Source organism: Saccostrea cucullata, unplaced genomic scaffold (assembly GCF_032062105.1).
Source record: "Saccostrea cucullata isolate Sc308-1 unplaced genomic scaffold, CSIRO_AGI_Scuc_v1 ctg56, whole genome shotgun sequence".
NCBI lineage: Eukaryota > Metazoa > Mollusca > Bivalvia > Ostreida > Ostreidae > Saccostrea > Saccostrea cuccullata.
The window spans coordinates 366,467-438,555 of NW_026931568.1; the positions used below are offsets into that span (position 1 = coordinate 366,467).

Genomic DNA, 72,089 nt, shown 5'->3' on the forward strand with positions numbered 1-72,089 from the left:
GTGTATGTTGACTTGTCAGATGTGTTTGTTGACTTGTCAGATGTGTTTGTTGACTTGTGAGATGTGTAAGTCAGATGTGTATGTCGACTTGTCAGATGTGTATATTGACTTGTCAGATGTGTATGTCGACTCGTCATGTATGTCGACTTGTCAGATGTGTATGCTGAATTGTCAGGTGTGTGTATTGTATGTCGACTTGTCAGATATGCACGTCTACTTGTCGGATATGTACGTCTTATTGTCAGATGTCAGTCAGCATGTCAATTTTTTAACTTGTCAGATTATACTCGTCATGACTAAGTACCGGTATCTTGTTATAAATTAAACCGTGTTTATATCAGTCTTTATTTGTCTTCCTACAAACAGACATAATTATCCGACAAGTTAACATGCATACCTGTGAGTCTACATTATTTTAACATGTCGACTTGATAGATGTTGATTTGTCAGATAAAGTTGTCGACACTTACAAGAAGACTTGTCAGAAAATAAGAATTTTTAGATGTAATTTCGACATTTTAGATAAAGATGTGAACTTCCAAGGACTCTATGGAAACTTGTCAGATTTTTTTGTCGACCTGTCAGAAAAATGAATAAAGGATGTTTCATCTGTAGTTTTCAGCATATAAGTCAACGAAGTGTTACAATATGACAACTTGACATAAATATTTGACAATTAAACTGACATTGACTGCACACGGTAGCATAGTGGTTAGGCAATCGCTTCCTGATCAGGAGGTTCTGGTTCGATTTTTTTCGTCGCATCAAATCTAAGATATAAAAATAGGTAGTGACTTATTCGCCCGACACCAGAAGTGAAAATCACAGTTCTAGATCCAAATTTGAAGCCGTTCAGTGGCACACATCTAATGTGAGAGAAAAAAAAAAGCTCGAAATGGGACATAAAACAGCATAAAATCAATCAATCGAATCACATCTAATGAATAATCTCAGCGAGATGGGTAGAGACTGAAAATTTGGACTGACGTCTACTACCCATCTCAGACCATTCCCACACAACGTGATTCGGGGTTTACTTCGGCAGCTCGTTTCAATAAATACAGGCTGAAATGAATTAGCTGTCCGCCTCAACTTTTTCCTTTGAACATCCCTTAAAGTCTCTATCACTATAAAACTTTCCTTTCTCACCTTTAAAAGGTTTAAATCCAACAAAATATAAAGTTGTTTATTTTTCCTGACAGCATGATGGCTGTTTGCTATTCATTTAAACCTTCAGTACTGAAGAGTTCCACAATAATCTGTTTCAAATAATTCATTCTACTACTATTTCTTATAAGAATGATCTATAGTATGAATTATTTGAAACAGATTATTGTGGAACTCTTCAGCACTGAAGGTTTAAATGAATAGCAAACAGCCATCATGCTGTCAGGAAAAATAAACAACTTTATATTTTGTTGGATTTAAATCATTTAAGGGTGAGAAAGGAAAGTTTTATAGTGATAGAGACTTTAAGGGATGTTCAAAGGAAAAAGTTGAGGCGGACAGCTAATTCATTTCAGCCTGTATTTATTGAAACGAGCTGCCGAAGTTGGGGCAAAAAACCCCGAATCACGTTGTGTGGGAATGGTCTGAGATGGGTAGTAGACGTCAGTCCAAATTTTCAGTCTCTACCCATCTCGCTGAGATTACTAATGAATAGCGGCAGATCTTTTTCACCTTCCTTTGACTTATTGCAAGTACACAGACCATACATATTTCACTAAGACAGGTTATGACATACTCAGATAACTCATCTTTGCCGAGATGATAACAATGTTGATTTACCGCTCTACTGATGGCAATATTATGTAGCTATTTTTGGAAGTTCTGATACGTAGAGAAAACAATCAATATTTTCCCAGTAATACCCGACAGTTGGCAATATCATTTTTATAATGACAGGTGAGTTTGTCTTGCTTTCTTTCATAATTTTTAAATCGCTCTTTATTAGAGAAAGTCTTCTTGCGAAACACGTTAATTAGAGTGTATTCTTAATATGATTAGGGGACCCTTGTTAGGCTAGAATACTGTAAGTTTTGACTAGTAATATACATTTAGGGGGAGGGGTACACATTTGTTTACATTTTGTATTGTTTAAAGAAGCAAAAAAGTAATGTATTTGAATAAAATATTCCGATATCGGAATGTAACGCTGTAATCCTCGTTTGAAATGTATTTAAACAATTTGAAGTCGTCTCTTATGTGATATAATCTGGACGACGTGAAATAAATTAATCGTATCAAATGCAACTTATTTTTTCACCAAAATTTTCAAGATTGTCTTTGCCCTACAGAATATCGCTATATTACGTCTATGGCACGCCAAATTCACAAAAATGAGATAATCATAGTTTCACAATTGATAAACTAGGTTTATCGACTGTAAACTATAGTTTACAAACCGTAAACTATAGTTAACGATTCGTTAAGTATAGTATAGTTAACGATTCGTTAAGTATAGTTTTCATCTGTAAAACTATATTTAACGGTTGTTAACTATAGTTTACGAATGCTAATCTAAGTTTATCTGTCTGTAATAAGCGTTAACAATAGATTATGTTGATAAACATAGATTCACGTTTGTAAACTTAGTTTACAATCGTAAATATAGTTAAGAGTTCTATCATAGTTTCACAAATCGTGAAACTATATTTATCAGATCGTTAACTATAGTTAACGGTTTGTAAACTATAGTTTACAAATCGTGAAACTGTATTTATCAGATAATCTATGTTTTGCAATCGCAAATGATTGTTTTCGGTGTTAAATATAGTTTACGGTTGTGAAACATAGATTATCGCATTAACTATGGTTTACAGATGTGAAATATAGATTAACGTTGTTAACTATAGTTTACGGTTTGTAAACTATAGTTTACAACCGATAAACCTAGTTTATCGATTGTGAAACTATGATTATCTCATTTTTGTGAATTTGGCGTGCCATATACGTCTCCATTCATCGTTACGGATGATATGAAAAGAACCTTTGACCGTGACGGCTACATTATTATACGGTAATCTTGACCGAGTAACTTCTGCAAATGCATTCACTTAAATTTGACAAATTCGTGAGAAAGATTTTTCCAGTAAAATAGGTAATCCTTTATATATTCCTATGTTTTACATTTAGAAATTTGCTCTCTCAAAGTGAAGTGGAAAAGGCAACAAAAGTAGTGGAATGCAACGAAACAATGAAAAGGTTCAAGTTTGGCGTAAGTCTTTTTATAAAGCAATTTAAATACTTCTTTGTATGAAGTGCAAATGATAAAGCCTTCGATGTCTCTACGTCTTCTCTAGGTCAAAGATACGCATGGAAATGAAAGCGCCCAAATTACATGGAATCAACCCGGAAATGATGTCACGGGGCTTATTGCAAGATGTGACAAAGTTTCTGGGACAGCTGAAAAGGTTTGGTCCCTGTTACCCATCAATCACCATGCACATGTATACATAAGCACACATTCTTGTGAAATAATGAATTTTTATTGAACCGATTAATTTAGCAGATGGAATATTTACACTTTAAAATGTACGGTAAAGTGTATCTATATCTAGCTTTTAGGAGGGGAATGTTACCATTACCATAGCAAAGTTGTTTTGAAAGATCCTTTGGCAGGTGGAGAAAGGGCCTGGCATCAAGATTATGGGTATGTACAACAATTAAAAAGTATAACATATATAAGTTTAATTATTTTATGCGAAAACAGAAAAGTTGATAATTCTGAAGGCGTTGGTATGCTCATCAGAGGATAGAGAGGAAAACAAAATATTTCTCTTTTTCAGCTAAAAAAAATGGGGGGCGGGAATATATGCATTTTAATAAATAAAACATTTATTCCAGGTACTGGTACCAAAATGGTTGTCTGTTTCCAGACATGCTGACTGTGTTTATCACTCTCGACAAGACTGACCAGTCCAATGGGTGTTTGCAGGTAGATTTTTAACTACCTATATAATTACTTTAATTGAATTAATTTGACATTGACACTTAAAAGTTAATTTCTATAATTTTATGAAAAAGAATTGATATACCATCATAACAGAGATTGTAGCATAAATCAGCAGTTCGAGCACATGAATGTGAAATTATAAGCTGTCTTTCCTGATAAACATACGCGTCTTGGATCATAGAAGAAATAAAATATTTCCTCTTTCATATTCTAAAATTCATTAAATTCTTCATTAATGATTGACATCAAGCATTTATTGAAAACATTGTGTTACAAAGTGAAATTACATTTACATATATCAACTATAGTTGTATCTTTGAATTGTGTAAACTATTTAGCAAAATAATCAATATAACAATAGGTCATTTTGAATCATAAAATCATCACATGCAAGGAAAAGTTAATCACACAATTATAATATTCATTTGATTTTGTGGTGTCTTATCAGATTTAATATCGTCCTTATATTAATTTATATTATATTATGTAAGTTTTTGTTCGACGAAGCTTCTAAGGGGGTCTCACCAATGTGGGCGTATCGAGCATACTCTAGTTGGTGCTGAAACTGGCGCGAAAATGGAGAGAGTCAACGAGTTATTGAAAAAGTGTCCACTTGATTTCATAGAAACGGAACCAGGTAATATTTATACTGTATGTCAACTACTTTTTTAAAACATATCTACTTACATTAAATGACGTCATTTTCTATTCTCCGAAAAAAATTGTTGAATGTTCTGGAAAAAAGGAAATGGTTTTAAATGAATAATTAAGGTATTATATATACTTTATTTATTTTACTACAAATAATAGGTAAGTCACATTTAATATAAGGGAGTGATTGTCTATCGAAAAAGATTCGTGAAGTGTAACATAAGCGCCGTCTTTTGATCTATATGCTTCCTGTGACGATGCTATTTGCGTCATTTGTTACTAAATACGGGGTAGTAGAGGGAATGAAGGGCCATACACTAGACATATCTCTAGTGTTTCCGTCCCTGTGGTATTTTTTGTGTGCGTAATAATTGAGTCGCTAACAATTATACAATCCACTCTGCTTTCTTCGATAAAGATCTACAGGAGTCTCTAAACTTCATGTTACGTTGTCTGTTAATTGATCAATGGATGGGTAACGTCAGATACCACGTGGGCAATTTTCAAACTTTTCCATCGTGCTTTCTGTCGACTTTAAAATCATGTATAAATATATATCTTTTTAAAACAATTTTGAGAATTTTATTGTTTATCTAGCAGTAATTTTTGTAAGAATTTTTAGATACCACTTGGGCAATTTTCAAACTTTTCCGTGGTGCTTTCTGAATACTTTAAAATCATAATTTGGCACCATGATTTCACTGTTTTAATATGTACCGGTCTTGTAGAGTAGGCTTCCCCCCTTAAAATCTTTTCCCGCGGAAAACTGGCTCTAGAGTAGACTTTCCCCCCGAAAAACTGGCTCTAGAGTAGGCTTTCCCCCCAGGGAAACTGGCTCCAGAGTAGGATTTTCCCTACGGAAATCCCACACCAGAGTCAATTTTCCGGGGGCGAAATCCTATTCTGTATAGTGGTTATAGAGTGCGATTTTCCCCAGAATCAATCCCCCCCATGGAAGTATGATTTAAGGACAGATGAAACAAACAAACCTTGAAAATTACAATTTAAGTCCTGTTTTAATACATAAATGAAAGTTAAATTTTTCATTAAAAGTTTCACAAAAATGGGATTTCAGGAGATTTAATATGACAATAAAATTGTATAGATTACTAAGTATGGTTACAGAAAGGTGGAAATTTGAACATCATAGTAAGTTTACAACTTTTTTTTTATATTTTATAAAGTTTATTATTGTAATCATTTACAAGCAAAATAGGTCCTAAATATATATCAATCTAGACATCCATTTTTGTTTGTTTCATTATATTTTGAGAATATTTACATTTCATTTGAAAGCTAAATATTTTGATTGAGATTTCATGATTTGCCTTACAACATAAGTAGAAAAAACCCACTCATTTACCTTTTAAAAATCAGTTTGTCGTTTATCTTTTTTTCAAAAAAAAATATTGCAGCTGTGGTCTGTATTGACTCTATAACGAGGGGGGATCCTACTCTGAGAAAGAAAGAGGGGGGATTTGGCTCTGGTGTGATATTTCCCCTCGGAGGGAAATCCTACTCTAGAGTACGATTTCCGTGGGGAAAGCTGGCTATGGGGGAAATCCTACTCTACAACACCGGTATATCAAACTGAAATTATATCTGATAGTCTCTTTGCGAGGGGATGTTCCACTTTGTGGTGCTATTTTTCTACATTTTTAAGATACGTTTTCTTTCTTCATTTTCCATAACCTTTTCTCAGGCGATGGCGTGTTCTTCCACTGCAATCTGCTCCATATGAGTGCTGTTAATGCGAGTAACAGGAGAAGGCTAGCTTTCCTTGTAGCTTACAACAAAGCTTCAAATAACCCAGTAAAAGAACACCACCATCCGCAGTATACACCACTGAAAAAGGTAGCGTAAGCAAGTATTTACTGTATCTTGATAGTCCATGTTCTGTACAAAAGTAGACTTGGAGTCTTGGAATGAATTCTATCTCAAGAATGGTAACCTTTAAAATGTGTTTACCTCCTGTTTAAAAGTTAAAATATCAGATTTTCACAGAATAAGATACGTTGCCTATACGCATAAAGCGTATAACCTCGAAAAGACACTTAATTATTTACCTTTAAAAAATATTAAAAAAGAGTACATATGATGTTTTCTACTCCATGGCACTTGATCGTACCTCTGTTGTTTTCAGAGGATCGTGTTTGCTGTACTTGTATTGTTCCTATGGATGTTTTGGCTTGATTACTTTTCATTAATTTCGTTTTTCATTTCAACTAAAAAGAATCTTGCAGTGGGCGTGAAATTCTTGTGAAACCACTTTTTTATGTTTTTGTTAAGCGAAATATCTGCGATCATTAATGATTCTTTTCATGTGTTAAAGACTGCTCGCCTATATTCTTTTTAAGATGCTAATAAAAAAGACATAAGTATAGTTTCATTTCATGCATATTGTGACCATTTTTGATGAATTTACTATATGAAAATTATATCCAAGTATCTTGTTCTCTTCTACATTTCAAGGTCCCTGATGTTGAATTGGAACACTGCGACGTTTTAGACGATATGAATGGAAAGAGTTTCCTTGATATGGAAAACTCAAAGACTTTAAAAGATCAAACCTCATTTAAGAAAAGACAATGATTTTTTGACAGAAAATATATAACAATGACATCATAAGGTTATTTAAATTTGCATGTATAAAACAATAATTTATTTTAAAAGTGAATAATAAATCAAATAATTCTTCATTTTTGGAATTCCTTTTTGGTAACAAATAAAACTTCAGTTATTGTGGATTTTACAATGACTGTACGTGAATAATATTTTCTTTTAAAAAATGCAAATGTTTAAAATACAAAATTTCACCCGGCATGTTAAAACTTGAAGATGAAAAAAATCTTTTTAAAAAAGTTTTAAAATGCATTGTTTCATACTTTTTTAAAAATTAGATAGACAGTTTCTAACTTCTTTCCCTGATTGTATCAAGGATTTCTACAACGACAAAAAAGAAAGAAAATACTAGTAGTGTGGTATTTGTGAAGCCTAATTTGTTTAAGTTGTCGTGACGTCAGTTTGAAACATTTAAACATAAATATGTGTAAAACGAAAAAAAAATAATGTCCTCAACTTATGATCTAAAAATAGGACGATAGTAACTAACACAACCATATTCATTAAGAGCAATAATCTTTTTCTCTGCATAATAAGGCAATGAACTTGTCCAACAATCGGTTGAAAAAAAATGGCGGGAACGTGATATGAACGAACATTGTCAATTTAACCAGGATATGACCTATAAACAACTGTGTCCCTGTACTACAATTAGTGGCGTTACCCAAATTATTATGCCTTATTGGTCAATTTTATATACATCCGCTTATGAAGGTTTTCTATATATGGCAAATCTGACCAAATTCAAATTGAAAGGTCTAAAGTTTATGGTTTTCATAAGTTATTATCTTTATCTATGATTTTCTCTCGCAGTGAGTTCCTGATATGTTTGCTTCATAGTTCAGGAAATTCCAAAGTATTCATGAATTAAACAAGACTTTGAACTTTAATTTTACATCAAAATGAAATATTAATATTTTTCATGACCTCTTTGAATGTTTGTGTTCAATACATGTAGATGGCCAGAGAAAAATGTTAAGATACACTAGATATTCCAAATGCAATATATGTTCTTAAATCTTTTGGACATAAAAGCGTTAGGACTTCTTTTCATAGCACATTAAAATAAACTCATTTCTATGAAATAATTTTGTACAATAGTAAAATCTGACACTGCTTGAATGTATCTTTGTGTAGATTAGTTTCTTTTAAGATACATGTATGTATCTCTAAAAGTGTTTTAGGCTATATAGATTCCCTGTGTAGGTCTTGACGTCTAGAGTTATTTTCTTACTGATTGTATGTACATAGTTTCACGTTCCTCACGAGAATCTTTCACTCATATGGAGACGTCACTACTTGCCTGTTGAGAGCTGCAAATTTTTGTCCTATACTTGGCACTTATGGCCATTCAGCAGTGTGGGATTTTTTTCATGTCAGTACCTACTACGATACGAGAACTTGGTCAATACGGTCTAATCTGAAGGACTGGTCTCCACGTCTCATAGTGGCATTGGAAACTACGACGTAAGAATCAACTTCTTACAGGTACCTGGCGACCCTACCGCAGATGCTCTAACCACTGCTCCACACGGGCAAGTATTTAGTCTTTGAAGTCTATTCATTGTTCTTTTGTTTGTCATTAATGTTAGCCCACTAAGGTGTAGTAGTTGGCCCACTGGCGAAGTGGCTTGAGTGTTTGAACTAGAGTATTGAAATAAGGAGTTGATCCCAACTTCGTGGACGCGAATCACACCGCAGGACGTGAAGACTGGTCCCTCCGATAAATCGATGTGCAGTGTCACAATAGGTACCGTACCGGCATTTAAAAGGTTCCCTCAATGCTTAAAGGCCATTTGTGCTGAGAGCAGGCCCCAGGATCATGAAGCATCTTAAGCTTAAGTCAAAATCTACGTGCTGTACTTACTAGTTGTGGATGTCAAGCAGATCAAAATTAAAATCTGTTTCAACATTGATTCACTAAAGTGTTGTTTTTTTTCTTTTCTTTATTTTTTTTTTTTTTTTACAAATTACTAGTATGAGATAAATTCAGTAATTAATTAATGTTTTACAGGCAATTGAAAATTTGACTTAAGTCTAAGTCTGTTTCATGATCCTGGGGCCTGGTCTAAATTTGCAACCATCTAAGGACAAACAGTTGTGTCTTAATATGAGTGAAAATTTTCGAGGGTACATTGATCAAAACTTACCAAACAAAATAAGTTTTGGTAGTTCGTTACCCTTAAAAGTTCTTATTGTTTTGTGATCTAACCATTGTCTTGTTATCTTCTCGAAGGGATTGTACTCTAATTACTTTTCATATGTCTTAAAAGCTTTCAATCGCTATTGTATTTAGGCACTCAGATCCAGATACTTAATTAGGTCTTGAAGTATGATACCCTCCATAGGTCTTATTATACCCCCCACCCTCCCCGCTTGAAAAGTGGGAGGATATACTGTAATCGGTATCTCCGTCCATGCGTCTGTCTGTCCGTCCATCTGTCCGTCCGTCTGTCTATTATGCTTTGGGGTACCCGTCTCTTATCCGCTACTCCTCTTATACCACTGAGTGACATTTAATGAAACTTTCACAGAATCTTTATTACATATTGCCATTGTGCACCTCCTATTTTACTTTTTGATCCGACACATATTTTGGGTTTCTCGGCCACAGCAAAACATGGACTTTGCCATTATAACCATATGGGAGGCGGGGGGTATCATTTAGTGAGCTCATTGCTCACAGTACCTCTAGTATTAGTGAGGGTATCATTTTTGCTCTTGTCGTCAAGATATCCTTAGTCTTTGCAGTCTAGCTACTCTCCTTATGTTGTCTATATCTTGAAGTTAAGTTACCCTCCATAATAATTTTGTCTGGGTATTGTAGTCTGATTATCATAAACATTTTTTGTAGTCTAGATCCCATACCTACATGTCGGTCTTAAAATCTATCTAACCGCTTTGTTCTTAAATACTAATTTCTTGGAACTAATAATCTCAGCTTTGTGATCTTGTACCCTTAATAAGGTTCAGTACAATTCTCATAATTCCTAGTCCTGTAGTCTACTCTGGGTCGGTCTTGTAACCATTTGTAAAACTATAATTTTGTAGTACCCTTTCAGGTACTGTAGTTTTATACCTTCAAAATTTTTGTAGTTTCACTTACTTGCTTTGTTCAAAAACATGGTCTTAGTACCATACCAAGGTTATGTAAGTTAGTTCATCTTTGTTTAGAATTTCAGCTTTCTTTATTGTACCGTATAAGTGGAAATTTTAGCGAGACGCAAATTTAGCGATTTGTTCTGAAAATATGGTGTTTTATTTTTAGCGAGAAGTAATTTTAGCGATTTTAAAATGCTTACTAAAGAAGCTATTACCGTGGCACAATTTGAATAAAGTTTATTTTTAGCGATATTTAATTTTAGCGATCTCAGAACCGTCGCTAATAATGCGAAAATTAAATCCTCGCTAAAAATTCTACTTATACGGTATGTTTTCTTTAATTTCATACATCAAATTTCAAGGTACTTGTGTTGAACAATTATATATACTTTGGTTTTATTAATTTTCGTTGGCATCAATTTTTGTGGATTTTGTAAAACAGACGTTTTCGAGGATTCGTAATTTCGTAAACAAAAGCATTGCTCATACACATGAATTACATATTTCTTACTTCAATGAACATTTAAATTCGTGGATCTGCTCGAAAATTGGTGCTCAACGAATATTTATGAAACCACAGAAGTATAATTATGTTACTGAAGAGTTATCCATGCAACCGTCCTTCAATCAAATATAATATTTAGATGATCTATTGCTCATTTAAGGAAAAGCCAGTGGGTGCAAAATACTCAGACAGTACGACCGTAGAATGTGAGATTTTAGCTCATAAAATGTTCAAAGATTAAGCCCTGTCCAAAATAAAGTGTACTAATACCTTTCCTCTACGTTCCCGTTTGATTCATAATGGAATTCAGTGAAGAAGCTAATTGGGATATTGTTGTTTCAACTTACATTTTCAAGAATGCCTGAATCACAACTAGCAAATCTTCATACTTACAATGAAGATTGTGTCACAATGAATGAACATACCGTCATATATTCTGAAGTTGACATTAAATGCAAATAGAATGATTCTTGGTCAGCTATTTTTGGTCATACAGTTTGATTTGTATAAGTTAAATTACTCGTTAATTTTTGTGTTTTATTTTGGAGGTGAATAATAGAGTGCATAAGAAGTGAACTAAACTGAGAAATACTATTAAATTTATTCTTTTACATTTATTGATTTTAAATGAATATATATCATAGTTCAGTAACAAGCACTTTCTTTACGGGATAATTTTTTGTGTTATCTATATTCATTATATATGAAATATTTAAAAATCTTTTAGTTTTAATGTTTTAAAGCATGCAGACATTGATGGGTAAATATCAACTAAATTTTGAAATAAACATGATGAATTCACTTTTTCTATCAAAACTTCTCTTTATTTTTATATAGCAAGTCCAGATTATCAACTTGAACACGGTGTTGTTTTTTTTCGTCCTGATTCGATTAGAACATGCTCAACGTACGGACAATTTCCAAAAGGAGCAAGATATTGAAAAAAATAATGCTAAAATCTAATAAGCCGTTTCGTATAAAGGCAGCATTTCCCAATACATGTAATGTGATCGTTTGAATTACCTAATACACTTTTTTCATATAACTTGTTTGGACATCATTTTCACGCTGAATTGTCCAAATTTTTCTTGCGTTTAGCAGATCTAGACAAGGGTCAAACAGTGGGTGTAACTTACTACTTCATGACAGCTGATGTTTTACTAGTCCTTGTTTGCTTTGCTAACAATCTATATTGTTTCACAATCTTTATTTAATTGTATATTAATTCAGCTTGAGTATTGTTCAGGGTCTTCATAATACATTAAAAATATAAACATAGATATGTCAACATTCCTCAGATTCATTGACTGTTTGCAAATAAAGTCCTTTTTAGGTCGAATGTTGACTTATTTTGACACTAAATTGTCTTCCGATTTTCCCGGTTACATGGTCATAATAAGGAGAACATGGTGCGTGTGACCGGTCAACAGTAGATGCTTATACTCACTGCTTTATTGCACTTGATTCCACCTATGTTTCTATATTTTCAGAAATCTGTGTTGGCTTAACATAATGTGTATGTGGGTATATGGAAATGAAGATTTTGTCTGTTACGCTTTGGTACCCATCTCTTATCCGAAACTCCTCTTATACCAATGAATGAAACTGATGAAACTTTCAGAGAATATTTATTACATAATGCCATTAAGCACCTCCTATTTTAATTTTTGATCCGACACATATTTGGGTGTCCCAATACAAAATATGACAATGTCATTATATTTATATGGGAGGCGGGGCGAATCATTTAGTGAGCTCATTGCTCACATTACCTCTATATTTTTGAGCATGATTATTCTTTCTTATATCCTCTTTCCACGAATAAGACAGAAAAGATGTTTTGTAACTTTTACGAATAGAGATTTAATTTCATATCAATAAATTGATATAGATCTACTATAATTATATCTTAACCTGGATATTTTTTTTGACGAACAGATTATGCAAAATTCGACGATTGTATTATTTTCTCTCATATTGTTATTTTTTTTTTTTCATATTTAAATTATTTTGTTTTCTTTATCATTATATTTCTTATATAATTGTATGTATTTTAGGATTTTAAAAATCTTTTCTGTACGTAATTAGTTTTTATATGCTAAAAATCATTTTCTGTTGTTAAGTTGGTTTTTCAGTCTTTTAGTTCTATTTTCAAATAAACATTTTCCATTATTATTTGTATCATTATTGTTTTCCATTAAATTACATTTTTAAAGAGATTTAATGGTTTATATTTTGCAAATTAATGTGATTTTAAAAAAAGTTTTTTTTGTCCTAATTTTAACTTAAGGTTTCCCACCTCACAGTTTTAATGGTTCAAAGTAAAAAAAATGCATTTATTTTCATTTAATATAGTGACACTTTAAATTTACCAATTATAGCAAAAAAATAATAGGTCTCCATATTATTTAAGATGGGAGACAAAAATAAACAGAAATATAATATTATGTCAACATTATAAAAATCTTACATTTTTTGTAAACAGTGTTATAATAATTATGTAAAAACTGATTCAAATGCATAATTCTGATGCTGATTTTCATTTTAGGAAGTTCCAGAATACTTGATACTTGTATGATACTTCTGAATTGTGAATATCAGGGAAACTATTTAACATTAGAAGTACAAAAGAGAAAATGCCTAAATGAAGATACCCAGGTTGGAGTTATTTCCCTTGTCAACAATTTTAAAAGTTTGATTAATTGACTAAATAAAGAAAATATACATTTTAAAAAAAAAAATTATGAAACAATATTTATCACTACACCTTTTGAGAAACATTAAGGAATATTATTTTATTTTGTATGAATTTAAATTAATAACAGTTTTTGCAAAAACCTATGAAATCATAACTCCAATGGGTGGATTAGCACCACAAAATGTGATCATAAAACTTTTACAATTTTATTTTTAAAAATTGTATTCTTGCACAAACATGAGGGAATTAATAACAACAACAGCAAAAAAAACTAGTATTACCAATATTCAAAGATTTGGTAAACATTTTGGTGTGGTGAAGATTCAAGTCCGTCTTATCATGGCTTTTTTTGTGTTAGGATTCATGTGAGCCCACAATAAATAGTAAAATCTTTATTTCAAGAACAGAAAAATGGAATACTTGATAGTATTAACATTAAAATTTTTAACTAAATGTATGCATATAATACAATTAAGTCTGTTCAAATTAAGTTTCTTGTCATAAGATGAAGTCAGAGGGAGGGTTGAAATTTACAATATCAAACCTGCTAGGAAAAACCAAGCGAAAATTTCTTGAAGCCAGAATTAATATCTCATTTTACAAAAACAAAATCAAAATTGCTTACAATGGATATTGGGTTACAACGAAGCTAAAATTTCTTGAAGCCAGAATTTACACCTCAATTTACAAGAACAAAATTGCTTATAATAGATTTTTTTTACCATATTACTATAGCTAGCATCTACGATAATGGGTTACATGTCTCCTTTTAGGGCTTATTTTATAGATATAATGCGATAACTACTGTGGAATCATTTTAATTCAATATTGTCAATGGTTCGTTGCCATGAAGAATTTTTACTTGTTAGTAGGGACGTTATTTCATGTTGTTTATCGTTTATATGGCAGATTCAATAAATCAATATATTGAATAAAAAGAAACGTTCGTTTTGATATAAATTTGTAGCTTAGCCTGAAACACGAAGCCCATGAACATGGACAACGATTTTCCCACAGTTATTTATTTACTGTATTGAGGTGTTATGATCAATTTTAGCGAAGTATATTTTTAAAAAAATTAGATTGAATTCACACACACACACACAAATGAAATATGCTTTCGAGTCAAATTTAAAAAAAACTCCAATTATATTCTACAAGACAATAGCTCAAAGGTTGATTAAGCAACATTGATTTGACTTTTTTTTTTTAAAGTTACATGTAGTTACAACAAAGTTTTTTTGTTTTGAAAAATGGTTTTTGAATAATTTTGGTAACTTCAAAATATAATCCAGTGAGGAAATGATCAAATCTTTACCTTCCAAAAGTTCAAATCTTAATACTGGCTAATATCTAACAGGATGCTAGTTGTTCATTGCATAACAAATTGAATACATCATATTAAGTAGGCAACAGCAGTTTACTTGTAACATATTAGTGACTAAACAAAACTTAAAACTTAGAAAAGCGCTGCAATTTGACCTTTTTATCAATAAAAAGAAATGAATTAAAATAATACGATAATTGAGTCGGTAGTAATTCAGTATTTTTGCGGCAATACTATAAACTATTAATGGAGATCCAGACAAATGCCTTGAGGACAAGGCGAAGAGCTATTTCCGATTTAAAAGCAGGGCCTTGAAACCATTATCTCTTGTGAAACAGTTGCCTCTTTTTGCATTTTGCACTTTTTGATAAGTAGTGAAAATATGTATGCCAGATGCACTTGACATATTTAAATATAGAAGGAAAAAAACAAAAGAGACATAGTGTTGGTATTTGGAGCAGAAGAGAATCCTCCCATTTTTGAAGTGTTGGTGGTAGAACAGGACGCGTGGCGCACAAGATGGGAGCCGTACAATATTATCAGTACTACTCAATGTCCTATAAAGGAAGCGCGAAGTAATACATGTTAAGTAGCCATTTCTGGTTTTTCGGATTGTTGTATTATTATTGTAATATACACGATGAAGCGACATACCAGCAAATCTCCGGTTTACGCATTCACGTTTATTTTGTTAGCGGGCATTTTTGGAATAAATCAGTTTTTATGGTGTGACGCGATATTCTGAGGAAATGGTAAGTAGAGCAGATTCTGAAAGTCCTTTTTCTACATTATTTTTCATAACTTACATAAAAAAAACCCAGTGATATATAATTTCTTAAATTTTTGAAATTTAAATTGACACAGATAGTCATTATCGTTTTTTTTATATTTCACTAATTAATAAACCATACGTTTTAGGGAAAAAACAATTTATTTTATTTCTTTTCTGATGATTACATTTTGAAAAAAACTACATGTAACTATTTTGAATCGTTTGTTTATTATATTTACATGTGTGAGTGAACACGTGTTGTTGAATTTATCATTCATGTACATTTGATTATTTACTTGAAATTAAACTTAAAGTTTTTTCCGATAAATTTGGGATGTTCATTTGATTTTTTTTTTTTTAAAAAGAAGTTTATTTTTTTTCATGTTAAGGAAATAGAAATAAAAGTAAAAAAAAATCTATGAAATTTTCTTTCAGTTTTTGCGTGAATGATTTATCAGTCAAAAATTTAAATATATTGTATGCAATAATTTCATGGGACGAGTATTTGATTTTTAAAATTCACGTTTTTGGTTACCTAGTATTGTACTTTTTATTTGACAGAACAAACTTGTACCATTGAAGCATATATTCAAATAATTTAAATGTCGATCCACGTGACAAAACATCAATACAGTCAACATTAACAATATATGATTGTTAACATTACTTCGCATGAATCTATATACACTAAGTTACAAAATAATAATGGCTAATAAAGATCATTACAACTATTCTTTGAAAAATGCAAGCAGTTTCTTAAATATTTCATTTTTTTTCTCTTTTTTAGTTATTTTACCAGTTTTAAGTATCAACTTTGAAATTGCAAATAAAAAAAAAAGAACAAAACTTTAAAGCAAAATTGGTTTCCATAAAGCAATCATTTCATAGCTAAGTTGTCATGGCTACCTCTTTTTTTACTATCCATACCAGAGTGCGCACTCTTCAAATGCTTATTTAGTTTGCTTCCATGTATTGTATTAGTATTAGACGTTACAATACTGCATTGAAATAAATTCAACCTCCCTTTTTCTTAAAAGATCCAAGCCTTGAAGTTTTAAAATGTCCAGAATTATTATAATTTCTCTAAGAAAAAACATTTTTGTCCTCTAATTTGACCGCTATTAAATAGACTGCTAAAATTTTATAATCAAAACTTATTCATGTAGTACAATGCAGCAGAAAATTATTTGATAGAATGATTATGTGGTCACTTTCATACTTGTACAAATTAGAAGCATAGAAAGCCAAATGCAAAAGAATTAACTCTAGAAATTGGCGATTCTTTATATGGAACTTAATAATTCAAGACAAAAATACAGAATTAAAGAAGTTATATTTATCTATCTTAATGTTAGATCGTTTTTAATTTTTAATCACATTTTTTTTAAATTTAATATCATATATAAACATATAAAATTCAGACCATTTCACTTTCTTGTTTGACTCGACCAAGATTTGAACCAACCCCTTCCGGGGGTAAAAGGATGTATCTACCACTTAACCACAAATAGGTTCATGAACTGGATATATTGGTCAAAATTCTTTGTACTATACTAGATAATTATTTCTAGTTGTCAACAAGTGAACATCTACAAAGTGCTGGGTTATAATTGTTCGACATTTCTTATAGTGAGTACTTTTTTATAATAGACATGAGTTACAATCAACTGCAAATTATCCATTCTTAAGAAAAAAAATAAAATTAAAACAAAAATTCAATTAATAAAATAAAATTCATAAGTGAAATCGAGACCATATATATTGCGTTGTAATTTTTTCTCTTAATTATTATCTTTTATTGCTGAGCAAGATATAAACATTTGAAATTTATTTAATTATTTTTTTAAAGTTCTTCTAAAATTTTAATCATGAACATGAGTTGTGCAGAAATAACATATATGACAATGTCTTTGTTATACAAAGGATTACATCACTCCTCCATGGCACTTGATCCCACCTCTGATGTTTCGGAGGTCCGTGTTTGCTCTGCTCCTATTTTGTATTGTTTTATGGACTTTGATATTGAATACTGTTCGTTATCCCCATATCCTTTATCAAAGCTTTTTACTTGAATTTCCTAGAACAGTTTTGTCAAGAAAAAGAGTATCAAAGTAGTATCTTTAATTAAAAAAAAAAGAATCTTTCAAATTTTCAAGCAATAACACACACTTTGTATTACTACTTGCTTATAAGTCTGAAAGAGATATGAATTTTATGACACATATGTATATATACGCATGTATCATGGAATTGCTGTTGCCTAAAGTATATAAAACATTTTTTTTTAAATCCTCTTTTGTATCTGTGAAGTTCACTTTGAACCTGTTGTTTGTGTAAGAGACATTTAATTTTCGATTCTTCTAAAAGGCAGAGAAGAATGAAAAGGAAAACAATGCATTAATGGTACATTTTTGTTGGCAGTTGAAATTCTTTCTGTCATTGTTTCTTTTAGAAAAAAAGATTTGATTTTCCAACTGAACATGTAAATAACAATGTTCTAATAAATCACCATTCTAACTGTTGCAGATTAAATATTGTTTTTTTTTCTTTTTAAGGCACTGGTCCATTTGGTGTGGGTTTATCTTTTGTTAATGGGACTTCCTTCAGTGATGAGTGATTGCGATGCTTGCGTTAGAGAATATCGCCACATGTGCGTGGAAACATCGTGCTATCGATACAGGAGTAGCAGACCTTTCGATATTCGTTTTGTGTATCGATGCTTAACAATATGCTCAAATAAGAGACGATCATGTCGCCAAATTTGTCCTGCCGGAAGACTTTAATCGATTGCTTGTGAGCAGAAAGTGACTGCGTGAATTTCAATTGGCGATCGATTAAAATTGAAGTGACAAATAAACAAATTCAGATCTTGAAAATTCCACAAAATGAACCTTGGATTATTTGACGTTGATCTCATTCCATGTTGCACATATTCACAGGATTACCCCATCACCCACGTGACGGCCACGTGACGGGCTTTTGTATTCGTTTGACTCTCATTTTCCCTGTGACAGAAACCTCCTCCATCACTTGATTTACCCTCATTTTCCATGTGACTGAGACACTCTTCTTCAGTTTGCAGTAAAACCGGACACGTTAGTTATAGTGTTATGACACTGACAGTGCTCCCGGATATTCATTTCTATTTATTGAACTGCCAATGTTTCATTTTATCACTGCCATATATTTTAATTTAAACGTGTGCAGCATTTATGCGTAAACGTTAATTAAATATTTTAAAACTATTTTCCCTTACGTTCATTCTTAGCAGTAGTTTCATGCATATTTTATTTTTTTTCCATTTGTCCTTTAACTCGATATTTTTTTCGATATTCCCGCCAAAAACTTATTAATTGGGCATACAACATATGTGGTACTTCAAAGCTGTAAGGTTCGCGGGATTAATTATCGTCTAGGCCTGTTTATCATAGGTTCAAATGATGACAAATATCCTTTCCTCTCGCCATACGTTTTGTAGTCAAGTTGTATTTCAAAGAAATAATTCTTTTATTACAAAAAAAAAGATCTTATGAATATTCAGCGTAAAGATCATTCGAATACGAACTCGTACCCTTTACATAAAACACAGGATAGGCTTTCATAGCTAAAACAATCCTTCGTAGATGATGGTTTTAGTTGATATATACATGTAAATACAAACAAAAATCTCTTTCTGTTTGTTAGTAGGGGAATTAACGTTGAAACGATTGCAGAAAAAAAAACTCCCTTACGCAGACACTTTTTCTGCAACAGGTGTAATATCAATTCCCATATTAGCAACTGAAGACAACCTTTTATTTTGTAAGTTTAAAAAGTTGTAGCCAAAAATTATTGTAGAAAAAACATCAAAGATTTAATTAACAATAAAGTCTGATTAGAATAAGAGACTGAAACAATCAAAATTTAAAATTACAAACACACATAATTTTAACAAATATTCCTCAAAAATAGTTTATGCAATAAATAAATAAATATTTTTTTTAAAGTTAACTAATCAATAAATAGATTAATCAAAACAAACAAATAATTAAATATATTAGGTTTTAAATTTATATTTAAATCATGTAATTACATTATTTGATAATCAAATACAAATTGAATATTATGTTTTAAATTACAGATACTCACAGCAAGTGACGTCACTTTTATCGAATGTAGTGCTTTTGGAAGAATGATGTATAATTCGTTTTATAAATAGTTCTAACATAAGCAAAAAAAAAAAAAAAAAAACAACAACAAAAAAAAAAAAACAAACCAAAATTGATTCAAACATAAAAACAATGTAAACATGTGTAAAAGTTGTTATATAAAGAATCCTGTAAGATTTGTGGTTAGATATCGTTTTAGACAACTTTTGTGTTTTCTATCCCCTTGCCAAGGTCTGCGGAGTGAAAACAAACAACTTGTTTGAAGAAATCATATCTAACAACAAACCTCCAGAGATCCGTAACATATAGAGACAAAGTCATCCAACAGAGATCCCAGACACAAGAAAAACTTCCAAACGTGATATCATTGTTGTTTTAGATTTCAACAAAAATTGTTTAAAAGAACCTTTTTCTTCATCATAGTAAGAGTTTTTTTTTTCAAATCTAAAAGTTCGAAAGACACATTGAAAAAAAGACAATCTGTTGCAAAATTGTCATGAACATAAGCACCCGAAAAAACAACATGTCCATCAGACGAGTGATGTCCGGCCACTTTATGTCCTTGACTTCTCCTTTGTGGTCGTCAGCTGAAATATTGGAAGAATTATCTAAAGTATCCACCGCATTTCCGTCTTTGGATTTACAACAGGGGAGATGGATTCTTTTTACGCCTGCCAATTTCCCGATCCATCCTTCATGTACTCTGACCATCCACTGTGGAACAGGTTCCTCCTCCGATTTGTGGAAACAAATGAGTCCTAAAGTGGAGAGGACTACCACAAGTCCACCGACCACCAACGTGATGTTCAGATACGTTGCTGTGAAAATATCAAAACAGATACAAATAGAAACATGAAATTGTATTTTAAAAAAATATCAAATATATGGTTTTGTCTTTAATTAAACATGACGCAGAGATGAACGTTCCCGGTCCCTGTTTGACACTCATCACGAACCAAAATATATTTTTTATAATACATTATAGTCTCCCGAAGATCATCATCGCAAACCACGGAAAAAGTGTACGATCCTCTCCCATTCTGGCCGTGGTTGAACGAAGAGAGAATTTTCGTAGCCCATTAAAATATTGACAAATGCGAGGAAAGCATAGTCGGATGATAACCTTAATCGCGACCTTTCAATATCCAATCGCAGTGTACGGAATATTTCTTTTATACTGTTAATGTCAATTGTCGATTTTCAAATTGCGATGGAAACAAAACTTGCCACTGACTGAAAATGACGTCACAATAGAGGCGTAAATATTCAAGAATACGACACTTTTTGTGATCAAGCAGCCCCGGGTAGGAGAGAGCTTAATATGCGGACTCCGGACCGTAGCTTGAGACGATGCCTGAAGATGTAACGGTAGGAGACTTTAAGTTGCCACCTCGCGTCCCCACCCCCTGACTGTCTGTCTGTTCTACCAGTCTTTCTCACATGGTTTTCTCGCTATCAGATATTCAGCTGATGTTTGGAATTTTAGCGTATCTTGATAAGAATTATCATTTTATGTAAATCTTAGGATTTTTTGCATTTCTATTAAAAAGGCTTGTTGATATTGATCTGGATTTTTTGGGTGTGTGAGTTAATCTTAAAGAAGCTTTAAACCAGGTTTGTATTTTGTCCCGCTTCAATGATTTTTAATGGAATTAAGATTTTTAATTTGAAATGGAAACCAAATCGTACTTGTTCGATGGAGAGACAAGTATTGCTAAAGGCAATAATCTACGAATGCTTCTTTAATTGCAAAGAAAGGCAAATTACTAGTATTTCCGTTTTAAAAACTGAATAACATTATGTAAGTAAATAATATATAAATATTGCATGTAGTTGTGTGTAACATTGAAATTTTTCATTGTTACAATCAACTACATGCAATATCTATTATATTACACTGAATGTTTTATTTGTATACAAATTGTAATTTATTTATTGTTCAGGATAAACATCCTAAGGCATATTACAAAATGTACAATAATATTTATATAGAAAATGAACGGTTGTACATATGATGGAGAAAAAGTAACAATGATATTGTATGGCAGGATCATACAGCTGTCCTTTACAGATTTACAAATGCCACAAATTCAATATGCATGTAAAACTTACATATAACATACAGATAAATTATTGGCAGTTCCTTACTAGTATTTCAAAAGCTTTTAAAATATATTTTCCAAGATTACAGAGTGACATTATTAACACTAATAAGCTGTATAAATTTAAACACAGAGGGGTTACTCCCACATATGAGTATAAAATGATATTCATCCTCTATATCTTTATGTGATTTACAAATTGGACAGAATCTTTGGAACTCTACGGATATTTTTGTGCCAACCAGTTTAAATTAATAGGTTGTGTAAGGACAAACGAATTTTAGAAATACATCTCTTAAGCGTTTTTGGAATAGGCTTCACCAAGTAATACTGTAGACAGAAGTTACTAACCAAGTGTTTATAAATACTACATTTTGATTCTTTATCTATATCACATAATAAATTCTGTACAAAATTATCTTTCAATCTCTCTTGTATGACATGAAGACAAATACTTATAACAGTGAACCGTGAGCGCATAAATTCTGCGCAGTCGCTATTTTTGGAATATCAATCGCCGTCAATTGACTGTTGCTACGCTGGAGGGCGTGGCTTCATTATTCAGCGGGTAATAGTGTTCGTTAACAAATGTTTTTCGACCAATCAGATTCAATTAATTTACATGAAAGTATAATATTCACAACAATTACATTCTCTGTTCCAGAATGCTAGACTCACAAGTATACAAAGTAATTATTTATACTTTATCTTTATGTATACAGTGTTCCTCTTTGATGCCGTGACACATAAACAATTCCACAATGTTGTTATCCGTTCTTGATACATATAGTACTTTAGTTTTTTCTCCAATAAGAGATAAAGAAGTGACACTCTTAAATTAAACAATTTGTTTCGTTTTAAATATACCGTGGCGGCAAATAACATATAACAAAAAATAAAAAATAAAAAAAGACAGAAAAATCAAGTCCAAAACAATTTTTTTCTGAAACTGTGAATTTCACACCGTGATAATTTTCTGAACGCATCGTCAAAATAGCTATGAAGTTTGAATATTAAGAGTCTCTATGTACATGTATTTTATACGTTTCTTACTTATATAGGCAATGTTGAGTGAGACAGCGGGTAGATGCTCAGATACCATTGTAAGATACACTGCATAAGCAAGAAGAGTGGTAAGTGTATACCCTAGTCGTTCCCCGCTTTCAGGTGGAACTTTGAACGCAACCACAATCAAAATTCCCAGCATTATGGTGGGAACAAAAATGTGAAGTGCCTGAAAAGAGTAAAACCGTAGTCTTTTTTTTTTTTTACCTAGGAATTGAGAAACATAAACCATCAGTAGGATTTTTTTAAAACTTAAAAATCACTGATTTATGAATAATTTCCCTCGATTAAAATAATTATTTATAACAGATAAAGAGATAATGATAGAAAATTTCCAATGAAGTTTGTCTATTGAACCGCTATTTTGCTATGTTCGATCTATTTCATTTTACTTCATTTTCAAATTGTTCTTATTTTATATGAATTGGAAAATTTTGACGAATTGAGTATTTAATGAAGAAAGTTTATTTTCTTTCATTGATTTTACATACCATGTAAAGAGGGCGTCTCTTAAATTCTAATTCTATTGCAGCCATCGGTAAAATACGATGGCCTTTTTGGATAAACCGCTTATAAGCTGTATGGTCTGAAAATAAATCAAAATCATTTTTATATTTGATATATACGGATAAAATCCAGACGATATTCGAAAGTTCGAAAAATGCTAGTGTTTGTTTAAACCTTTACATGTATTGACTGAATTACTCATATAACATAATGTTGAAAATAATGCTGATTCCAAAGTAGATTTTAACCAGTTCTATTTCAAAATTAAAGAGGTTTAAAATTAATGTAAATCAAGATCAGCACGGACTACAGATTATCAATCATATAAAGACAATTATTTGAAAAGGACATTACTTCATTTTCAATTCATGGTTTGATCAGGATAAAATTGCAGAAGTGTTTTATTCTACCTGTGAATTCCCATTCACCATTTTCTTGAAAAAAGGAAAGATACACTGTCGGTTTCGTAAATTTAAACTCCAGCTCAGTATTAGCATAACCCCAAGCAGCTACATCGAAAGAGCAATACTGTGTGTCAAAGGGGTAGTATGTGGCATCCGTATTGCAATTCAGTTCCATCAAATCAAGAGACGAATATTCACATGTTCCGGTCTGGTCTATACGGATTGGGTTTTGATTATCTGGATCCATCAACATTTTGACTTCATCAACACTGTGACAAATATTGTGATTATCATTATTTTTGTAAATGAAATATAAGGAATATTTTATTGGAATACAATTAGTGCATTTCACTAGTGATTATAAAATAAATGAGTATGGCAAAAACAAAGTTTTCTGATATTGTTTTGAAATTATTTGAAAATTAAAGATTAAAGAAAAATGTTTTGATACACTCATGTAATGCTCTGCATAATGTAACATACCTGTTAAAAAGAACGAGGGGGGGATACCAGGTGTATTTCCCCGTACTGAATGTGTAATTGATGCTGTTGTAAGTAGGGTTTGAGGACCAATCAAGTCTACTATCTTCCCATTTCTTTATCAACAAAATTATGAAGAAAAACTTTAATTAAAGGCTTCTTAATGTCTACTGAGAAAGAAAAGGTATATAATTTTGTAAGGTATACGGTAATATATTACGAAAGTTTGCATGACCAACAGTGTCCAAATTTGAGTCTGAACACAGAATTGTTATAGCTTAAAAAATGTTCCTATACCAATCTATACGAAAAAATGTCCAACATATCTAATGTTTTACTGAGCGTCCATAAATAAATCGATGTTGGACCGCTGAGTGAGATGTTGGACCGGTCGATGAGATGTTGGACCGCTTACTTCACAGAATGGGCGGAGCTTAATCTCATTTTCTTTCGTTGGTGTTGAACAGTGACGAATCAGAGGTTATATCACGGAATACAGTTTAAAATACATGTATGTAGAAAAGAAATTAAAATAAAAGGTATAACAAAACATTTATTGATTGAGTTCTCGGGCAACATGCGTTTTGTCGACCCTTGAACCATGCTGTCTGCCTTCGGCCTAACGGCCTCAGGCAGACAGTTTGGTTCTTGGGTCCGACAAAACGCATGTTGCCCTCGAACTCAGTCAATAAATGTATATTATGACTTTAACGATCGATTTGATAATGTATTCCTTGCCTACTATATAATACGAATATTTGTAAGTTACAAACATTATTTGAACTGGGAAACTTCGTAAAATTAAAAATGAGCAGTTAAGATGCAGTATCCTTCATCTTTAGAATTTAAACAGGCCGAAATTTAAAAAAAAAACGGTAAAGATGAAAAGGCTTTTCTTTTACCTTTTATATCAAAGTTTTCAAAAACATAGAAGAAACTTTTTTTTCAAAATCTAAATCTAAATATGAATGTAAACTTAGTGATGATTGAAACATTTCATTGAAAACAATCAGATAAACTGCAGAATTTACAAGAGAAAAAACTTTGTAAGAATCGAATTGAAATCACATGACCTTTCCATGAAAAGTACCCTAAAAGAAAACGAAATACATGTCCGTAAAGACACATGCCATTGTCGTTTGTTGCTGTTTAATAAAGATTTAATCTAAACGTGACCTGGTCTTGTTACTGCTCGGTTACATTAAGAATCTGCTACTTGTATTGTGTATAAGGTTATTTACCCCTTATTTTTCTCGCCTTTTCATTTAGGCCAACATGTCTTCTACACAGTAATATTGCCTCCAATCATTATATATAAATTTTTGTTTGGCTAATGTAGATTGTTGATGATGTCCTTGATTGTTACATAGACCTAAATGTCTATGGTTGCAGTTGGTCCAACGTGTTATATGAGATCATTTTTGTAATATTATAAAGCAGAATATGTGCAAAATCTTATGGAAGAAAACACATGCTGTGGCCTTCAACTCGACATTTAGATATACCGACAACGTATTGTCAATTAACAATTGTAATTCCAATTCTTATGTCGATATATCCTGGTGAGCTTGAGATGAAAGATACCCAGAGTCTCACACATCTGTTTCATACTTGGATATATTACTTGAAAAAGACGTTAATTGTAATCTAACTACCAAGCTATATGATAGACTAATGACTTTGCCTTTTCTATCGTCAACTTCCCTTACCTATGCAGCAATATACCTTCATCACCTGCATTTGGAGTTTATATATCTCAGTTTATTCGATACGCAAGAGCATACTCTGTGTATGTACGATTTCTAAAACGAGTTGAATTATCAACGAACAACTAATGAAACAAAAATATCAGCAGTCTCCTTGAAAGTCATCATTTCGTTAGATTCTATGGCAGATTCAACGACCTTGTATGCAAATAAAATTTATCGAGACAAATGCTGACTGACGTTTTTCATATTGAATGTTAGTCAATTATTTATACTCTGAATTGACGATTTTCAGTTATTTTCCGATCATGACAAGGAGCACATGGTGGGTGTGACCGGTCGGCAGGGTATGCTCACTCCTCCATGGCACCTGATCCCACTTCTGATGTTTTAGAGGTCCGTGCTTGCTCTGCTACTATTTTGTATTGTTTTATGGACTATCGAGATTGAATACAGTTCGTTATTTTCATATACTGTAGAAGTAATTTAATTTATGCTATGTACGCGGTCACAAATTTTCCCCGGAAATTTGTCCAAGCGTACTAATATAAATGATAAGCACATAGTGCCAATCTGAGAAATCCGCGAAATTTTCAACCCGCGGATTAAAAGAAAATTGAGATTCCGCGAAATTAAGACTCCGTGAAAAAAGTACGTCTACAGTATTTCATCACAAGTACAGGTCGCTTAATTCTAGGAGAACACTGAAAATATTCAGGCTCAAAAATGGTGAGAAATGCTGGTTGAATTGCTATTGAATAATCACTTCGGTTTATAAAACATAGAGCAAAGAGGTAAATCCATAACACTGTTAAAGCCTACGTTGTTACAGTAAATGTATTAAATTGTATTTTCTGAAATCTAAAATAAACTGTGGATGTAATGAGCCACCTTAAATTAGTATATAAAATTTTGAGAAGATTCTAAATAAAATACTTGCAATGATGAAAAATCCAACAAGTTCAATGACACCCTTTGCTATGTCCTGAAAGAAGAAAATAAAATAGTAAACATTGATGGTTAATCGGAATCTGGCATTAAGAAAAAATGAACTAATAAAATTTTAAAATCTGCATGTTTCATGCCTTTTTCATGTTTAGTTTCTTATGAAAACATGAACAAACCCAGGATAAATGAAAATCTTCTTCTATATAAGAGAAAGGTGCTACGCTATTTAAAAATAATACTGTAAACCAACTTTTATTCGCGACGACTATATTTTGCCATTAACATTGTGTAAACTTGTTCGCGACGATAAATTTTCGCGATCAAGCCTTTTTGGGTCTTTTATTAACAGACACAGAGGCCTTAAGGGCCGGTTCGTGGCGAGAAATATTCGCGATGACGAGGCTCTCGCGAACCTCGCCAAAATTTCTCGCACGCGAAGAAAAGTTGGTTTACAGTATACATATACTGCGTTTTCAAATATGGAACGCGTTTCATGAAAATTCACAGAAAGTTCACCCTCCCTAATAGTTGGGCCTTAAGGATTATCATCAGGGTACAATAAATGTGTTAGAATTTCAGAGACAAGAAAACCCCTATAGCACTGAATCTTGCTAAAGAGAAACTTGTGTTATTTACCAGGTCTCGGAGGATCATCGGGCTGAAGCTGATTGAAACATTGACTGTATCTGTCGGTCTTGTTAAACTGTCGTAGGAGTTCGTCGTCCATAGCAGCGTTCTAAGATTCGTCTCAAGTGTTGTCGAAGCATTCACCGTACCTGGTAAAAACACACGTAGTTGAATGTGTATAATGTCGAGGAATTCTTAGCTTTTGCTTATCCTATAATGAATGAACATTTTTTACAACGACTTTATGTATCTTTGTGATTGATTGATTGTGTATAATTTTTATTCACCATTGCCGGTTGCAAATTTAACAATGCCACACAATGATTTGTATATTTTTTTCATTATTTAACAATACAATGATTTGTTTAATTGCAAATAGCAAGTGTTGTGTCTTTTTTCATTCTAAATAAAGTATCAAATGTTCCGTTTAACTGATCATGAGAAATAAATAGGTGTGGAAGGAGGAAACAGGTTGCTTTCTCCTCTAGAAAACCCAACAACGACTTTAGATTTTCGGGGGATCTCTATTTAAAATCTTGATAATAGATTTGTAATATGTTTATATTTTTAAAAAGACCTATCATTGTTGTTATCTTCAAATTCTCATTACTCTTTAATTCTAGTTTTATAACAATTTAAAATGTAGATTGTCAGATCTTGCGAATTTGTTGTTTTTATTCAACATCAATGGAATATAGCTTTGTTCTTTTAAAAATAAAATAGTTACACAAATGTTGTTTCACCGGAAGGTACATGCATTAACTTATTGTGAAAATGTTCAAAATTGATCGCTGTCACCATGATTATTCGTAAAATGTTTCGTCGGAGCTTTCAGGTTATATTCTGTCATTATTCTTGTTGAAAAAAACAGGATGAACTACTGTAAATATAAAAAAAATCATTACTGTTTAAAATGTATTACTTAAAAGCATTTCAATTTATTTTATTGATGAATAGATTAAATCAAATTTTTTTATTGATGAATACATTAAATAAAATTTGGAAAGGGAATCAAACATTTATTAAGAGGTTGATAATGCAAATTTTAACCATTATTTTATATAAGCTGTCTATATTTGATTACAAAGCGATAATTACCTGAATTCAGTCTCATGATATTTATCATTCAACATTGAAGGTAATCTCACGTAAAAGTTTTCTAGAAGTAATTATGATTATAACTTTAACTAATGTCGCGTCACATTTTTAACAAGGCAGTATTTGGATTTTTTGGGCTTTAGTCCGCAGTTCATCGGCCGTTGTCTTACCCGATTTCAACCTCTTTGGTCGACCATTATTATATCAGTTCAGCTAACATATTTTTTTCTGCATCGGTGGGCAATTCCTTTCCATTAGAATCAGTCGTTAAAATATTCGACAACCAACCTTCGATCATCGTCTGACCATCCGATGACAGTTTTTAAAATTGGTTGTCGGTAGGTCGATTTGGATTTTCGTAAATTTTTTAAAATGATTTTTTGATAGTACCTCGATCTTCTCCAAGCAGAAAATGTTTGCATGTGTGCCCCCCCCCCTTCTAAAAAAAACTCAACTGAAATTTGCTTTCAACATGTCTGTAGTTAGCATCAGACTTTTAACATGTACAGCTCAACAAACTTTTTAAGCTCACATGGTTTTTCGCACAAATTAAGGTCACATTGTTGTAATAAAAATTACCACTTTGGAACTGCAGTACAATGGCATAACCCTTCGTTATATTACATATATAATGTCAAGCATAAATGTCTTTTAAAATCAGTATCTTAAGTTTCCAAAGTGGATGTTTAAAGGAAAATTTATAAATAAATGGTAGGATGTTTCGACTATATGATTCTACCATATGTTTTTACAAATTGTATAAAACGAGCTTTCCTTGATCCCATGTATTTGAAATATTTAAAGAACTATATGCGGTATATTGCATATGTTTGCCCCCACAAAAGTCAAATTTTGAAAACTTCCTGAAATGTCCTGAATTCAATAAATTGTACGAGAAATATAAGTTAACAGAAAATATTATAGTTCCAGAGCAGTGTATTCACAATTTCTGTTTTTATGACGTCACAAACTAGTCCGATTTTATATCCTTTTTCAGAAAGAGGACAAAATGGACAAAATTTCAACAATTTAAGCTTTAGAATTTATAGAGCGCATGTGTGTTCAGGAACAATATTGACATATTTCATTGATATTATCATTCTACACATTATATCAAAATATTAATCCTGAACACACATGCGCTCGGTGACTTTTATTTAAAATATCGACGAAATATGTACATTTTTCTGCAAAATTCATAAAAAACTGAAATTTACGTCATGTTTGTGACGTCATTACGTACATATGACGTCATTACTTATGAAATTATTCAGTGCTTTGAAGTCAGCATATACATGTACTAACCTGTTTAAGGACTTAATTAAATATTACTCCATCAAAGTTTGATTTTGGGGGACAAATGTTGGTTAATACCGCATATAGTTCTTTTCTTCTTAAAGGTGAGTTTTTAAAAAAAATATTTGCTCATTTACCATACTCATCTTTGTTTCGTCGAAATGTAGTGCCGAAAAGGCGATAATATTGCAGAAGGAAACCACACTAAAAGGTAGGATAATGAAGTATTGTTTATTTTTTTGAATAGTAAATTCCTTTTATGAAAAGGAAAATTCTTCTGCATTTACGGTTTGAAACGTTAAAATTTTGCAGTAGGATGAATCTTTCATGATTCTTGATTTTAGAAGTTGACTCTTAAAAATCCCACCTTATTAACATAGAAAGCAGTCAAAAAGATAAAAAATACTATTACACCCCGAGTTAAAGAGTCAAAATGTACAGAAAATACAAGTTACAGTAGCTGTACTGTACCCATGTCTACGTTTCTGCCAAGAGCTATTGCTTTCAAAAGAACGGATAAAAAGACAGTTACAATTGGTAAGAAACTTTGAAAATTCAAATGAGATTAGTTATTATTTTCAGCCATGAATATATCAAAGTTCTACCAATTGATTCGTGTGTTTTATTTTTCAGTAAATGAAATAAAACTTAAATTATGTAAACAAAATACTTTTAATATGTATTTTGTTGTCTCGATACACAATATAATATCATATCAATGTTACTTTAATTTGTGCGAAAAACCATGTGAGCTTAAAAAGTTTGTTGAGCTGTATATTTCCATTTCTAATTTTTTTTCTCTGTGATAACTGTTTGAAAGTTCGGGGAATTCATTTCTTGATAATTCTGCCGGAATGTAAATTAGGCAGGTCGATAGGTCAGCAGCTAAGGAGGCCTAATATGCATGCAAATCTCGTGCTCATCTGTCTCTGTGTCTGACGCTAAGGAGTCCAAATATGCATGTAAATCTCGTGCGGCTGCCTTTGTTTTTGACGTCAGTGTGCGAGGACTATTGAAATTGGCATGGAAGTCCTCGTGTAATTTAAATCTATTAGTCTACTTTTTTAATGTATAAGTCTACAATTTTATATCACAATGAAATGGAAATATAAGGAATCACTGTCTAGTTTTGAGAGTATGCGACATCAACAATAGTGGGAAACATGGAATAATTTGAGCATAACGGGCGAAGCCCGTTATGCAAATTATCCCAAGTTTCCCACTGTTGTTGATGCCCTGGCATACTCTCAAAACTAGACAGTGATTTCTTAAATATACATAATTATATGGAATATTCTTTGTATTGTGTAAGTTCTTTATGTGAATTAGGTGCTACTAATCTTTATATTTTCAAACTGTCGCATATATTTTCACTAAATGCACTGAAAAATGTTACAGTGCATCCATTACTTTTTTTCTTTATCTTGCATATTGAGTTATTCAGGTTTAATTAACATTTTTTACCCAACTGTTCAAGTCATATGGAGATTTTGTTCATTTATGTAAAACCATAATTCTCATTGGTGAAGAAATAATCATATTTCCCCTATTCTGATGCCATTAACATCATTCTGTCAGACCTTCTTACCTTGGAAATAAATAGATACGATCCATATATTCACAATTATTATCAAACTTCTTGTGTCCATTACTGCATGGGGCTAAACTATCTAATACACATCAAAAAAAAGTTCACCTAAATGTTATAACCTTTTCTTAAATACCGTTGAAGTACATTTCTTTGTTAGGATTAATTAATTACCACTTTGATTTTAATGCACATTTTGTAACCTCTTTCCATATATGTACTCAGTTAATATGGTCTGAAACATTTAAACGAATTAATTAACTTGTGAATACCGAACCACGTTACCCTATTTAGATTCATTTGTACATTTGTAATTTGCATAACGGGCATCAACAATAGTGCGAAACATGTTTCCCACTATTGTTGATGTTCCTGGCATACTCTCCTAACTAGACAGTGATTCCTTATATTTCCATTTCATTGTGAAATAAAATCGTAAATTTAGACATTAAAAATGTAGACTAATAGAATTAAATAACACGAGAACTCATGCCAATTTCAAAAGTCCTCGCACACTAACGTTAAACTCAAAAGCAACCGCAAGAGATTTACATGCATATTTGGACTCCTTAGCGCCAGACACAGAGACAGATGCGCACGAAATTTGCATGCGTATTAGGCCTCCTTAGCTGCTGACCTATCGACCTACCAATTTAGATTCCGTCAGAAGTATCAAGAAATGAATTCCCCGAACTTTCAAACAGCTATCACAGAGAAAAAAAATTGGAAATGGAGATATTGAATCATTATTACAGTGTATGTTTTTTCAAACTTCCCAAACAGCACCCTCTTCTTGCAAGAGAGGGTGCTGTTTGGGAAGTTTGTAATAAACATACACTGTAATTATGATTTAATAAATGTAGTATCATGAGTGTTTTCATGTACTTTTATTTTTTATGATTAACTTTTCAAACTAAGGCAAGCAACTGACACATAAAATTGTTTTATGGGGATTTCAATCATAATCCTTATAACGAAATGTACTTTAACGGTATTTAAGAAAAGGTTGTAACATCTAGTTGAACTTTTTCGAAGTTAATATTGGATAGTACGACCCCATGCAGTTATGGACATAAGAAATATGTTGATAATTGTGAATATGTGGTTTATATCGATATAATTCTAAGGTAAGAACGTATAACAGATTTATGATAACGACATCAAAGAGGGATATGATGATTTCTCACGCATGAGAATTATGATTTTAAGGAGCAAACATAACGAGGAATTTCATCAAAATGACCTAGGAATTTGACGCCCTTTATGTTCATGAGTTTAATTATAAATAATCTATGACTTTTTAAACTCGTATTTCAAGTACAAAGAGATAGAGATAGGGTACCAGTCAAGCAAGTTACTCTATTATACGCATTACGTTAATTTCTTCCGTAACGCTATGAAAGCGTAAGGTCAAAAGTTACCAACATCGTGCGTAACGTCCTTATTATGTAAGTATATTTAATTTCTCAGTCAAACCACCGTTTACGTTTTAATCTGAAAACTTGAAATATATGTATATAAAATAATGAATCACGGATTTGGTATATAATCCTTGTCATATTTCTATAGTGCGTCCCTCAGAATATGATGAGTAAACAATACAAGGTGCAACACACAAAATCTTAACACTAATGACCCACTTAGTAAAACAAAAACTAATATATTAAATAACATACTAAAATACGATAGCGAAAAATGTTTCAAACTGCTTTCGAATTTAAATGTTCAAATTAAAAATGCTTGTTATAAAAAAAACTTATCGATTAATAATAGGTAGATAAACAGATTGAAAAGAATATAATTTGCTGCAAAATTGTTAAGAGCATAAACAACCGAAAAAATAACTTGTCTATTAGTCTTGTAATTTCCCGCCAATTGATCTTAACTTCTTGTTTATCTTTGTCACATGGGAAAGTAGCATTGTTATCCAAAGTGTCCACCGCATTTCCGTCTTTAGATTTACGACAGGGGAGATTATTTCTTTTTATGCCCGCCATATTTCTGATCCATCCTTCATGTACTCTGACCATCCACTGTTGAAAAAAGTTCCTCCACTGATTTGTGGAAACAGATGAGTCCTAAAGTGGAGAGAATGACCACAAGTCCACGTACCACCAACGTGATATTCAGATACATGGCTGTTTAAAAAAGATTACATAAAATTATCACAATAAGACCATCTTTAAAATAATGTTCGTTTGCCCTCTTTCGATTCAGGGAGAAAAAAAGGTCGGTATGTAGGTTGAAAATTTTAACATATTTGATGATGGAATAATGGGTATCTGTAAAATGCGAAATAGAAACAAAACGAAACTTCCTGAATCGAAACAAAGCTATCAGAATATTTTTCAAATCAAGGCATATGGCCATAACTATATGTTATGTGTAACTGCAATTGACTGTTTACATTTTACACGTCCTTACTCATATAGGCGATGTTGAGTGAGACAGTGGGTAGATGTTCGGATACCAATGTAAGATAAACGGCGTAAGAGAGAAGAGTGGTAAGTGAATACCCTAGTCGTTCCTCGCTTTCAGGTGGAACTTTGAACGCAATTACTATCAAAAATCAATTAATTAATTAATCGATTAATTTATTAAATCAATTAATAATATTAATGATCTGATAGATGTACATACAATCGATACAAACAATATTAGACTTTCCATTTATTACATGTTTGTATGGTTACCTTTTTTATTCATAGAATAATTAAAATAAGATTTTTAATAAATTAAGTACTTACAAATATGAAGAATCCAACTATCGTCATGGGTCCATCTGCAATATTCTAAAATAATTAAGTTTACGCAATTTTTATTTTTGAGCATGGAAATCTAGCACTTAAAGTAATAAATTCGCGTTTGTTTAAGGAATCACTGTCTAGTTAGGAGGGTATGTCAGGACATCAACAATAGTGAGAAACATGGGATATTTTGCATAACTATTGTTGATGTCCCTGACAAACCCTCCTAACTAGACAGTGACTCCTAATATTTCCATTCCGTTGTGAAATAAAATTGAAAAAAAAAAGACTTTTAAAATGTAGAGACAAATTTTAATTACATGAGGACTCCCATATCGATTTTAATAGTCCTCGCCCACTGACGTCAGACACGAAAGAAGCCGCACGAGATTTACATGCATATTTGGCCTCCTTAGCGTCATGAACAGAGACAGATGCACACGAGATCTGCATTCGTTTTAGGCCTTCTAAGCTCCTGACCTATCGACCTGCCTAATTAACATTCCTGTTATTATCAAGAAATCAACTCCGCCAATCTTATAAGGGTTATAAAAGAGAAAATGATTAGAAATGGAAATATATACTTTTAACTGAAAAACTGAAACTGCTTAATTTTAGTTAACAATGCAATAAATATCGTTTTGAATATTGCATGTCTACCAAAAATGACGTAATTTTCCGGCTTGTCAATGCATTATGACGTCACGAAATGCATTAATTTCCCCATATTCTGAAAAAGTCCAGAAAACAGCCAATTTTTAGAACTATGTTAACGTTCAATATTTAAAATAGAGCGTACCCTCTGATCTAAAATATGTAATTTGTCAATGATACAACCGATCAGATGGTGCGATTATTTTATTTTTCAGATGTTTAAAAAAAAATTTTATTCAATAAATTGGTATATCTTCAGGGCCGTTTTATGCATAACGTGAACTGAATAAATTTAGTGATCATGTTTTTTCTAGATTGTCAAAAGAAAATCTTTGAAGATTATTTTGCCCTAAAAATCCCTATGTTAAACTTTGGTCGATAATTATAAACCCACCCTACCCATAGTCAAATTTGACGAAACATGCAGCTTAACTGTCTATAAGCGATTCAAATAATTATGACACACCAATGCATTACTTTTCTTGAGAAGATTTCAAAAATGCAGACAAGTGATGTGTTTGTTCACAGTTACTAAGATTTCAACTCTAGTGAGCAAAAAGTATAACTTTTATTTAATGTAAATTGCACCGAATGGTAGATTAGATGTTTTTGTATATAATCTTGCTTATTAAAATTTCATCACAGAAATACAACTAACATCGGACGTTTTGAAATCGCCTAAGTGCCTGGTGAGGTTTGTAAAGGCAGCTATTGTACACAAGTGCTGTAAACCCGTCAACATACTGTGTACAGAAAAATATTCGTCCCCGATTTATTTTCACCTCTTTCACCCTACCCTCATTTGAGCGAAAAACACAGCATAATTTCTTAAACAAAACTATGACTGGGCGAATTCAAAACTGGGCAAGGGCGAAAATAACCCAGTATACATTATTATCAATAAATACTGATAGGCACTACGTGGCCTAACTAGCCCTTTTGAGACAAATCCATAAAATATATTAATGAATTAACCATTTCTATAAAATTCATAGGGATGAAAGTAATTGTAACATTGACTGCAACTTCCGGTCTTGTCAAACTGTCATAGGAATCATTTGTCCATAACAGAGTCCTGAGATTTTCCTCCAGTGTTCGCGAAGCATCCACAGTTTCTGTTAAACATTAGAAGTTTATGATGAGGTTTTATCCTGTACTTGTTTGTCTTAAATAAAATATTCAGCAACTTATGATTTCCTTATCTTAAGTCAAATAATTGTCATCATGCCATCTACTTTGGTGCTGAATATTCGATAAATAAATATTTTAATGCAAATACAAGATTTTTCTATGCTATTATTTTTATACTTTTTTGAAAAGACACATAAGTGCATAGTAAAAAAAAATCAACGAATTTCAAATGGTTCAATCAACATATTAATTCAAATTTGGATATGTAGTAGCCATTAAATTGATCGAGTGGCTCACGCAGTATGAGGGAGATCCCAATCTTGGAATGTCGAGGTCCATTGATTTATAATTTATAGAAAAAAAATTATTTTAAATCAATATGTAAAATCTACAATATTTCTATTTTGCATTTTACCCTCTGAAATACTTAAGTTGGACTTAAATGGAAAGGAACAAATAAAATGTTACCCTTGATGAAATATTATTACATGATTTATTACATAATGATGTTAATTTAATTTTGGGGGGAAAATCATAATTTGATTTTACATGAAAACATTTTAACATTATACTTGTAGTATGGAGATTGCTTGCAGGTAAGTTTCAGAATGGAACATTCAAGTACATGTACTCGGTACATTTGCAGTTATCTGAAGGATTGTATGTTGTTAATTTCGGGTAGGAAGCAAACAACCCCATCATTTGCCATACAACCTGCATTCATATACTTCACAATACATATTTTTTTTATGACGCGCTGATTGGTTATAGACAACCAAATGATAGGGCAATAAAACTTCATATTTCTCAATCTGTTTTTGCCATGCATTGTATTTTATTCAACATTTGGTGCATACTTCATCTACAAGTATCAAGCAAAGGCGAAATTAGAGACGTTCTTCTCCCAAAGAAATCGGGGAGAATTGTCTATGAAATGTCCAGACAATTTCATGCAGTAAGATAATGCAATGACTTTTTAATACTGTAATGAATCTGAGATTTACTCGAATTCAAAGATATACATCTTTTGTTTAGAATCGGGGTTTAAAATAAACAAAAAAGCGTAATCTATTTAATTAAATGCCCTTACTTTGAAAATATAAAAATAGTGTACATATCTTCGTAATCACTAAAAAGATCCATTTGTCCATTTCGCTATCATCCGATTAACTCTGAATAAAATTCAGAATTAAAGACTACCTAATTCTTAAATAAAATTAAGTGACTTAGTCAAGGTGGGATAAAAGTTAAAAAGTACAGAAGAAGCATTATATATATAACTATGTAATCCTCTTCTGAAATAGGTGAGACATTTTAGGGAAGACTTCACTTTCTCATGCATGTCTGGCTAATGACCCTAGTAATTATATTATGCAATTCACATTGGACTGTTAAGTGATATATAATAATATTGTTTGATCATTATTAACAATCCTAATTGCATTGGAAGAATTCGATTTTAAACTCGTCAATACTAAACTACACTGTACAGTATATGAAAGTCAGGTTTTATCAAATTCAGAAATATACTGCATTTGTATGATTTTATACTTTAATATGCTGATTGCTATATTACCTTGCTAGCTTTAAAATTTTCACATGCTGACTGTTATACTAAGTTTTAGTAACTTAAGATGCTGACTGCTATAATAAGCTTAACTTTTTAAAGCTTTGCACATTTGAAATGAAGGATATGGAGATAACGAACAGTATTTAATATCAAAGTCTAAAAACAATGCAAAATAGGAGCAGAGCAAACACGGACCTCCAAAACATCAGAGGTTGGATCAGGTGCCATGGAGCAGTGAACATCCCCTGCCGACCGGTCACACCTGCCGTGTGCTCCTTGCCATGATCGGGAAATAACGAAAAAAATCCGTCGTCAATTCAGTGTATATAAATGGACTAACGATTAGTATGGGAAATGTAAGTCAGCATTCGACTCAATGATAAAATGTATTTTCTGACAAGGTCATTGTATTGACCAATGGACTGTGGTATCTTTTATCTCAAGCTCACCAAGATATATCATATCGACTATAGGAATGGAAATTACCATTGTTAATTGACAATGCGCCGTCGATATATTTAAATGTTGATTCGAAGGCCAGAGCAGGTGTTTTCTTCTTTTCACGTAGAAGATTTTTTCACAAATTCTGCTTCATGTGAATACAAAAATATTTCTGCTATAACGGAGTGCAATTGGTATCCACGAGAATTGATAGTTGGAAGACCTGGTCTCTAAAGATCTCAGAGATATTGTCAATCAAAAATTCAAGCATCATTTTGATGTCAACTTCAGGGTAATTTTGTGTGCAATCCGAATGTGTAAAAATAATTTTGCAAATGGTCAATGACAAGGTAAGTAAATTTACGAGTTCAATTTTAATTGAAAAAGCAGCTGTCGATAATATAAAAAAGCCTGGATTTTAAATCATCTTTGGGAATGGTTGTGTATAAAGTTGAAAAGTTGTTTGTGTTCAAGCCGTTGATTCTGGTAAAATCTTTTGATTTCAAATTGTCCAAAAATTCTTTGAAATTTTTTCAGTATCCACACCTGATTTACACCACGTCTTGAATATATTGTTGCACAGTACTCTTGAAGTTTTTCATTCACTACTGTTAATATCTTAGTGAGAAGTAAAGAAAGAGGTTTCATTGTTTGAACATTTACTGGAACCCGCGATGTATCTTTGTTTGTAAGGATTCTGATAAAGTTTCGGAATCCAATATACAGTGTTTTTTTTCAAATTTATTTGGGGTGCTAGTGTACAGCTGTATAGAACTAACGTAGAATTCATAATGTGAAATGTTTGTTGTATGTACTATTTTTTTTCATCAATAAAGAGACGTCGTCATATATCGACTGATTAAAAGGCTTCAAATTTAGACCTATATAGAGCAGGCAGGATAATTGGGAAGTGAGAGTTATATTTCCGACACCTATCCTGACATCTGGCCTCTATTCATCCAAAACACGTTTGACTTTTAGTGCCTGGCGTTAGGCAAAAAATATTTATCTTAAAAAAAATCATTGATATTGATTATCAGAAAGTAAAGCATCCTTTACTCTAATCTCGGAGTATTTTCAGAATGTTTTCAACAAAGCAGATGAACAACAACGAAAGATGCATCGGTTCTATTTTTATTGAAGAAGCAGTTGATTTTTATTGTATAAAAAAAATCTGGTTTATATTTATCGTAAAGAATGGTTGTACTTGAGTTAAGTGTTGAAATACCGGAAGTATTAATGCTTTTGATTTTTTTGTTACAAGTATTCACATTTTGCTTAAATGTGCTGCACAGTATGTACTTCCTGGCATTTCCCCTTTAGTGGTGTTTACAAATATTTTTCTTAGAAGTAAAGACAGAAGCTCGGTTTTCATTTACTAGAATCCTATGAATAACTTTGATTGTGAGGACTTTATGAAGTTAAGGAATCCAGTATAGCAAAAGTAACTCGGATTCAGATTTTTGGTCATTAAATAAAATAAAAGTTTTTTTATGCGCTCGGATCGATAGATCCAGGGCGTATATTGTTTTTGTCTTGTCTGTCTGTCTGTTGTAATCTTTAACCTTCGCCATAACTTTTGAACCATAGGAAATCATATTTGGTATGCATACTCCACTAATTAAGTTCATTCAAAGGACATCAAGGCCAATGAATGTGACCTTGACTGTGACTTTTATGCTAAAAATAGCTTTTTCAGACTTTGTTGCAGCCGGGCGCATAGTGTTTCACAAAGACATCTTGTTTTAAAAATTTCATCGATTCTCAAGAGTTTCCTTCATAAAGTTTAAAGTAGAATAACCCTTCCAATATTAAAGCTAAGTTCTTCAAAGGTATCATTGAAATTATTAACCTTACCAACATTGTTAGCTACTTAATATGGTTTCAATATAATACCGAGTAAGTCTAGCATTTCAATCGGAATTCTGATAATAATCTCAATTAATAATTTCCCGAATATTTTTTTTAATTATATTTCTGTGTGAAATGCTATAGCAACATATAAATCATTATATTATACTGAAAACTAAATAAAATGTTAACTTCAAATTTATGTCCAGGCACCTTTTAACCAATCTTTTGAATTATAGTAGGCAGAAAGATACACGTATATGATTTTCACATTGCCTCTGAACGGCATAATAAATGTCTCATCTTTTTACCCTTTTGATCATTTCTTCTTTTTTCTATTTGACCAACTGTCTGGATAGTTGTCGACGGAATTGATATTGATGTAATCCTAGTGATCTGGCTAGGCTACCGCAAAAGTTGAAATATAACAAAACAATGTATATTGAGTGAGAATTGTCATTTATTAGATGACAATAACTATATAACACGAATAAAGTTAAGGGGAGATCACCAGGATATTTCTTGAGTACAAAGAACAATAATTTTGGCAACGGTTTCTCCCCTGTTGCAAACAATCATTTATTTGGCAAAAATATTTTGACAAATAAAAGGTATATAAGCTACAAAGTTGTCAAAACAAAAAGCTGCCACCAAAAGCAATCTGCTATGCAAAGCTGTTCGCAAAACACGAGGCCAAATATTCATTTACATAACCAAGTAAAGTTGTATAATGATCTCCCGTGTTACATGTCAAAATAACAGAAAAAAATTATACAACATATATACATTACAAGCAAAAAGTTGGCGTTCAAAAATAAAAACAGAAGCCCACAAAAAGCAAACCACGTTTGCAATGACACTGTGTCGCAAGCTAAAAAATCGAGGTTATCTGAAGTTCGAGTTTACGAAACCGATACAAGGTCATCATTGTACATTTAATTAAATCATCTTTGCATTAATTGAATAATTCTTTAGTCAGTTATAGTCTCTGGTTTCTAATCACTTTTTACTCGGAATAAATCTTTACAATTGTTTACTAATGCTAATGTACTTTTTCATGTGTCATTAAGAAGGTTACATTATTTAAAAACTGAACTACTTGTCTAGAAAATTAAAGACCTTTGCACAGGCTTTATTAATTCGTGAATATGTGGATCATACACTGTATTAAAAAAGTATCCTAAAGTGCAAATAAATGACTTTTGTTCATTTAGGTTACTTGATAATTGAAAAATAAATCTACTTGTCCAAAATCCACATTATTGCGTAAATATATTTTTTTTAAAAACCAAACAAATACAGACTTTTTCATTGCTTCTATATATCTACAAGACCGACAATCTAAACATGCTAAACGCAGGACAATTTTATCCATTCGTACGATTTTAGGTACAATGAATAACTGTTAGATACAGCAGATACTCTGGAAAATCATCATATAATTAGCTATAGCCACCAATAGCTGAAACTCATATCCAAATGATATGAAAAAGCGTTCTTTATTGTTATTAAAACTTTCGGATATGGGTTAGACGGACTTTTGCATTTCCTTTGTTGGTATGTTAAGCGTTGTTCTTGTATTTTGACAATATTTTTTACAAAACAAAAAATGTGATTTGAGCCCTTTTCTAGACATTGCCTCACTGTGAACTATTGGGGCTGAAATTTGTCATCAGAAGATGCTAGAACTTATTCTTACCATTCGTGTCTAAGATCCAACGAAACAAAGTTACCAAGTGGTTATGACGTATTTAATTTACGTCATTATAATACTATAAGATTATAAAATATACATGTATGTTCCAATATACCTTTGACTACCTTCATTAGATCAATTGCTAGGAATGCAAGTCCCAATAAGATTAATGTGCTATGTTACAACGCACTTTGAAAAATTACGCACTTTAAAAAAAATTTCAAAGTGCATTAAATTTGGGACCAACTCAACGCACTTTGAAAAAAATAAATTTTCTTTTCAAAGTGCGTTAATATCGACCATATTAACGCACTTTGAAAAAAAATGTGTATGGCTTGCTCAATATTCTTGAAAATCTTATATATGATAAATAGTTGAACCTGTTGGATAACTTTTCGGTGATAAGGTCAATTCAGGATGTGAAAGTGAGCGATTACTTTAAAAATTCTTTCTCTCTTATATGTTTTACTGTGTGCCTGAGTACTCATATTTAAGCCTTTGCCCAATCTTTTCAGTATATACTGAATAAATACTGTTTAAATCAAATGTTTTATTGTACTAATTTTTTCCCCCATTTTGCATGCATTTTAATATGTAAACTAATATTTATAAAAAGTTTTCAACGTCATACCAGTTATGCAAAAACATATATTTGGGTGTATCATAGGCATCGGTACCGGGGAAAGGGGGGGGGCTAAGGCACACAAATGTTTAGCAAATATATACATAATACAGGCATTGAAAATGGGGCTTACCTTGAAGGGGGGGGGGGGGCACTTTCAATTTACTACTGACGCCTATGTATAAAAAAAGAGTTGGGTTGAGAGACGTTCTACTCGTCTTGTCCTTGTTCTAGGGTAAATCAATACATGCAAATTTAAAAGTTTTCGAAAGATATTATTATTACAAATTGATTTTCTGAATAACTAAAATCTTACCTTTTAGTTAGAATTTTGTTTCATGCACATTTTTTCAAAGTGCGTTAAATGTTCCCATGGTTAAAATGTTGATGTACACTCTTAACGCACTTTAAATTTTTTTTTTTTCAATGTCCGTTCAGTGTCTCCAATATTTAACGCACTTTGAAATTTTTTTCAAAGTGCATAATTTTTTTCAAAGTCCGTTGCCACAGTGCTACAAAAGTGCATTTTTCAATTTCAAAAATATTATTATATATAAAATCACGACGTCTTTGAACAATATTTATGTTTATTACTACGTTGATTCGATATATTCCTCTTTACTCGAGGTGAAATATAGTTCAGAGGCTGACAAGTCTGTTTCATATTTCGATATTTAGCTAGAAAAAGAAGTTAGTAATTGTCTAACAACAAGACTTTAATTTCCAAAACTTTTGGAGTATTATTTTTGTTCGTTATCTTAATATTTTTTTGTACCTCGATCAAAATTAATATGTTAAAAGAGCAATGATGTATGTCTTTTTTTTTATCATGTAATCGCTTATTTCAGATAAAAATTACATACAATTTACATTGGTTATGTTGGAAAATTGTTAAAATCTGTTCCAATACAAATGTTGAGCTATGAACAACTGCAGAATTATTTATGTCATATAAATTATTTTAGTCCTGTAACCCATGATAAGAGTTTCAATGCATGAATTTGCAAAATACGTGTGTACCATATATACCAAACGCCATGTAATCTGACCTTGAGAAATATCAGGGCTTGGTTTCAATGGTGAAAGAAGCAAAAGAGTGAGCAAAGATAAATATATGTATAAACATACTTAAAATTCTGTATATATACAAAAAATGAGTAAAAGCACAAGAAATATTTTCAAATATTTTCTTAATTTGTGCAGTACAAATTATACATGCGACACTCCCTGGAAATTTTGCATCAAAATGAACTTAGACAATAAAAGTTCTTCTTTTCAACTTTTATTTATTTTGTTTTTTTTAGGTCCACAGTAATAATATTAGACTCATATAATAAGGTGTAATAGCTTTAGATATAGAGACATTTCCCTACTCAATCAAAATGATATCATTATAAGTGCGCATGATGCACCATCATAGATGGTATGAGGTCTGTTTGCCAACATTTGAAACCCACGCACTTATTTGGGGTTGGAATATTTTCTGCCAATCTTCCTCTATAAAAGCCGCATAAGGCGTATTTTTTTCTAATTGTTGTTTCCAATTAAATACTCGGTATATGGAGATGACGAACAGTATTTCGGCGCAATAGCTCTTCAAATATAAAATTGGAACACCAAAACATCAGAGTTGGGATCAAGTACCATCGAGGAGTGAGCATCCCCTGGTCACACGAGCCCTGTGCTTCTTATCATGATCAGGAAATAACGGGAAAATCCGTCGACAATTTGGTCTGTTTATAATGATCAAACATTTAGTAAGGAGAATCAGTGAGAATTTGATTCAATGATAAATTGTATTTGCTGACAAGGTCATTGTATCGGCCATAGAACTTTAGTATGTTTTCTAATGAGAATTAGATAGGCATGCTAGTAAAATTCTTTTCATATATACTTCATATTTCTAATTTCATTGTGAGATAAAGAATAATTTTATCTTTCTATTTAGAAATTTTCTTCACGTAATGATTTGACATACAGTGTATTATTAATTTCTGAAAAAGAAAGAAACACTTCATGCTTTAAACTATTTTCCTTTTGAATCTAATGCTATTGATGTTGATGAAAATCAATGTTTGGAATTAAAAAAAAAATGATTAAATTTGGTGTAGAAGGATATTCACCTTAAATTAAGGCGAATATGCAAATAAACTATTATGAACTGTTGTTGCAAAGGATTTGGTTGTCTTAAACAATTACCTTTTATGTAATTGATGTACACAATATTTAGCATATCGTAAAATTAAAGCATTTTTGATTTTAAAAAATCAATGCCTTCTCTACAGGTAGAAACTTTTGAATTGGTATTGAAAAGAAAAAGTTGATGAATGATTATGTACTAGCATAGCATTATGTAGGCATTCAAAACATCAAAGTCTGTGAATTAATCAAATGTCGAAAGCTTTTATCAAAAAATAATTAATGTATTGAATATCCAATGATAAAGACTGCCATAAAGACCAGTTGTTGCAAAATCGTAAAAATAAGGAAAATCCGAAAAAATAACTCATCGAGGAATATTGTTATCATAGGCCAGGTAACTTCATCAGTCTTTAGTTCAGGATAGGGTGTAACTGGTGTTTTTGACATTCGTACTCTGTCGTTCTTAAAGTTCGACTTCATTTTGTTATCCTCCTCTTCGTTTACGACGGAAACTGTAAGGTCTCGAACTTTACTCTCTGAATGCGCACTTTTAATTCCAGCAATTTTTCCTAAAATTCCATTATATGCTTTCAGAAACTTCGGTGAAACCGGATCGTCTTCATTTCTGTGGTGACATCGTAGAACCATGATGGAAAATCCAACAGAACAAGTTCCAGCAGCCAACGTGATTAATAGGTAGATAGCTGAAATCAATTACATATGTATACGAAAGTAAGGAAAATATTAAGATATATGAACAAATAAAATGAACTTCATATAAGAAAAGTATCGGTCAGTTCAAATGCTTTTCAGATATCCATGCATTTTACCTACGTATTTCTGTTCAAGGTAAAGTTACTTATGACCTAATATTATTTTTGTTAGTCTTGATTTTGTGTTTTATGAAACGATTGCTTTTGATTTTTTTTTCAGTTTCCAGTAACATTAACTATATATATTGTACGCTGGTTGTTAAGTAAAAAAATAACAAGATGCAACCGCAGACATTAGAAGAATGGAAAGGTTTTAAAGAAAATCCCATTTAAATCTTCATAATGTTAACACAAAGAAGGATTCTTGTCTGGTTTCTGGCCAGATGAAACATTAAAGAAGGATAAAGATATAACGAACAGTATTCAATCTCAAAGTCCATAAAACAATACAAAATAGGAGCAGAGCAGACATGGACCTCCGAAACATCAGAGGTGGGATCAGGTGCCATGGAGGAGTGAGCATCCCCTGCCGACCGGTCACACCCGCCGTATGTTCCTTGTCATGATCGGAAAAATTCGTCGTCAATTCAGCGTATAAATAATGGACTAACAATTAGTATGAAAAACGCCAGTCAGGATTTGACTCAACTTTTATTTGCTGACAAGGTCATTGTATCGACCATAGAACTCACGAAATGATGACTTTAAACGAGACTGCTGATATTTTTGTTTCATCAACTTGTTCGTCAATAATTTACCTCGTTTTAGAAATTGTTGATACGTAGGGCATGCTCCTGCGTATCGAATCAAGTGAGATATATATACTCCGTATGCAGGTGATGAAGGTATATTGCTGCAAGTATATTTGCTGATATGTTTTAAAATTTAGATGTAGGAGATTTAAAAGATCCCATTTCTCTGTCCTCATCGTAATTGTACGATATCTTTGAATAGAAATGGTAAACTGATTTAGAAATCTAGCGGGGACTACATTCTTAGCGGAATGGCAGCAAAACATATTTTGCCTCTCAAAATTACCGTAATATAAATCAATGAATTCATTATAGTTTTTTACATGAAGTTTTGAAGAAATTTTAAAATGTACGTAAAATTCATAACAAGGGACTTAAGTTTTAAATGTATCAAATAAATAGGCATTTCCGAACAAGCTTTAAAAAGCTTCTACTTTATTTCCAGATTTAATCTAAAAGTATAGGAAGGATAGAAAATGACTAAAATACATGTATCCAGAAAATTTATGAAAAATACAAAAAATACAGATCAGCCAACATCTATTTTAGTTAAATTATGTTTGTTAATTTGGTGATATCATCTTAAAGACCCTAAAGACCCTGGTACATGTAATATATCATAAAGAGATACACGTTTCATATTTTGAAATAGAAGTAAGCATCACACTTTTGGATTGGTAATTATTTTTTACTCTTAATGTCCAGGAAAAAGCTAATGTCCTTGACCTGACCTTACCTGTAATATAAAACGGCCAAAATTAATCTGATACCATCATCTTAGTGCTATGAAAATTTCGTTTATTATTCTAGAAATATGAGAGGAAACCCTTCTTAAGTTGACCAGATGACTTACATAATGCAGATGTAGTGATCGAAGTCGTGGGTAAGTTTGCAGATACAATGGTTAAATAAACAGCATAGGCTAGCAGAACCGTTAGAGAAAATCCCATTCTCTCCCCGCTGTCTGGTGGTAACTTAAAGGTCAAGACCATAAGAAAGGCAATCAGTACACACGGTAAAATCGTGTTTACTACCTGGAAATGTAAGAAAAAGGTAATTTAATCAAGTATAATGAATAAAATCTCAATGCTTTCATCTACATCTTATGTGGGTGTTTTTGGTGAATAGTATTCAAATACCAAGTACTAGAAATAAACATTTAATTAACCGAATATTTTAAAACTGAATAAGAGAAAATACTATAAAATATTTTATTCATTTGAGGAAATTATGAATATTCTGGTTACACGGAAAGAACAGAAGGCAAAAGCATGTAACATCTTTAGGTCTTTCCACCTTCACTATTTTAATGGTTCAAAGTTTAAAAACTGCATTTATATTCATTAAAGATAGATAAAATTTACAAATTATTGCATAAAATGTATAGGTCGTCATATTATTTAATATGGGAGACATAAATAAACAGAAGTAAATGTCAACAGAAAAAAATTGTACATTTCTTGTAAGCAGTGTTATAAAAAGTATGTATAAACTGTTTAAATGCATAATTCCGGTGCTGAAAGTTTCGAAATACATGTACTTGCTACTTAGAAGATACATTAAAATTTGAAGTATGAATATCAGGGAAACTATATTTCATTATATTATTTTTATCATTTATTCCCAGCTCTCTGATTGGCTCAAACTTGATCACATGATTTAGTATATAACAGCATAAAGACTTGAGTTACTATTTATAGAATCTGAAATGCGTATCGACTTGAGGTTTCTTAAAATGGAGATAATTTCCGTGAAACAAAATAGTACTGTATTCAATCAAAGCTAATACAGTGTATGATTTGATGTTTCTAGAAAAAAAATATTTATTTCAACTTTTACTAACTTTTTTTCTATGTTCTGTATTTGATGAGACAAAAGAAGGCATTGGATTAGGATTACTTCATATTAATTAAAACATATTCGATATGTGTGTCAAATATTGATACAAAACTTAATCAAATAAATGAAGTATTCTGAATAAGTAAATCGTCTAAATCACTCCATCAATATAAAGGAAACGCATTTACATTAAACGGTGTAATTTATTTTGATCTCTAGTCTCTAATTGTTAAAGGGAGAAAACTTTTCCAATTATTTTCATAATTTGTTTTGTCAATCTATGTAAAAAATAATATAACAAATGTAGCCCTTTAATTCGGTCAATCCATAGATATATCGACTTCACAGAAAAGCATATCGACCTCGCACTTCGTGCTCGGTCGATATGCTTTTCTGTGAAGTCGATATATCTATGGATTGACCTCATCAAAGGGCTATATTTATATAAGAAGTTCAATAAAGAAACTACCTAAATGAAGATACAAGAGAAGGAGTTATTGCCCTTGTCAACATTTTTAAAAGAATTAATAATTGACTAAATAAAGAAAATATATATTTATAAAATTCTTTAACTGTACAAAATTTATCATTGTACCTATCGCAAAGCATTCTTTCAAAAGATATTGTTCCAATGGGTAGCAAGTTATATCAAGAGCAGTTTTTTGCAAATACGTACGACATCACAGGGGTGTGAAAAAACATTTATTTCAATGAAAGTCTCATTTTAATAATTTCAAATTTGGTTGGAAATGATACCTGAAAAAGTGGTCTACGTTTGAAGAACATCCTTATTGTAGCAGTAGGAAATGATGATACGCCACGGACGCTTACTCCTGTTTCGATGGAATAGCCTACAACAAAATAAAACGGCAAAATTTTGACCACAAATAAACATTTTGGATGAAATGCATGTCAAAGAAAAAGGTATTTTTTTTTTTTAAATTTTACCTGCAGGTAGATAATTTACAAACTTGCTTAAAATTACTAGTACTGTTTCGTTGAAAGAAATCCATTAACATACTCTTATATTCCCATCCTCCATTTTCATTGTAAAACGTCATATCTAGACCACCATCATACCATTCCAATGCTATTTCATTTACTGAGTATCCCCAAGCTGCAATGACCACGTCGCATTCCTGGGTATCAAAGGGGTAATATGTTGTATCAGACTCGCAGTGTGTGGTATACACGTCTATTGGGTTGTATACGCACAGACCATTATTTACAATCCGAATCAAGTTTAAGGAATTTTCATCCATCATAATTGAAATGGAACTGACTCTGTTGAAATAAACATGAATTGTATAATAAGTGGAAATACTGATTCAAATTAGCAACGGTAATCAAAACTACAAGTTACTAACATTGATCAAATTAAAAAAGAATACAAACAACACGGATTTGTAAATATGACATTGAAAAATGGACCCCAGGAAACTCAAAGGAGGAATCCTGTAGTCTCCTTAAGTATTGAATAAACTTGGAGATGTAATCACCATGCAGATGAAGGTGTTGTCGGAATTTACATAATACTTGTAAAGTATAAGTCATTACTAAACATATAGAAGGAAAGTTTACGACGGAAATTCTGAAGACATCTTGTAATTATTATTTGTCCGCTATCGGTAAAACCCCAAAATTCCAAATATGAAACTGGTATGGAAGTTATTTGATGTTATTTCATTCAAGTTAACTGCGATATATTGATTCGATATTTGAATTTGAGAAATTGGAGTAATTGATATCAATTCGTCAATTTAATTTTTTTCTTCTTTTTCAAGTAGAGTTTGAACATATTCTGCTACATATGTATATAAGTCAGGGCGGCTAATAATGAAGCACTATTGATGTCCATCAGGTAAAAAAACAGTTTGTTGGAGGACCTGGTCTTCAAATACAACATTTGAGTATTGCATGTTTAAAGTACTTTTACACAACACATAAAAGGGGAATATTTGAATTCTTAATTTTATTCATGATAAGGAAAAATATTTTATTAGTTATAATGGGCTTGGGAGTTGTTATCTAAACGAATATTTTATCGTTGTTTTTTTTTTAGCTCTACTGGTCAGTGACCAGAAGAGCTTATGCGATAGTAATGCTTCCAGCGTCTGTCTGTCTGTCTGTCTGTAAACAATTTTTTAACTTCAAAATAACTATTGCCATGGTTGCTAAGGATAGAAATTTCTAGATTCTTTCTTAAATTTTCTACCGGAAATGACAAGATTGTAAATACCAAAGTGAAAGTTGACACCGCCTTTTTGATTTGAAAATTCGAAGCGAAAGTGTATTGTTTTAATGAAGAATGGAGTACTGAATTGGTGTTTTTATCATTTTTGATGATGAAATATAAGTGTTTATTGCAAGTTGACAGAGTCTACTTTTTAAAAATACACACGATTTACTCTTCAATGAGGAGTTACGACGGCCTTTTTAATTTGAAAACGGCAATTTCTTACATGATTATGACCTAAATACTAGTAATACAGGAATAACGATATTCTGAGTCTTCAGCTGCTAATCACACAAAAATCTAGTTATGTAACTATGACGGAGGCTTTAAAAAAATATTAAAGGACAAAAACTTGCAGGTTTTAAGATAGAGATATAAAGAAATAGTATATTTCAAGTTAATACAGTATCTGAATATTAATGAGACATAAATCACGTGATAGCAATCTCATAAATAAATTGCACACCATTTCTTCACATCTTTTAATTCACTTACTATACGTAACGATGACGTTATGATAGAAAATTTTAAAGGTTTGTTTAGGTTCTTTTCATAACTTTGCATCCCTATTAGGGCACATAAATATATCCAGTAAGCCTCATTTTAGCTGAAATCAACACAGATGCTAATTGATTCATCCGATTTACAATGTAAATTTATTTGTGTAGATAAAGTATAAGATATAAGTGAGCGGAACGAAACCATAGTCCAACCTCTATCTTTAAGTATGTTCAGCATTCATATTTCTTAATGCTGACATATTTAAGTCTCAGAGCATAGCCTCAATTATCACATAAATCTCGTCATTCAGAAAATATTGTACATTCCTTCTTGTACTCTCTAATACAATAATATGTTTGCATTTTGTATGAAAGATTGAATATCTGACATTGGTACTTTTTTTATTTGTATTATCTTATCCTCCCAATTTCAAGAAAGCAAGTCTTTTAATGAGTGAGGGCGTGTTTCATGAAAATATGTTAAGAAAAATTTATATACTTAAGTATTAGCGTGTTTTTTTACTCAAATTTATAAGCTACTCACGAGTTCTCCAAAACAAGAGTTGGAAACCACATATAACTCTGAGTGGAAAAGATTGTTGGAATAGAAGAGGCATAAGTAGGATTGGTGTCCCATGCCAATCGAGAATCATTCCACATCTATAACAAAAATGATTACTTTACGCTATATAATATTCAACATAATAAGATATACGTATGCAAATACTCTGAGAGATTCGTCAAACTTACATTATTGTTTGGAAAATAAATAAAAGTTTTTAGTCGTTTTGATCAAAGATTTAGTGGTTGAAATGGAGCTAACGGCACATTGTTTGTGCCATGCCTAGCTAAGTCGTCCTACCATACTAAAAAATCCAGCCATGGACATTGCTTGTTCCACAATTTCCTAAAATAGAAAAATAGCAGTTAAATTTTAACATATCAGGTTTTCCAATACAATTAATAAGAAAGACATTTTCCCAGAGGGGGGAATGAAAGTGTAAGAAATGATTTAAAAAGAAAAGTAGAACTTGTAAATAATTTTAAAGGCTTACCAAGTCGTTCAAAGTTATAGGAAAAAATGACAGTTGGACGGTAACTGTAGGGCTTGGTCGGCTTAGTCTTTGGTAACTGTTTGTTGTCCATAATTCCGTTCTCAGCGCATTTTCCAATGCAAAAGTATAGCCATTTGCTAAATCACATCCTATCAATAAAGAAAATATAACGTTTGTGGTATTATTGTATGATTGTTAGACTTTCTGTTTAGAATAATTACATATTTAAAAAATTCTCTCTTAAAGAATTTCATAAAATTTTCATATTTTTGGACGTTAACAATCTTTTCTTTCTACAGAATCTTCAAATAAGTCCTTTGGTGATTTGAAATTTCCTCTGTTTAGTGTCCCCATATCTTTCAAAATCTTACCTACCTATTCACAAAGAAACAGACAAGCTAAAATTAAAATACACGCTTTTAAATAAAAAAAAAATACGTCATTCAAATGTAAATCGGTTTCTCTAAACCGTTTTGCTATAGATATATGATAATTTGCTTTATTGATACCTTTTATGACAGATTTAAGAAAAATTCTGACATCTAGAAATTTACAGAATTCAGGTTTGACTCAAATAATCAATCATATAATGAGTAAAAGGGTGGTTGAAGGGCATCTGGGGTGTCAAAAACCAGTGCGCTAAACATAAAAAAAATCACTCTGAGGACACCGTTTCTTAAAACAAGAAGCTTAAGGGTTTAAATATTTTTTTTTCAATGGAGTGTTTTATTTCGACGATGGACTGGAGGACCAACCGTCACATGAATCTAGATGACCTAATCATTAAAACAATTTCAATGAATAATTAAATTAGCTTATCTCTTGATCCTTATTTTTCCCCTGTTTGCATTAAAGAGCACGATTTTCAAAAACTTGGCAAAGCAGATACTGCTTTTTAAAACTGTGTCCAATAACATATCAATAATCCATCTACTACGTTTGTACTGGGCTATTTAGAAGATTGGCCTAACTTAAAGGATGCCGCCAAATGACCAAATATCACTTTTTATTCCAGATCCTAAGATAAGAAAATATGACATTGTATAAACTTGTTTCAACAGATTATGACAAAGGTTTTTAAAATATACAAAAAATCACAACCAGATGATAAACAACGTTCACAACCGTGTAATACACATTTCCAAGTGCTATTCAGGTGTGGTTTCTAAATTCAACCTTACATTTCTTTTCTTATTGTAAATTATTTTTCTGCCTACTTGCAAATTTACAATTTACAAAATACGTAGCGATATTTATTCACAGAAATAGAGCAATAAAATGCCATGATTTAATCAAGACTACGAAAAGTGAAGCTACTGGCATATATTAGACTTAAATTCGGATTTCATTTTATTTAATGTGCATCAGAAAAGTTTTGTAATACACTTATGAAACAGATACATTACATCTTTAAACAGTAGGTCAAGGATAGAAAGAAATAAGAATTTCCAAAAGGGAAAAGCAAATTATTGACTTTAAGTTTACCTACCAGATAATAAAAGAACGAGCAGAAAAGCCACCAAACTGTATCGCATCTTCGTTTTCGTTTCTTTTATGTCTTAGTATATATTTCCCGTTGTACATGTATAAATGAATTAAATTATTTAGAAACAATTTCGAAATTCAATAAACCCCTAATATTCGTGTCGCACGATTTCTTTAAATCCTCACTCACGACACCCTTAAAAGGATAACTTGGGATTAAATATAAAAAAGCGTATTATTAATCTAATCGCCCTAATTAACATTTGGAAAGTTTTAAAAAGGATCAAATATTTCCCGTGATCAGGGCATGCCCATTTGTCGCTAGTGATGGGATATTGATTTTTCAACTTCCAGTAAATGGAAAACGTTTCGAGTAGACTGCTACTTTACTGCTGTCAATTAGTTAATGTCCCTTCTAAACCCTTTTAACACAAGTTAAATGCCATTAAATTTTAAAGTTGATAAAACTGGACACTAAAAGAACTGAAAAATATACAAATGAAAACATGTAAATATTGAAGTTTTGGTTATTGAGGTCTGAATGGAGCAAATGGATTGATCGCAAAACACCAAGAGCAGTGTCTGAAATAATAGGATGGAAAATTCACATTAACTTCAAATATCCAAATGAAAGTTCAAAAATAAAATACAACAATAAATTCTTGAGATCTTGCACTTAGTAAGTCGAGGTATCTGGAACATTTGATAAATAAGACATTTTTAAACAGTAATAATAAAATTGAAAGATATATGGGGATAACGAACAGTATTCAAGATCAAAAGTCCATAGAACAATAAATAGGAGTAGAGCAAACACAGACCTCCAAAACATCAGAGGTGGAATAAGGTGCCATGGAGGAGTGAACATCCCCTGCTGACCGGTCACACCCGCCGTGTGCTCCTTGTCATGATCTGGAAATAATGGGAAAATCCGTCGTCAATGCAGCGTTTAAATAATGGACTAAAAATTAGTATGAAAAACGTCAGTCAGCGATTGACTCAATGATAAATTGTATTTGGTGACAAGGTCGTTGAATCGACCAGAAAACAAACGAAATGATGACTTAAACGATATATTCTTGTTTCATCAAATTGTTTGCTAATAATTTACCTCGTTTTAGAAATTGCTCATATCGAATCAAATGATATATAGTATACAAAATCCATATGCAGGTGAAGAAGGTATATTGCTGCATAAGTCAGGGAAGTTGACGATAGAAAAGATAAAGTCATCACGTTTATCATAGAGCTTGGGAAAGAGAAACTCTACATAGGAAAAAAATTCTTCTGACTGACAAGGTGGAAGAGCATACATGTAGATATATAATTATGCAGTTATTATTAAAAATATTTTTAAAATGTGTTCTCCAACAATATCAATGCAGGGAACTTCATTAAAGATATTTAAATCAAACAAATGTAAAACTGAAGGCTTGGTATCCTCACTGAACAATAATTTAGACAAATGATATCATCAATATGTTGAAAAATGGTTTTCATATGCAGCATTTATTAGTTTTCCGTTTTAAGGTCCGAATTACTGATATTTCTCTTCAATATCAGACCGGACGGCAGGGGATGCATACTTATTCATGACACCTGATCCCATCTATGATATTTTGGAGGTCTTTAATTGCACTGCTTCAGATTTCTTACGTTTTCAGGACTTCTGAGGTTGAATTCCGTTCGTTTTTGCAATGTATGTCATCTAGAAGAAGCAGAGGAAAAGTTCATCAAAGGAAACAACAAAATAAAAAGTTTATCATTTTAAGGAAAATTTCGAAATATGTATCATTGATAAAATAAAAATGAAAGTAACGATTGATTGATTGATTGTATACTGTTAAACGTCCCTCTCCAGAATATTTCACTGATATGGAGACGTCACCATTGCCGGTGAAGGGCTGCAAATTTAGGCCTATGCTCGGCACTCAGGGCCATTTAGGAGGGAGGGATCTTTATCTTGCCACACCTGCTGACGGGGCCTCGGTTTAAACGGTCTCATCCGAAGGACCGCCCCATTTAGTCGCCTTTTACGACAAGCAAGGGGGTACTGAGGACCTATTCTAACCCGGATCCCCACGGGGCTGAAAGTAACAAACGATTAAGATTTAAACATTTTATTACTACAGCATACATCTCTCATTCTAAACATGTAATACAGTAAATACTGTTCATTCTTTTAAATGGTTATATGCTGTTCAAAGGGATATCCCTCTTGCTACGTATTGGCTTTGTAAGATGCGCATTGACCTCTGTTTTCATTGCGATTCTTCATTACGCCTTTTGAGTTAAGAAATGAATGTAATATTTTTTTCTTTGATCGATGTATCAAAGAAAAATTTTGAAAACTTCATCAATGCGCGTAGCGCATTGATATCCAAATTTTTCTTTGATACATCGATCAAAGAAAAAAATATTACATTCATTTCTTATCATTTAATTATGATTTTAAATTAATAAAATGAAAGTTTCTTTCACTTTTCTATTAAATTTATGCATTAAATACAGTGCGCAGGAATACATCACCATATAACGTTAACGTTGCTGAAAATTCAAAATGGCTCTCACCAGTAACGAAAAATATTGTCGTGTGATTACCCACAGTCTCCAAAATATTTTAAAGTTCTTAAACACAAAAAACTTACCTGTTGTGCTATCCCTCTTGTTATATTTTCCCCGGTAAGTTGTCTAAAATCGTAAATGTAAAGGGAAGCTACTCAAATATCCTAACAGTTCTAGATCACAGAAATTTTGGATTTCATTTGCGCATCTTTTCATTTGAATTTGAATTTCAAATCGAATATATAAATACGTATCACAACCTGTCAGTGATGTAAAAGCTGAAAGAGTCTGCTGCCGATAGTTCAAGATTAAAGAATTCCATCCTCAATTCATGCAGTGTCTTTTTTCTCGATCGCTCGTTTCCCACCTATATAGCAACAGATTTACGGTTTTCCCCGCTTTGCTAGCATAATAAAACATTTTTTCAGAGTTCTATTGTTTCATACCAGATATCTCAAACTCAAACATTTTAGAAAAGTATGCCGATTAAACGATTTCTTCCCTTCTTTTCCGTAACTGTTTTTTCGTCATGCAGACGATTTTAGTTTGTTTAGCAAAGGGGGATAATTCAAAATGAAACGAAAGTAGAAAGTAAGTTAGGAACCTAACGGACAGGTTCCGAAATTCAGAAAAATATTTATTAAAGCAAAGGTATTTAATTATTCCTTCAAAAAGTAACCTGGAAGCGGGGAATATACATGTACCGACTGTCAAAGTAGTTCCGACTGCTTAGTGCAACCGAACTCTAGATTTTATTGATGCAGTAATCAAAAGAATTTTTTATCCAATCAGAATCAAGTATTTTAAAGAAATTAAATGATTAAAAAATCAACTTAAAAAAAAAAATAAAAAGTATGTCAAACCTCATTCAATATTGACATACTATACTTTTCATCATTTTTATAAATAAATTTGTAAAGAACAAGATCGTGAAACAGGAGTATATTAACGTTTAAAAACCGACAAAGAAAAAATTGAAATATTGTAGGAACTATTACTTCAAATCAACAAAATTTAGAAAGAACAAAAAACGTGAAATATTTTAAATTCAGAAGAAACGTTCGTAAACGATAAAGAAAGATTTAAAACTACCTTGAAGAACTTTTTTTTTCATTTTTCGTCAGTTAAATTTGTGAAGATAAAAAACGAAATTGCTTTCCATGTGCAGGTGTATAACGTTATGAAACGATAAAGGAAGCTCAAGGAAACTGAATAATCAATCAAAAACCACAATTCGTTTCATGACGATAAAAAAAAGTATTGTGACAATGTCTATCAGTAACATCATCGTTTTTATATCGAAATATGATAAGTCTTCGTGTTTGCATAAGTTAGGAAAACCTTTAAAGAATTTATTGATACTTAATTAAGCATGCATTTTGATCTTAAATTGCGTTGCATTAATTAGTGTGTTTTTACCTTTAATGTTTGTCTCCACGCCGAGATTTTGTTTTCAACGCCCAGAAAAAAAAACTAGACTCTATTGTCTCTCGAAGCTTATTTTGAAAATCAAAATAAATATATTAATTAAATTGTAATAATAAAAAAAAATTGATATATATTTAAGATTTTTAAAAATGCCAATAGATAAATAGAAATTGATAAATTATAATGAAAAATTAAAACAAAACCACTAAAACTTATTACCTTCATTTATTCGTATAAAAATCTGTTAGATTTCTAGTCCTTAAATTTGTATTGTAACGTTCTTAAAAAGTAAAAATTTATTAATAATTGGGTTCGTTTATGTTTCCTTCCAAAAATCACGTTCTAATATAAAATCAAAACAAAGTTATATACGTTAACTTTCTACAGAAGATCCACTTACAAATAAAAGCTATAAAATCTGGATTGGCAAAATAGCCAAACTCGTGTTATAATACTTTTCCTTGGTCCTATCTGGATGATGATTAATAAACACACTTGATAACTGAACAAGAGCAAATTATGAGAAGAGAATTAGTTGCAGACTGAGTGGTATAATGAGCAATTCTGTTGTTTCCCGACACACTCTGCTACTACCTAAAACACACCCTAACAAGTCACTGAGACACCTTTATTATTCAAACTAAAGTCACCAAACACAATCTAAAGTCACAAAGACACTAGTCAATGAGACACATTAAGGAACTAGATTCCTGAGCTGAGTTGTCTAACGAACAATTCTACTGTTCCCCGACACAGCCCAAGAACATAGCTCAAGAGGTGTTACTTAATCAATGAGTTCCAACCAAATAACCCAGTACTACATGGGTATCTATATTTATACCTTTTCTCTTATGCATAATTACTAATGATTGGCTAATAATTTGAGAACTATGATTGGCTGTAATGTAAACGTTGATTGGATAAATATAAAATGATTCGATTGGACGATTTCAGAGATATTTCAACCCACCATGATTATTCTATTTAATTACAGTATAATTTCAGCATGCACGTTGCTTTTGTTCAGACCACTTCTTTCCTGTCTTGTATTGAATTCGTAGGTTTGCCTATTTTGCTAAACATATTGCTCTACATGTATTTGGGATACAAAATATGATTAGCTGAGTATATTTTTAAAAACATGAAACCTCTAAATATTGAGGTATAATACCTCCTATTCGAAAAATTTTCATTAATGATGTCATAAGATTCAGGCGAGGGTTTCAAATTAAGATATTTACTAGGACATGTATTCAGCACTCTGAGAGCCTTTGAGCTGTGAGGATTTTTTTTATTCTGCCAACACCTACCTTGGCACAGGCTTTCGTTTTTCATTAAGGCTCGTGACATCTACTTCTAATCCCAAATCTTGTCAAAGGAGCATCCCTTACCAACGTTCATTGTTTAAGAATAATGTTAAGTGAACTGTTAGGATTTTTCACCATCTTTCCGTTGATACAATTTCATTTGGGTATACTGTGGCTGCAAAAAGAAAATAAGGCTAGAAATGAAATATTTTGTTGAAACGAATTCCCCTAAATATGGTCAGATTATGATGTGATCAACTAATCTTGGATATGCTTCACCTATGACATTTAAAAAATACGATTTCAATGGACAAAGAGGTGTCAGTTTGATTCAATTATTAAGAATAAAATCTATAGATATTTAATGTTTAATTTGTTATACCGGAGATAATTATATATTCACAACAGACTACTAATTTAAAGTTCATTTTAACATTAACATGAACAATACATTATTATAATGGCGATTTTATCACATTTGTATGGTCAAATTAATCCTTATTGTACTATATTTTTATTTTCGAAATTTATACAAACTGTAGCGCTTTATAAGTAAGTATTGTCATACGTGTATGGTAAAGCAATCATAACTGTACTTTTTAACCATTTGTTTCATATTTAGATACTTTACTTGAAAAAGACAATTCTAATCTAACAACAAAGCTTCATGAAAAACGAGATAACTTTCAATCGTCAACTTCCCTTCCTTATGCAGTAATATACCTTCATCGCCTGTGTACGGGGTTAATACCTCTCAATTGATTCGATACGCAAGAGCATGTTCTACGTAACAGTAACAATTTTAAGTAAAGGTAAGTAATTAACATACAAGTAGCTGAATCAAGAATATCAGTGAAAAGTTTTTCGTACATTTTATGGACCTTTTTAGCAAATACAATATATCACTTTTTTTAAAGTTTTCCAATCAAGACAAGAAGCATATGGCAGATGTGACCGGTTGGCAGGAGATGTTCACTCCTCCATGGCACATGACTAAGATATTTTGGAGGTCCATGTTTACTTTGCTCCTATTTTTGTTTTATGGTCTTTTGAGCTTACTGTTCTTTATCTCCATATATTTCATATTTATATTTGCATTATTGAATATTATTCTAGCTAAATCGTATTAAGTATAAACACATAAAACAACAATATTGGTTATGCATCAAAATTGCCAAAAGGAATGTGTTAACATACCTATTCAATTTATTTACTTGAAAAGCCTCCATGCTTGTTGTTTGAAATACAATTATAAATCCTGATGATGTATTTTATTCAAAGACAGAAGACCAACATATGGTCTAACTTGACAGGATGTTACATGACTTAGATACGTTTGCTAAACAAGTCTTCATGGGTAGAAACAAAATATCTCTGATCATATAACATACAGGACAATTTAAAAGAATCATGCCTTCCGATCTTGGATTGGGTGGGGGTTAAAAATTAGCACGAGGCGTATTCTATGTTATTCTATGCTATGCTATATATGAAGATTCGTTGGGGAGTGTGTGTGTCTTTTTTAACGTTTATAGGAGTTATGTCTCTTCCCTTCCATAACAAGTTACACATATACCACGGAGAACGATGATGATGGTGTTGCGTTTTTGCACTTTTTAATATTTATGAAGGTTAAAGATAGATAGAGTAATGAATTGTGTTGAATACTTTTGATATGTCAATTTAATACTTTTGAACTAAACAACTGTGATATTTACACTTTAGGATTAAAAAAAATGGACATTTAATCAAATATGAAATGAAATTCTGACTTGTTTTGAACGATGAAGAGTGTAAAGACCAACATCAAAAGAAATTGTTATACAATATTGAAAATAAGAAATTCAAATTAATCAAAATGAGAAGATGAAAAATGCATCTTTTTCCATATCTTAAAAGATACAAATATAAATAATTTTTGATAAAATTCAGCATATATTATTCAAGAATTAAAAAAAAGTTTACTTGGCATATTGTGTTATGTCAGTTAAAAATAGATTCTATCAACAGAAAAAAAAGATCATTGACAAAGCAAAACAGCGACAGAAACTAAAAATAATTATAAAATAAAATAACTCTATACATCTGAGTATTGAAGTAATCAAACACATTATATGCAACATATATGATAGAAAATAAACAAAATTTATGACTAAATTTCTTGAGAGGAATTTCGCACATTGTGACTACCTGAATTAAAAACAAGAAAACAAGACGCACATGAATTAGTAGAAATTGTTTCTAAATTTTCAACTCGGAGTACTAGACAGGAGTGATTATAAAATATAAGCACGTCGTGGTGTTCACAATTTGTTGTAAGATTTATGTGCAATTTGTACAATCTGTCTTCCTCTATAAAAATGCTACAGCCATTTTGAATGAAAAGGGTTAGGAAGACAAAACTGCGATCTATGTAAAAAAAAATCTTTAAACAATACATATTTGTAAAGAAGGCATACATGTAAGCATGGACCACTTGGAATTCCAGAGGTGGAATCAGGAGCCAAGGAGGAGAAAGCATACCCTTTCGACCCTTCGACCCATCGCACCCGCCGTGAGACCTCTGTATTCTTCTGGAAGTTGAAACATCCGTTGTCAAATTCATTATTTTAAAAAAGGCCTGAAAATTGGCATGAAACAAGTTATTAATCAAACTACCATCGACTCAATGATTAGTTATACTGGCTAACATAACCACCATAGAATTTACAAATATAGATCTTCGTAGAATAAAAAATTCATGAAAAATTTTCTTTTTTCACTTTTTTGATTTAATATATTTTTGTATATCCTATACCAGAAAAAAAAACATTTACTTTTCTTTGATATAAGGTCAGACAGAGTGACAATCACGTTGTTTTTTAACCAATGGGCATCTCCAAGTTGAAGTGTAGATATCACATATAAACGGGTCTATGTACTTTTGATTATCAGAGAGACATGTCGGACAACCTTGATATATTTGTTTATAATGATAACATACATTAAGGTGTACCTTTGAACGTCTACAAAAATACAATTTGTTTGACTTATTGTGGGAGATAAACAATATTATCACAGATAATTCAATTTATGCCGCTATGAGAATTTTTATTTTTACACCTTCGGATAATCCCGCACAACCCAGCGCAGTCTGTCGCATATGCGCCTTTATCGCAGACGCAATTATTACATGTATATAGTCCTTCATTGCGAAATCGCAACCCTTGGTACATTTTACTGATTTTAACCCAATCAAAATCCTTGTTTTTGTTGCGCCATTTTTTGTTAGCCTGGTAGTGCGTGGGAAAAAAAACCCACCACCCACCCTTTTTTGGGGATTTGGTTTTCTATTGTTTTGCATTCTAATCAAAATTTGTATTTTTATTATAACATGCCGTACGTTTCTAGGATTGGCGCAATTGTTTGGACGCCTCCAAGGATTAACTTATTTATGTTATATTTTATGCATATTTACATGTAATCTGATATTTTCACTGCATGTAAATTGCTAGTCAGTCTCAAGGGGATCACACTTGTACTTTTCACATATGTACATGTATCCAGTATTGTTTGATAATAAGTGATCCCCCCTTAATGATTTGTTACACATTTTACGTTATGTCATTCAATTAAATGACATAATCGACAAAACTGCATATCTGTGTTTGGTTGTTTTTACTGCTCTACCAGGCTGATATTTCTCATAGGAGGCATAAAATGCATTCGATGTTATTACTGACACACATTTAAGGAAACACTGTGTACATGTAGGATGTTGGGTATGCCACTGCATCACAGATGTTTGAAAACAAGGGATGATATGCATAAATTATTCCACATTTTCAACTATATTTGATGTCCCTGGAATATCCAGCAAACTAGACATCGATGTCTTATACTTCTATTTAATTTTGTTTAAAGTTTCCAAAAAAAATGTCCCAAATGATTTTGAAACAAATAATTACATTCCTCAGCCACATCAAATAATTAATGTCTATCAAAATTAAAATCGTTTAAGGTTTTTAATGATAAAATAGATTTGACATGGCTTTTTTAAGGCTGGTATTTACGAATGTCATGCATTTGAATTTTAAAAAACTAACAAAACTATTTCTAACTGTCTTAGATTTCTCTAAATATCACCTTCAGAGTATTTTGAATAACATTTCTAACAATTTTGTCTTTGTACAGCACCATAACAAGATTTGATTCAATATCAATTTATTTGCAGAAACGGTTGACTATTATATCAAAATATTCTGATTTTCATTTATCGTAAAAATGACTGGGCCATCTTTAAAATGTTTGCTTGCCCTCTCCCAACTCAAGACCGTTAGGTAGTGGAAAAATCTTTTTTTTTTCAAGAAAATTGTTTAACACATTTGTTTACGGGATAAGAAGAATAAAAAGAAAATATATCGTGTCCTGAAATGTAAAAATAAGTTGTTTTTTGTCAGTTGGTCGGAAGGATGCAAGCAAACAATGCAATGCTTTTTTAAAAAATGATCTTGATTTCTTTTATCAGTACAAAATGAACTGTGAGTAAAAATAGGATTATTTCCAGATGAAGAACTAAAACCAAATTCTTCAAAATAATACAACTGTATTGATAAACAGGATGAATCAGAAATATAATCTAAATACGTATATTATCAATCATATATTATATCCTGGCATCAGTATGTTTCAAGTGCCCCCCCCCCCCCTCTCAGAATTTGCCAATAGTGTGATTGAAATCATTTCCTGTAACAATTTTTTTTTAATTTTACGGAAGCTTAAGCCAGTACTCAAAGGGTGACTGTAAAAGGTCTTGTGTTTCGCAAAATTTGTTTTATTTAATTGATGCAATATTTGTAACTTTTAATCAATTTTCAATAAGTCATTTAGGAATAAACAGGCACAGCTGTTCTTTGACGCTACTGTCATTTTATTGTGAACCAACACTGATGAAGTAAATTTCTGCTTTGAAATGGAAGAAGTACAACATAATTTTAGAAGAATGTTATTCATGTTTTATATTATTTGTTTATATTAAAAAAGCTAAAACGGACGATCTCAGCAAAAATCTACACACATTATATACTTTACGTTTTGTAAAAAAAAAAAAAAAAAAAAAAAAAAAACACACAAAACACAAAAAAAAAACCACGGCGGGTGTGACCGGTCGGCGGGGGATACTCAATCCTCCATGGCACCTGATCCCACCTCTGATGTTTTGGAGGTCCCTATTTGCTCTGCTTCTATTCTTTATTGTTTAATGGAATTTTGAGCTTGAAAACTATTCGTTATCTTCATATATTTCATTTTGCTCTTTGTACCGTCAATCATAGTTCTAGCTAAATCGTACTTAGTATAGACACATAAAATAACAATATTGGTTAGACATTAAAATTACCAAAAGGAATGCTTAAATATGCCTATTCAGTTTATTCGCTTGAGAATGCTCCCCCCCTCCCTTGTTTGAGATACGATCATATATCCCGATCATGATTTATGTATTTTAATCATAGACAGAAGACCATCATATGGTCTTTGAACACTGAATAACTTGACAGGATGTAACATATATGTGTGCCAAACGTGAAGGGTCTTTTACGGGTAGAAGCAAAATATCTAAGCTTTTGGATACAGGATAGCATACAAAACATTTAAAAGGGGGGATAAAAAGTTAGCATGAGGCGTTTTCTATGCTAAATTTCAAATATATGAGGCTTTTGGGGGAAATTGTGTGTCTCAGAAGTTTTTAATGTATATAGGAGTTATCTGTCTTCCATAACAAGTTACATACCACGTAAACTGAGCCTTCCAATTTTCAAGGTTGTTAGATTTATGAGGATGAGGATGGTGTTTTTACACTTTTAAATATTTATAAAGGTTAAGAAAAGTGTAATGAATTGTGTTGATTGTAATTGAATACTTTTGATATGTCAATTTAATATTTTTGATCTAAAACAATTCTGATATTTACACATTAGGATAAAAAATGGACATTTAATCAAATATGAAATCAAAATGTGACTTGTTTTGAATGATAAGAATATATATCCATTTTAATGACGATGAAGACATGTAACGACCAACATCAAAAGAAAATGCTATACAATTTTAAAAAATAAGGAATTCAAATTAATTAAAATGAGAAGATAAGAAAAGTATCCACCTAAATTTTTCACATTTTAAAATTTACAAAATATAAATAAGTTTTTTTAATCTTTGAAAAAATCGGCATATATTAATATTAAATTAATCAAGAAATAAAAAAAATGTTTACTTGGCATATTTTCTTATGTCAGTTATAAATACATTCTATTAACAAAAAATAAGAAACATTGACAAAACAAAAAACGAAAGAAACTATCAATAATTATACAATAAAATAATACAATACAATACATATGAATATTGAAGTAATCAATCAAATCACATGCAACACACTGATGGAAAATAAACAAAATCTATGACCGAATTTCTGCAGAGGAATTTGTACATTGTGACTTCCTGAATTAGGAACAAGAAACAAGACGCACATGAATGTGAAGAGATTGTTTCTAAATTTTGAACTTCAAGTACTAGACGGGAGTATTAACAAAATTTAAGCACGTCGGTATTCACAAAATCTTTTAAGCTTTACGTGCATTTTACACAATCTGACTTCCTTTAGAAAAATGTTTCACCCCTTTTGAATGAAAAGGGCTAAGAAAAAAACTTTAAACAATACAAGTTTGTGAAGAAGATATAAGCATGGACCACTTGGAATTCCAATCAAACTACTATCGACTCAATGATTAGTTATACTGGCTAACATAACGACCATAGAATTGACAAATGTAGATCGTCGTAGAATAAAAATTCATATAAAAGTATTTTCTTTCTTCACTTTTTTATAAATATACTTTTGTATATCCGATACCTAGAAAAAAAATTTACTTTTCTTTGATATAAGGTCAGACAGAGTGACAATCACGTAGTGTTTTAACCTCTGGGCATCTCCCCTTGAAGTGTAGATATCACATATAAACGGGTCTATGTACTTTTGATTATCAGATAGACATGTCAGACAACCTTGGTATATTTGTTTTTAATAATAACATACATTTAGTTGTACCTTTGAACGTCTACAAAAATACAATTTGTTTGACTAATTGTGGGAGATAAAAACATTCGATGTTATTACTGACATTCATTTTAGGAAACACTGTCTACATATAGGATGTTGGATATGCCACTGCATCACAGATTTTTGAAAACAAGGGATAATATGCATAAATTATCCCACACTTCCAACTATCGTTGATGTCCCTGGAATACCCAGCAAACTAGACATCGATGTCTTATACTTCTATTTAATTTTGTTTAAAGTTTCCAAAAAAAATGTCCCAAATGATTTTGAAACAAACAATTACATACCTCAGCCACATCAAATAATTAATGTCTATCAAAATTAAAATCGTTTAAGGTTTTTAATGATAAAATAGATTTGACATGGCTTTTTTAAGGCTGGTATTTACGAATGTCATGCATTTGAATTTTAAAAATTAACAAAACTACTTCTAACTGTCTTAGATTTCTCTAAATATCACCTTTGGAGTATTTTATATAATATTTTTAACAATTTTGGCTTTATACAGCACCATCACAAAATTTGATTCAATATCAATTTCTTTTCAGAGACGGTTGACTATTATATCAAAATATTCTGATTTTAATTTATCGTAAAAATGACTGGGACCATCTTTAAAATGTTTGCTTGCTCTCTCCCAACTCAGGACAGTTAGATAGGTGGGAAAATTTTTTTTTTTCAAGAAAATTTCAACACATTTGTTTACGGGACAAGAAGAATAAAAAGAAAAAAATATCGTGTCCTGGAATGTAAAAATAAGATGGGGTTTTTTTTGTCAGTTGGTTGGAAGGATGCAAGCAAACAATGCAATGTTTTTTTTTAAATGACCTTGATTTTTTTTATCCATACAAAATGAACTGCGAGTAAAAATAGGAACTAAAACCAAATTCTTCAAAATAATACAACTGTATTGATGAACAGGCTTAATCAGAAATATTATATAAATACGTACATGTATATTATCAAACATAAATTATATCCTGGCATCAGAATGTTTCAACCCCCCCCCCTCTCTCTCTCTCTCAGAATTTGCCAATAGTGGGATTGAAATCATTTCCTGTAACGATTTTGTTTTATTTTACAGAAGCTTAAGCCAGTACTCAAGGAGTGACTGTAAAAGGTCTTCTGTTTCGCAAAATTTGCTTTATTTAATTGATGTAACATTATAACTTTTAATCAATTTTTAATAAGACATTTAGGAATAAACAGGCACAGCTGTTCTTTGACGCTACTGTCATTTTATTGTGAACCAACACTGATGAAGTAAATTTCTGCTTTGAAATGGAAAAAGTACAACATAATTTTAGTAGGATGTTATTCATGTTTATTTGTTTATATTAAAAAGCTAAAAAGGACGATCTCAGCAAAAATCTACGCACATAATCTACTTACGTTTTGTAAAAAAAAAAAAAAAAAAAAAACAAAAAAAAAAAAACAAAACAACAACAACAACAACAACAACACGTATTACATGTACAGGAACTTAATATTTGATGCATAACTGAATAGGCCTGGTATTTTTTTTAATTTTTTCTACTGAATAGACTTAATTAATGACAGACGACGGATAGGATAGGTAGTTTGTTATATGGCAAAGATAGTTTTGATGATATGGCAAAATTGCTAAATAAATAACACTTATATACGGAAACTACCTGTTTATCAAAGAATTAGATCTCGTCGATGAATTCTTCAAATTTATGATAAAGCACCTAAATTGAAAGAATTAATCAAGTCTCTGGCGTGGTGCAGTGGTCTGATGTGGCAGAACAAGGGGCGTACCCTTTTGTCATTGGTTTGAATCCCACTGCAGAAGATAAAAACCAGTTTTTGGATTAACCATAATCTTTCTTTTCGGAGGTCCTGTATGATTAAATCCTGATATAAAGACTTTTCATTTTCAATCTTTCATAGCTAAAATTTTTTTTCAACGTAGGAGTAAAATTAATTTTTATGTGTAATCGTAAATGAGAGTGTATTATCAAAGCCTCTTAAGAATAAAACACATTTTTAAACAAGCTTAAGAAAAGCAGGTTTTATTCCAATTAAGGTTCTTTGATTTTTTCAAAGTGAATCAAATGTAATTTTTAAAAGGAAATTTTTTTTTATTTGTTTTAATTAAACTGAATGCATTATTCGATTAGTACACGAAAGTTAAAAATGGTAAGCATGCTTGAAAAAAATTCTTAGAATATTTCAGACATTTGATATTAGATAATATGAATTTTGTTAATTTATTTTCTTTGCAAAGGTAAAAAAGTTCGATTTATTAGAACACACACATATCCTTTTTCTCTCTTTACCATCAATAACAAGATGACATTAATTGTTTTCATAATATTTGTATTTAAATTAACATTATCTTTTTCGGTCATGCTGATATGATATCTAAGCATTTCGACATTTATTACTTTTTGAAATCTATTTATCCCTTATAGCATCCATATAAAGGCAAAAAAGTAATGTCATTAGCGTGCAAATGATTATCAACACATTATGAGGAATTCTATAAATGATTCATCAACGACAACTGTTCTCTGTTAAAACAGAGTTCAAATTCTTTAGAAATCAGGTGGGTCAATACAATTTCATCAAAAACACATATATAAATCAATTGCTTTAATTTTTTTGTCATCATACCCTTAAGGTCACATCTTTTGAAATTCACTCTTTTTCGCGAATCAGTTGAGAGAAGGAAGTAATATTCATCAGTCCTAAAGACTTACCTTTGGGAATTTTGTGCAAGGGGTGGGATTGGTGCGTATCCCGATAGGTTTTGTTAGAGAGAACATGCTGGTGCGTTATTCACTAAACGCTATCGAGCAAACACACAATACATCATCACATTAACGCATCTTTGCACAGCTTTTGTACAACACATAATTGTTCTAACACATAGCAAATTGTAGAGAGCGGGGTGTAAAGTTGGGTAAGTATGACGGAATATTGTGCATTAGCGTTATGTTATTATAAACAGCCCGTCGGCATATGTAACTAGCGCTTTGTTGCATTTTTCCCAGGGTATAATGCAGCAGCACGTTAGCAAGAACTTTGTGAAATGCATTTCACGAAGACGCGTTTTTACTAAATGTTATTGAATTTTTTTTCATCTATTAAGTATAATCATGGGGCGGCGCGTTGTGATGATCGCAAAAGTTAATTGCCACGAAGGCTGACGTGTCGTTACTTGCTTTTGCATTTTCTTTTTAAAGTGAGAACACGCGCAAAATGTACAAAGCGCTAGCGCGTTAATTTTTTTTACGCGTTATTGTTTTTTTTTCCAGATAACCCTATTTGGACACCATAGATTTGGAGAGACATATTTAATCTTTACACTTATGTTTACTTATTTTTTTTATCACTCACTTTGTCAAAATTTTAACCTTCACCAATTTTTGTTCATTTACAAAAAACGATCGTTTTTATTTTTTTCCCCCTTCTTTTGCTTTTATAGAAGCCTTTAGGAAGAGAATTAATGTAGAGAAAAAGCAATGAAGCGAATGAAATTTAATTATATTTCACTTTTTGTTTATAATTTCTACCAACGTTTAAACGACGAATCTTCTATAGAAATATTGCTCAACCTTTGGTAAAGGTACATTTCGAGGGCAAAGACCTAAGAATGTTTGCACTTGAAATAAAACATACTGCATGCAGAAAAAAGGTAAGTGAAAATGATCTATTTGCGTTCATGATTTAACCATTAAAACATTAAAATCACTTAATTGATGCTTGCTTTCAATGACATGGGTTGGAATAAGTCTTTTGAATCCTTATATAATCATTGACTTTCCTGCACTAACAGCGACGATATACTTCAGAAAACATTAGGGGGAAGTAAGGTAAAAATAAGCATGCCGTAACTCAATTGCACTAACACATTTCTGGATCTAATTCAAGGGGTTTGTTATACAATTTTCTCAAATACCTACTGAAGGCGTTCGAGGAAATTATAAGAAAAACACTAATGTATCTTAAGCATTCTTGTAAACTTTCTTGGTTTATTACTTTGGCATGATTTGTATACTAATATATATTATGTAACATTGAAAATACGATAATTAAAATCATTATTAATTTGATGCAGATTAAAATTATTAAAAAAAAATGTTTAAAAAAATAAAAATATGTAGAAACATTAAAATATTTTTTTCGTTTTATATATATTTTATAAATGGCAAGAGCTAACGTTTTCGTTCAACGTGTAATATGTAAGTAATTTAATGAAATATACACGGAACGAAAACAATTTCAGCGTTGACAACATTGTTTACATGAGAGTATATTGAATTGTGTTGATTTATTTAGAAATATACAAACATTAAAAACTATCGACACTCCTGAAATAATAATCTTTGAACATTACAAATGCAGATGGATTTGTATTGTGAATAAATATAGCATGCATTGATGTGAACTTATTGTACCCCATGATTATAATACTAGTATATCATTTGATATCAGTATTTATGTGGGTTAATTGTACGCTGCGCGTCATACATTTTAACGCATAAATATTATAAAACCAGATTGTAGAAAAATATAACTACATGTACATGGTTTTTTTTTCTATATAAAACATTCCTTTCAAAATTATGTATTGGCTATCCTGGCAGAAATTCTTAACCAATGTTTGAATTATCCCTTTGTAAACGATGATTTATGCTTTCAAATACACTACATATATGGAATATTAATTAAAGTCTCCGATAATTAAAGGAACAATATCAGTTCGCTTTAGTGTTTGAATTTTATTGAACATTCCATTAAAAAAAATAACCGCAAATTGAAATAAACAAAATTTAATAATAATAAGGAATTTTATACCCTATGATGAAAAAGGTTATGCTTATGGACAGTGGTTGATTTCAGAAAAATTACAAACAATACAAATAAGTAAACAGGGCATAAAACACGGATCCGTGAGATCAGAGGTGGGATTGGTTTGTTTGTTTGTTTGAAATCCCTCTCCAGAATGATCAGTTGGCCTAGAGAAGTAAACATTCCCAGTCGATTGATCGCACCAGCCATGAACTGTCATGTTGTAAATTTTGAATTTACCGGGTGGCAGTAAATACAAAATTTACAACATGACACCCAGTAAATTCAAAATTTACAACATGACAGAACCCTAAGTACTGATCATATAGACGGACTATTTATAACTCAGACTTAGTTTTTTGTCAGTTATTTAATTTGAAATTTACTTTGTGGGTGTATAAGTAATTTGAAAATGGAATGCCTCACAAGACACTTTTAACACCCCGGAAATTATAAATTTCAAATCTTAAGCATTGTTACAATTAGTTATTAAGATATCGTATTTATAGAAATATACTATTATTTGAAAATATCAGAAGTTTTTCTATTTGTATTCTAAGTTTATTCTATAGTTTTATTGTAAAATACTTCAACAGAATTGAATGCTTCCCTTTAGAACAAAGATATGAAAGTGAATTTATAAAAAAAAAAAAAAAAAACAAGACTGGTACATGTATGTTGTTGGGAGGTTCAATTTAACATTTTTAACTCATATAGAGAAAGGATCTCATAAAGACAAATAAAAAGAAAATAAAATCAATACCATTATTTTTCAGAAGACATATTTAAAAATTAAGAGTAAATGGCTAAACAAACAAAAAAAATTAAAAGAAATAGCTAAACAATTCTGAATTAAGGAAAAGTAGGTCAAGGAAAACTCTTCAGTTCAAATCAAAGATCAGACGTACATGTTTAAGGAAGTCCATGGGGGAAAAAGCATGGCCATTTTATAAAGTTGTTTTATGTTCTTTTTTCATATTAATTCTTTCTTTTATTATTTTTAAATTCATGATTCTTTTATAAATATAACAGTTATTGTGTGTTACATTTTTAAACTTACCAATCCTAGAACAGATATACTTTCTTATTTATGTTCTTCGAATACAATTTCTTTGTTGTAATTCATATTTTATCAGATAATCATGAATACCAAGTTATTCATCCAATTACACTCCTACACATAAATTACATTAAATGCATATTAATGAAGTAAAACTTTCCTAACAAAAAGCAGCAATAAATGTCTACGGTAATACTTTACTTCATTTCAAATTGTTCTCTAAATTATGATTATGTTTGGTGCATTTACCTGTTTACACTAAGATTAAAGGTGTTAACCTAAGTGAACGTAAAAGGTTATGTGTATTAATCAGTTAATTTCTCAATTTACACATAGCAATATTTTTGTGACGCAATATTGAAAAAAATATATTTAGTTTTGAAGATAGCAACATTTGTATGGCATATTCTAAAAAAAATCTTTTAGTGTTATTCTACTCAGCTTCTACAATATGTGTCATGATCTCAATAGATCGAACATTAGTATAAATATAAAGAAAACACTGAAGTACTTGAATAATACAGTTGATGAAGTTTCAGACAAAAAAGCCAAAGAATCATTGATAAATGAAGAATGTGATCGTAAAGACTTCAAAATGACGTAAAAAGTAAATTGGTTTGCTTATTATTTTTTGTACAGTATTTATTTTTTGAATATCGAATTATTTACTATTAGAATCAATATATATATATATATATATATATATATATATATATATATATATATATATATATATATATATATATGAAAAATTTACAAGAAGGAATATTT

The 72,089-nt window shown here is 31.3% G+C and overlaps 3 protein-coding genes and 1 long non-coding RNA gene across 4 annotated transcripts; 2 read left to right on the forward strand and 2 right to left on the reverse strand.

Annotated features, from left to right (window-relative positions):
- The first annotated feature begins 2,299 nt into the window (after positions 1-2,299).
- On the forward strand, positions 2,300-7,209 carry LOC134232997 (L-proline trans-4-hydroxylase-like). Its single transcript, XM_062714991.1, has 9 exons — positions 2,300-2,310; positions 2,951-3,019; positions 3,136-3,217; positions 3,303-3,413; positions 3,561-3,652; positions 3,847-3,937; positions 4,463-4,592; positions 6,309-6,460; positions 7,079-7,209. The coding sequence occupies exons 2-9, from the start codon at positions 2,979-2,981 to the stop codon at positions 7,196-7,198; spliced, it is 819 nt and encodes a 272-aa protein (XP_062570975.1). The 5' UTR covers positions 2,300-2,310; positions 2,951-2,978; the 3' UTR covers positions 7,199-7,209.
- Positions 7,210-15,322: 8,113 nt separating this feature from the next.
- Positions 15,323-18,878, forward strand: LOC134232989 (uncharacterized). Its single transcript, XR_009984888.1, has 2 exons — positions 15,323-15,612; positions 18,188-18,878. It is a non-coding gene; the product is annotated as an uncharacterized LOC134232989 (long non-coding RNA).
- Positions 18,879-20,221: 1,343 nt separating this feature from the next.
- LOC134232998 (neuronal acetylcholine receptor subunit alpha-7-like) lies at positions 20,222-27,826 on the reverse strand. The gene is made up of 7 exons (XM_062714992.1): positions 27,629-27,826; positions 26,985-27,029; positions 24,342-24,454; positions 23,865-24,127; positions 23,439-23,533; positions 22,936-23,116; positions 20,222-20,598 (listed from the first exon to the last, which is right to left on the reverse strand). Exons 1-7 carry the CDS (start codon positions 27,644-27,646, stop codon positions 20,225-20,227), a joined length of 1,089 nt encoding a protein of 362 aa, XP_062570976.1. The 5' UTR covers positions 27,647-27,826; the 3' UTR covers positions 20,222-20,224.
- A 16,740-nt stretch (positions 27,827-44,566) lies between these two features.
- LOC134232999 (acetylcholine receptor subunit beta-like) lies at positions 44,567-51,738 on the reverse strand. The gene is made up of 7 exons (XM_062714993.1): positions 51,551-51,738; positions 51,358-51,402; positions 51,040-51,155; positions 48,781-49,043; positions 48,516-48,610; positions 46,774-46,954; positions 44,567-45,159 (listed from the first exon to the last, which is right to left on the reverse strand). The coding sequence occupies exons 2-7, from the start codon at positions 51,382-51,384 to the stop codon at positions 44,732-44,734; spliced, it is 1,110 nt and encodes a 369-aa protein (XP_062570977.1). The 5' UTR covers positions 51,385-51,402; positions 51,551-51,738; the 3' UTR covers positions 44,567-44,731.
- Positions 51,739-72,089: the final 20,351 nt, after the last annotated feature.

What these genes read in the sequence shown, in the direction of transcription:
- LOC134232997 (XM_062714991.1), top strand. Translation starts at nt 2,979, where the DNA reads ATGAAAAGAACCTTTGACCGTGACGGCTACATTATTATACG. An exon ending in TTTCTGGGACAGCTGAAAAG is followed by an intron (nt 3,414 to 3,560) that starts GTTTGGTCCCTG and finishes ATCTATATCTAG; the next exon opens with CTTTTAGGAGGGGAATGTTA. An exon ending in AGTATACACCACTGAAAAAG is followed by an intron (nt 6,461 to 7,078) that starts GTAGCGTAAGCA and finishes CTACATTTCAAG; the next exon opens with GTCCCTGATGTTGAATTGGA.
- LOC134232998 (XM_062714992.1), bottom strand. An exon ending in TGGTGAATGGGAATTCACAG is followed by an intron (nt 23,534 to 23,864) that starts GTAGAATAAAAC and finishes ATTTATTTTCAG; the next exon opens with ACCATACAGCTTATAAGCGG. An exon ending in AGAGACGCCCTCTTTACATG is followed by an intron (nt 23,117 to 23,438) that starts GTATGTAAAATC and finishes TACTCTTTTCAG; the next exon opens with GCACTTCACATTTTTGTTCC.
- LOC134232999 (XM_062714993.1), bottom strand. Translation starts at nt 51,384, where the DNA reads ATGTCCATGGCTGGATTTTTTAGTATG. An exon ending in TGGAGGATGGGAATATAAGA is followed by an intron (nt 48,611 to 48,780) that starts GTATGTTAATGG and finishes ATTTTGTTGTAG; the next exon opens with GCTATTCCATCGAAACAGGA. An exon ending in AACGTAGACCACTTTTTCAG is followed by an intron (nt 46,955 to 48,515) that starts GTATCATTTCCA and finishes TTACATTTCCAG; the next exon opens with GTAGTAAACACGATTTTACC.